The 72,089-nt window shown below is 40.4% G+C and overlaps 2 protein-coding genes across 8 annotated transcripts; both read left to right on the top strand.

The window, feature by feature from the left end:
* Positions 1–14,449: 14,449 nt before the first annotated feature.
* On the top strand, positions 14,450–40,496 carry LOC115738566 (O-fucosyltransferase 16-like). Of its 7 annotated transcripts, none has more exons than XM_030671187.2 (17): positions 14,460–14,840; positions 14,927–15,016; positions 15,801–15,858; positions 16,161–16,303; positions 20,177–20,284; positions 22,724–22,903; positions 26,065–26,269; positions 34,390–34,613; positions 34,761–34,814; positions 34,920–35,010; positions 35,354–35,430; positions 36,302–36,390; positions 36,539–36,722; positions 37,470–37,651; positions 38,850–38,952; positions 39,134–39,465; positions 39,573–40,496. In XM_030671187.2, exons 1-17 carry the CDS (start codon positions 14,646–14,648, stop codon positions 40,024–40,026), a joined length of 2,769 nt encoding a protein of 922 aa, XP_030527047.1. In that variant the 5' UTR covers positions 14,460–14,645; the 3' UTR covers positions 40,027–40,496. The 7 variants fall into 7 exon arrangements, 6 of the variants coding, with proteins under 6 accessions (XP_030527050.1, XP_030527048.1, XP_030527047.1 ...); XM_030671189.2 differs by having other exon boundaries at positions 14,796–14,840; positions 14,927–15,012; XM_048273872.1 differs by lacking the exon at positions 14,460–14,840 and having other exon boundaries at positions 14,944–15,016; positions 16,156–16,303.
* A 792-nt stretch (positions 40,497–41,288) lies between these two features.
* On the top strand, positions 41,289–44,875 carry LOC115738567. The gene is made up of 2 exons (XM_030671192.2): positions 41,289–42,007; positions 43,858–44,875. The coding sequence occupies exons 1-2, from the start codon at positions 41,468–41,470 to the stop codon at positions 44,632–44,634; spliced, it is 1,317 nt and encodes a 438-aa protein (XP_030527052.1). The 5' UTR covers positions 41,289–41,467; the 3' UTR covers positions 44,635–44,875.
* The last annotated feature ends 27,214 nt before the right edge of the window (positions 44,876–72,089 follow it).

Genomic DNA, 72,089 nt, shown 5'->3' with positions numbered 1-72,089 from the left:
GCTTCGGATCACAGCTCTGGAGGTCCTTCATTTCCAAACAGGCTCATCAAGGTAGCAAGCTCATCATCAAAGTAATCTTCGATTTTTCGAGCAATTGATACTCGAATTGGGCATTGTTACTTGCTAACACTGGTGACAGATTGCTGTGAGCGGTCCGACTCCTTAAGCTTGAGCCTCCGTCGTTGCTCGGGAACTTGTAGGGATGATCAACTGGTCACTACTAGAACCACCAACGGAAGGTTGGTATGACCTGTATTCTTGATTGGGAAGTGGCCGGGTACCTTTTGCTCTGTAGATTTTCCCGAATTGATCTTCCAAACCAACTCTGGTCCGGTCGCCTTGGTCCCAAGCTGCATCGTGCTTCCTCGCCTTATCTCTAACCCTTTGAAGGTGATTTGTGACACTTTGCATGGTGAGTCCGTCTATATTCATCATTTTATGTACAGCCGGTGGTCGTGCTTTGAATTGATTCCTAGCCGTCGAACCGCCTCAATGAATATAGAATGAAGCTTGGCGGACCAAAGGGGCCGTTTCTTTTGGACAAAATCGTCGTCGTCGACTTGGTCGTGGTTTTTTTGTACAAGTAATTGCTTCCTTACAGCATGCTGCCAAATGTTTTGGAGCACTTGAACGCAGACCGGCTTCTGCAGGACGTCTCGAGCACCATGCGATATGGCCCTCGTTATGAACGGCGATCATTACTTGCTGATACTACGATGACCCGTATGTCCAACTCGGAATCAATGATCTTTAAGAGACTGAAACCGTCCATGTCGATCCCTACGACGGCCGTGACGACGATGTCAAAATCATATTTGTACTGCCTCGCACTTGTAAGGCATCCGTTGCTTTCGCATTAGCAAAAACCCCGTACATGCAACTTCTCAAAGATAGCAACGAGGATTGAGAGGGAAACGGGGTTGCCATCAATGACCATGACTCGCGAGATCTTCGGGATAGGAAGGTTCCCATACTTCCGCCCGGAATGAACGTGTTTTTCTTTTAAAACCTTCCATATGTAGATCAAAAATGGTACATTTCGACCGGAGACCGAGCTTTAGATGTTCTCGGACTTGCAAAACAATCGTCCGAAAATCACAAAAGTGATGGTGGTCTTTCGTGACGAGTTCCGGTGGTCATTTATAAACTTTTTCTCGATCCGTTAGTCTCGCATATAGGTTCTCGCTTTTTCTACGAAAGAGGACAACTTTTTCTCTCCTTTCCGGTCTTAGTGCCTTGGATCCATTTCGTAATAACTCTTGCCTCTCACTCAATCTGTCATCTTTTTCCTTTTCTGATATGTAGGAGCCCTCAAATCTTTTCGCTTTCTCTATGAACGAGGCAGTTATTTCCTTCCTCAGATCTTTTCGATTCCCCCTACGAACGAGGCGCTTATTTCCCTCCTCAAATCTTTTCACTTCCTCCCGAGGCGGTTATTTCCTCGAATCTTTTTGCTTTCTCTAATAACGAGGCAGCTATTTTTTCTCAAATCTTTTTGCATCTATCTATGTGAAGGCTTTTAATGCTTTTCCTTTCGGCGTTCAATCAAATCTGACAAAGAATTCACGCATTTAAGCATGAAGATATTTGCGGATAGTACTGTTCTTTGCCCCTTGATTAACTCTAGGCGTAAAAGGAAGAATGTCTCACATGGGGACTTTGTAACAAACAGTACATTCATTCCCGCATGTCTCTACTTCTCTTGAGAATTCATAAGGGCTAGCTAGTAATGCTCAAAAGAGTGATATTTTGAAAGCCCATAATAAAAACTCAAGCTTCATGTAGGCTACAGATTCGGAGTTTCATCGGTGTTGAATTGGCCAACTGTGACATCGGGGAAACTCCAATTGTAGTGATGCATGTCACTTCCCTCGAAGGGCATCGGTTACGCCTCCGCAAGGCCGACTTTCTGGGATGTATCCCCAACGAAATCCGATTGTGCGAGAACTTGCTCGGGAGGATGAATCGATAAATGAGCATTTTCAATGCTCGGATGTGGCTCATCAAGGAACATGCCACCAAAGGTGATGGGGTTGCTGCAGACATGGCAAATAGCGATGTTAAGAGCATCCCTATACCTCTTGATCTCTGCTCGAAGCTCTTCATTTTCTTCCTTTAGAGACGCAAGTTCATGACTTTCACTTCGAACCTTCACTCGGGCCCGCTTGTTTTGAAACCAAAACCTGACCTTCAAGGGCTCCATTCCTAGCTTCCGGCTCAACTCATTTTTTCGTTTCCCGTTCACGTAAGGGCACTCCTTAAAGGCAGCTTCGAGCTCTTTGATTTGATGTTTTCTTTTCTGGGGTTGACTACGGCTGCTGCTGCTGCTATTGTTGGTGCTGTTATCGAGATCTTGAACTTCACCGCCAAGGGAGTTGGGTTTTACGGCTTTTGCGCTGGATTTGGCCTCGAAATTCAGCAGTTCATTCTCGGGGATGTCTAGGTTGGTTGCCTCCGGTAAGTGCTTTGGTAGCCTCCAAACATGTTGGATTGAAATACTTCTTACTGCCTTTTGTTCACTCTACTCTCCGCTGTATGCTTACTCTCTCCAAATTCTTCCGAGTAAACATGCATGTTCCAGAGCCTCCCTTTTAACGTGGATGAAAACCACTAAGCCGCACTTCTCCCAAGATTTCGTGTTTCCCGCTCTGTCTTCTTCATTTCCTTCTAACATGGTGGGACCCTCAAATCTTTTCTGCAGTATGCTTGTCCCTCTTTTAATATGGCGGAACCTTTAAGTCGTTTCGCAACTTTTTCGAATTCGTGAGCCTCGAGATGGTAGATCCGTGATTCACGGACGAAACGTCTGTAGTTTCACCCGGATAATTAACTCGGCCCCCACAATAATTATTGCTATGACTTTTCCTGCCCTTTAAATTAGGATTTAACGCCGAGACGATTATCGCTTTCATATCTTCATCTCCAACCTTCTAAGCACTCTTTCGCATCCATTCTTTTTCGCTTGCTTCAACAACAATGGCCTCCTCCCCGCACACGTCTTCTCGGCCGAGGTTTTGGCCAAATGGGAGAAACTTTATAATCTCCTAGGCCAGGGCTACTCTTATATAGCCAACCATCCCGGAGGTCGAAACTGAAATTCGTCTTATGTTTAGGGATATGGACATTACTTCTATTCAAGGTACCAAGTTAGAAGAGGAATATAGGATCTTCCCTACCCTCTTCACTAACTTCCCGGAGGCTTACAATCACGCTCATCAAGATGTTACTTTGGCCTATCTTGTGAGGGCACGCTATCGGGATCGGACGGGATAACTTGGTGTTGGCCGGTCTTGTAGCCGACAATTATAAGAAGGCCCTTGACTACGGTAATGATCAAGTCTCCTTGCTGGTTCGTGAGAGGAGAAACTTGGTGGAACGTTTGGCCATGTCTCGGACCATCTTTGAGCGTGATCCGCTCAATATTGTTTTGAAATTCCAATGCACATGGCTGGAAGAAAGGATGGACGATCCGACCCTGGATATAGCCCGCGGGAGAATGCCGATCCATGACTTGGAATCTGCTGTCGAGTATCACGAGGACAAGGTAGCCGAGCTTAAAGAGAAATGTGAGCTCCTCCTCTTTAAGTCGGCGGATCTTGATTCTCGAAGCAATCGGTGTAGGCGGAGCATCAATTGTATGGAGGACCGCTTAAGCTCCTTTGTGATGCTCATTAGGGCTCGGTTTGGCTTTACGTTCCCACCCCGATGATCTATTTGTAAGGCTTTCTGATGGATGAAACGAATGCAAGTTTTTACTGATTTCATCTTGGTCATCATATTTTTTCGCAAGATAACCCATTTTACTCTGTGAATATGTAAATCTCACGCTACCGATGGCTGATTCAATTGGGCCGGAGAGACCCCCCATTCGAAACGATCTCTCAAAGAAAATTGGTAGCGATGAAACAAACGAATGCCCAAATGTGAACAACTTGTGAATCTGTATAAATATTATAACTCGATTATGAAAACATCAGAGTAAATCAAGTATAATATTTCTTTACAGAGTCAGAATTCACCGGGTTGGTAAATACACGACCATCCATCTCGGCCGAATCAAAGCACCACCAGGGAGCACCTTCTTTACTATATATGGACCACCATAGTTTGGAGCAAACTTCCCTTCCGGGAGTGGGACTATTGGCAACAATTTTCGCAAGACCAGGTCATTGATCCGAAAATATCGAGGCCGAACTTTTTTGTTGAATGATTTAGCAACCCTCTGCTGATAACACCGGCCATGACATACAGCCTTAAGTCTCTTTTCGTCGATTAGATTCAATTGGGCCGTCCTCTGCTGGATCCATTCGGCTTCAGTCAACTTAGCTTGAGACAATATACGTAACGAAGGAATTTCCACTTCAATTGGTAGAACAGCCTCCATTCCATATACTAGAGAATACGGGGTTGCTCCCGTAGATGTCCCGGATCGAGGTCCGATATGCCATAAGCGCAAATGGCAACTTCTCATGCCAATCGCGATAATTTTCAGCCGTCTTTGCTAAGATTTTCTTAATATTCTTATTGGCGGCTTCTCTTTACTCCATTCATCCGAGGACGATATGGGGAAGAGTTCGGATGCTTGATCTTGAATTCCTTGAACAATTCGTCCATTAGCTTATTGTTCAAGTTTGAGCCATTGTCGGTGATTATGGCTTCGGGTGAACCATATCGAGCGATGATATCTCGACGGATAAATTTCACGATATTTCGTGCTGTGACCGCTAAATAGGATGCGGCTTCGATCCATTTAGAGAAATAGTCAATTGCTACCAAGATGAATCGATGCCCATTGGATGCTTTAGGATTGATAGGGCCAATAACATTAATGCCCCACATAGAAAACGGCCATGGTTCGGATAACCGATGCAACTCATTCGGAGGGACATTAATCTTGTCACCATGAATCTGACATTTGTGACAACTCCGGACATGCTGAATACAATCTCTTTCGAGCGTGAGCCAATAATAACCCAACCTCATGACCTTCTTAGCTAACATGTGGCCATTCATGTGTGGACCACAGATCCCTTCATGCACTTCCATCATCAGACGAACCGCTTCGGTTGAATCAACGCATCTTAGCGGGACGTAATCGAATGATCGCTTGTATAAATTTTCTCCGTTTAAGAAGAACTTTGAAGCCATCTTCCTTATGTACTTTTGGTCAGATACGGTACTTTCTTGAGGAACCGCTGCTTCGAATATAAGTTTTGATGTCATGGTACCACGGCTTACTATCGGGTTCATCGATCACGGCCATACAATATGCCGGCTTTTTTAATACCTCGATTTTCAGTGGGTCAACCTCAAGTCCATTGGCGATTTGTAACATTGAAGACAAGGTAGCCAATGCATCGGCCAATCGATTATGAGTCCCCGGACGAGATACTCAAATGAGATATCCTCAAATTCATCCACCGGTTTATCCAGATACTCATGGTAGGGTAGCAATTTAGCATCTCTCGTCTTCCACTTTCCAACGATCGAAGGATAATCGAGCGGAATCTCCGAACACCTTGAGTCGGGCTATCCCCATTTCAATCGCGCACTGCAGCACCGAGGATGCATGCCTCATATTCCGCTATATTATTTGTGCAAGGGAATACCAATTTTGCGGCCACGGGATAATGCCGACCACTTGGAGATATCGAACCGCGCCCGTGCACGATCCCGATAAATTGACAGCTCCGTCAAAATACATAGTCCAGATGTAATCTTCCACCGACATGATCCGATCCTCGAATAATAGGCATCATCATCTCGCCCGGATTTTCAGCTAGGACATCCGCTATAGCCCGTCCCTTGATTGACTTTTGGGACAAATATTGAACATCAAATTCGGAGATGAGGATCTCGCCATTTGGCAAGTCTACCAATCAAGGCGGAGTTGATTAAGCAAGTATTTGATAGGATCGCACTCTTGTCACCGAAGTACCTGGTAATGCAAGGTATATTGCCGAAGCCTTGTGCGCACCCGGACTAACGCCGCACATGTTTTCTCTCGCTTGGTGTACTTCATTTCAAAGAGTGAATTTCTTGCTTAGATAATAAATGGCTCGTTCTTTTCCATCCTCCTGCCTCTCTTGTGCTAACATAGCACCCAAAGACTCACTAAGGATTGTGAGGTAGAGGATTAAAGGTTGCCCCGGTGTTGGAGGAATAAGCACGGGTGGACTCATGAGATGTTTGCTTGAGTTTCCCAAAAGCTTCTTCACATTCGCTATCCCATTGGATTAGCGCATTCTTCTTTAACAGCTTGAGGAATGGCTTAGCGGTTTCTGATAACCGAGAGATGAATCGAGCAATATAGTTTAGCCTGCCCATCGGACTTCGAACTTCTTTAACCGTCGTTGGCGGCTTAAGCTCACGAATAGCCTTGACTTTAGAAGGGTCGACTTCAATACCCTTATTGCTTACCACGAATCCGAGCGGCTTGCCCGAGCTGGTCCCAAAGACACACTTGGCGGGGTTGAGGCGTAACTTGTATTTTCGGAGTCTATCGAACAATTTCTTGAGCGTTTCGACATGATCTTCTCCATGCCTTGTTTTTGCTATCATGTCATCAACGTAAACCTCAATCTCATTATGCATCATGTCGTGGAAAAGGGCAACCATGGCTCGTTGGTAAGTAGCTCCAGCATTTCCGAGACCGAACGGCATCACTCGGTAATGAAACATTCCCCATGGTGTGGTGAAAGTGGTTTTCAACTTGTCATTGACATTCATCGGGATCCGATTGTACCCGGAAAAACCATCCATGAATGAAAACAATTCAAACCCCGCAAGATCATCAACGAGCATGTCAATATGTGGGAGGGGAAAATCATCTTTAGGACCGGCCTTATTCAAATCTCGGTAATCGACACGGACTCGAATACGTCCATCCTTCTTCATGACTGGGACTATATTGGCAACCCAATCGAATATTCTCGTAGTCTCCCGGGGAATCCGACGTCAAGCGACTTCATGACTTCCTCTTTGATCTTCCGGACCAATTCTGGTCCGGCCCTCCTTGACTTTTGCACTACCGGCTTAGCCGAAGGATCGATCGGCAAACAATGTTCGACAATAGAACGGTCAAGACCGGGCATATCCGCATAGGACCAGTGCGAAAATGTCCCGGTAATCCTTCAAGAGCTTAATCAAGCGCTCGAGTCATCTCTTTGGAAAGGTTTGGCCCGATCTTAACTTCTTTAGGGTTTTCCGCATCGCCTAGGTTGACCGAGACAGGTTTGTTCACCTGGTCAAGGGCTTGATCTCCTCATGTCGTTCGAAATCCCGACGAATTTCCTCATAACTGACTGCACTCATCTAGGTCGTATACTTCAATCCACTAGATTTCCCTCCTCATGTATCCCCCGAAACATAAAGTAACAAAATCGAAAAACAAACAAGGTTTAATTGCGGTTTTTTTTTTTTTTTTTTTTTTTTTTGAAGAACTTTATTTATTTATTTTTTGTTATTATTTTTTTTTCAAAACCGTGGGACATGAATTCTTGAAGAAGCCCAACCCTCGGTTCTTACCATGATGACAAACTTGTTGGTCGTTGGTTATCGTCATCGGGTTGGTTTGGGATACTTCAACAAGATTCGAAAAATAGTGCAATTTTATTGATATGAAATTACATCTTCTAGGAAAAAATTCAAGAGTGCAACACAGAATAGAAATCCCAATGTGACCCAAAACCTAAAGGAAACAGAAAAGGTCCCACGCAGGGGATTGCATAAACATAAAGATGTTACTCTGAATCTAAACCCTCCAATGGATCATCACATATGGCATTGACGAATGATTTGGAAGGTTTAGGTGCTGGGTAAGGTTCCTCTGTTCCATTTGGGCCAACCGCTTGGCCGTATCACCATTCAACCCGGGGGCCACGGGGCTGGCTTGGGGGATTGGGACTACGGGCGGCGTGCTCGAGCTCACGCCCGTGAAGATCACGTCTTCTAGCGGCATTGTCCGATAGGGAGCAGTTTCCGGGGCTTTACCGGAGTTGTCCATAGGAGGAATTGGAGCAGGAATGGTTAGCGGTGGGCTGGTGGTGGATGATTGAAGTTTGGCGGCGAAGGCAGCCATCATTTCTTCCATCTTTCGGGACATCATCCCTTCGAAGCGCTCGGTCAAGGAGCCAAGTTTCTCGTCTAGGGCAAGACCGACGGTGGCGTTGATGTCGGCCATCTTCCTCGCGACCGATCGAGTAATATGTGGAGGATCCGTGATAAATTACCTGTACGTAGTAACAAACGCAAAATGAGTACAGAGAGCAAGAATATCGAGCCGGTCCATGGCATCCTTCTAGACTCAAACGAACAAAGTGATTATAACCAAAGGATTGAAACATGTAATTTTCAGTTTGTCCGCTTTTACGAAAAAATCCGTATCAATTTGCACGTTAATCAAAACATGTCCAAATTTTACGAGCTCATAGTTGAGAAGATGATGAACAACTTTTATGTTGGCCAATCGGACTAGAAATGCACGGATCAAAGCAGTTTAATGTGTCTTTCCAAAAAATCACGTTCAGAAAACTGTTATAACCGCATGTTGTTGAAAAAACGAAGGGCCATCTTAAATTATGAATTTAATTCTGAAATTTTGTAAGACATTAGTTGAAACATAGGTCTACAACTTTCGTGTTTGGTACTTACTCAAAACTCGATCATAGAATTTAGTAAAAATCGTACAACAGGAACAAGCCAAATCGAATTGAGGACAACCGATGAAATTGTAAAAACTACATAAGCAAAGTGTGAAATTGGAAATAGGACGATGAGATTCCTAAACAATCAACCTATGAAAGTAAATACATGACTCAATTTAAGCAAACCAAGAAATCAAACGGTTTTTCTTTTTTAGAGGCCACGTGATCTATAGACGAATGGGCCTTCAAGGCGCGCCGCAATCGTGCATTCTCCTTTGCCAAAGCATCTCGCCTTTTCTTGGGCCTTCATCGCCTTCTCTTCGCTGGCTTTGAGTTGAGCTTGACGGGTATGCTGCATTGTCACGATCGGGATCTTCGGGAGTATCTCAAAGGGGATGGCATGAAACCGAATATACCGAGTTGTGGCAAAGTGACTCCTCATTTTTCCGGTGAGCTCCTCTATGGGCCAAATCGGCTTCGATTAGAACACTCCCGCCAAGCCTCGAAATGACGTCTCGGCTTCGCTCTGTAGTTCTCGTCCTTCTCAAATTGAACTTGGAATTCGTTGGGCCCAAGTGAAGGCGGGATATCTGCAGAACCCGAAATTGTCGTGTAACCCGAAGAGGCCGATAGCCGATTGCTCCATAAATGCCCATCAAAGGCACGGGTTTTACGGGTCGCCATGGCACAATCGAGTTTCTACCACTCGAAACCATACAAGCTTGCCAAAGGAAAATCTTAGGATTTGGATTCTCGAATAAATGGACCCACCGCATATAGTGCAAGTTCTTAGTTCGATCCCGTATTTGTTTAAATCTTAAAATAGGGTTGTTAGTCATACCCATTTCAAATACGATCATGTTTTCCCCGAATTGAGAAAGGTGTGAGAAAAACCAGATTTGTAAAAGCTCAATTGGGGCTCGAAAAATCTTATCTTTTTCTTTCTCGTTTTCTTTTTTGGAATGAGCGAAACATGTTAGTGAAATGAAAGTTTCAAGCAAGAATGGTGTTTACGAAATTGACCCCACCACAAACTTGTTTTACCGTCCATGCTATCACGGGATCTATAGCGTTCGACGGAATGGAAAAATGATAAGTCCGAAAAAGGTTAAGATAAAAATCTTAGATCTCATGAGGTCGGAGTTATTTTCAAAACATTCAATGAGGAAAGATAAAGGGCATGCCCTAAGAGTTACCCTTCAAAGACTTTTTCAATTTCTTTTTAGTCGAACCCAAAAATTCAGCAAGCACTACCACCGGATCTACCCGAATAGGTGGTTCAACCACATCCAACTCAATTGATTTTCCAATGGCAATACTGTATTCTTCCGCAGTAGGTGTGAGCTCAAACTTACCTCCGAACACAAACGTGGTCGTCTCGGGGCACCAAAAATGAGCAAGTGCTTGCATGATCCCGCTTTGAACATCAATCTCAAGAATTGGCAACATGAACCCGATACGCTTGAGCACGTACTCGCTGGCCATCCGACTTCAACTTACCCCATAGCTTCTTGAGCTCTAGCTTCGGGAGTAGGCACGAAACGGATATCGTTGCGACCCATTCGTATATAGATCACGTGCCAATTAAATCAACCTAAACCATGGACCAGCCCAGAATAAAAATGAGATAACAAGGCATAAGAGACAAGAAATTACCGCTCGTAGGAAGAAAATGTCAATCACAAAGACATGCACATGAAGTGTGGATTCGGATTTTAGTTCTTTTAGCAAAATGAAATGAAAGACGAACGACATGTCGCAGCCTCGCGTACGTTCATCATGACTAGTTGCTGCCTCGCATACATAGTCACGACTAGTCGGGTCCAATCATCTCGGCTTGGTTCGGTCGACAAAAGCAACTCTCATGCATCATAGCCTTACGTGCATGAGAATAACTCTCGAGCCATTTTTTTGAAGAATTCGGGATCCAAGCGGGATAACCTTTAGCGAAGCCTTACCGCCAAGGTTAAAGAACCACATAAATACCATCCTCGAAACTATCGGGTGACCCGGGTTCGGTCACAAGTCAAGGTGGTGTAGTGCAATTATATAGAGGCATGCACGACATTTTAAAAGCAATCAAGCACTCCGATAGTTCAAAAATTAAAATTCTCATCACCAAGCCTCGCAAAACAAAGATTAGCCACGGACTCCTCCCCTTATAACTCCCTTTCCCGCAAAACCATTTAACACCTAAGGATTAAAATTCAAAAAAGATTGCCGGATCAAGTGATTTTATTTTTCATGAAATTATTCCGGCCTAAGTCCTCTTTGGTCCCCAAATGAGTCGCCAAGTCTGTCACGACCTAAAAAATAAACAAGTTAATTTTCGGGCTAATGGATTATCGGGTTAATTAATTAACTAACCTAACTCGGACTCTCCCAAGTCCATACCAAATCGCAACTTAAGGTTCAAATGATTAACATGCAATGTATTTTGAATTTGGAGTCGCCACTAATCATTTTCGGTAGGTTGATTAGAAACCTAAATAAAATAGCGGGAGAAAACTATCTTATTTCCGCGAACCGGAGATTTTGAATTCGGGGATTTGGTTACGCTAGATTACTCTAACGCCCTTTCGGTACCATTTTCATGAAAAAATATTTGATTTGGCAATTTTGATGGATTTTACTTGAAATTCAAAGATGCAATTTTTTTGTTTTTTTTCTTCTTTTTTATGGGGATGTAAAACATTGAACTTTGTACGATATACACCATGGGTGATTTAGAAAGAAAGAAAACGCAGCCAATCACGAGTATTTATAAAAATAAATTAACATGTAATGATGCTAAATTTTGAGACACGTAACATGTCTAAAATAAACAAACAAATGTTCACACCAAACGATTACATTTTTGTAGATCGAGATGGAAAGGGTTACCTTCTATTACACAAAATCTTACTCACGTACACGTTATGGCTTCCTTCAAGATCTCGGAGTTGGAAGAACGTGGCTATCGTCGAAAAAGGCAAGCAGCGGCGTTGTTGGATGGCGAGAGGCGAAGTACGTGTCGGGACTCGTCAAAGATGATGCTCGACTAAAACTCTTTTCTTCACTCTCAAATTTTCTCTTCCAACTTTTCTCAAGAACTCTCTTTTTCCTCTCTAAAGAATTTCTCTCACAAATTCTCTCAATTCTCTTCCACTCTAAAACTCTCTCAATTCTCTTTCACTCCCCCCCAATTCTCAAGAACTCTCCCCCCTTTTATAGCCAAATTTCTCCATCATCTTCCCTTCTTCATCTTCTCTTCATCATCTTCTCTTCATCATATTCATCTTCTCTTCTTCATCTTCCCTTCACCATCTTCCTTTCATTATCTTCTCTTCTTTATCTTCTCTTCATCACCTTCCCTTCATCATCTTCCCTTCATCATCTTCCCTTCTTCATCTTCTTTTGGTATTTGCAATGCAGTCCCCGAAGTTTCAAGTATTTGCAATACGGTCCACGAAGTTTTAAGTATTTGCAATACAGTCCCCGAAGTTTCAAATCTTCTCGGTATATTTTTCCATCCCGTGCCTAGTCTAGACGCATGCTAAATTAAGTGTTCCGCTTGCCCAATTATATGCCAATGCAATGTACGCTAAAAATAAATATATGAGATGATTTTTTATAATTTTTATGCAAAAAATAGATTAGTCAAAATTTAGGCGTCAACAGTGATATAACTCCTAAAGTAGAAATTCGTTTGGCAAAAATATTTACTTCAAAAAGAAATTTCTAATTATGAAGTAAATTTTTACTTATGTAGTTGTTTTTCCCCAATTTGAAAAGTTAAAAAAAATTGATTATCAACTCAAGAATTACTTGTTGGACAAAAAAAAAAACCTCAAGAAGTATTTCTCGCATCACCCTCTTTTCATTATGACCTCACTTTCTTTTTTACCACACCCTCTTTTGCCGCTGCCCACCATCGGCAATGACCGCCGCCACGCACCTCACCTTGTTGCCAACCGCCTGCCGCCGCCGACCACCACCCCCTTTCGCCCATCGCTGGCCGTGACCACCGCCTATCGACGACCATCGCCCACTCCCACCCATCTCGGACAATCGTCGGCTGTTGCCCACCGTTGCTTGTGACCGCTACCACCCGCCGATCACCTTCGCCGCCCACAACCACCGCCGCCCATCGATCACCACCTTTGCTGACCACCGTCCACAGTCGACCTCCGCCAACCACCACTCGCAACCACTGCCATCCACCGCCAACCGTCAATCGTCGTCAACCACCGGCCATCGCCAACCGTCGACCACCATGCGCTCTACTACCGACCTCCGTTGGCTGCCACCGTTGAGTTACCGTCTCCAGCTGCCGAAGTAAAATATGAATAGTAATTTTTTATTTTTAAAAATTAAATAATATTTTTAAAAGAAATTTAAAAAGTTTAAAGATAAATTAGGAAAATTTTCAGTCGTCGATAATAATTTTTTATAGAGGATTTTGTATTAAAAATATTTTAGAAGTATAAATTTTTAATCGTTATTAAATGAATTTTTTTTTTATCAAAAATCAACTTTTGAAATAAGAGCAAAAAAAATCATCTTCTAAAGAGGAGTTAGGGCTTGCTTGATAATCATTCTAATTCAAAAAAGTGATTCCGATTAAAACGACTTTTTCTAATCTTGTTCTCCCGATGAGTTCTAGAGAATCAAAACGCGTTTGGTAACTATTCAAAATTTATGTTCTTGGAACAGAAATGCGTTTGATAAGTGTACAAAATTTCTGTTTCCGGGAACAATGGCTCTTCCCAATTTTTGTCATTTAAATCAAATAATTACGTAGTTAATATGAGAAATTTCATCATACGTTTCGAATTAATCGAAGATTAATTTATATTGATTCTCTTATATAACATATTGCATATTGAAATGTAAAAATAAATATCTGGAATCATCATGAGTCATTTTCGCTATTTATTGTGGGGTTTCATCGAACTCTTTTGAGTGAGCAGAAAACCGACACGAGTGACACTTTTGTTTCTATAATGAAAATGCATTGCACTGCCTTGAATTATGTGCATTTTTGGTTCTATGAAATCAAATCTTAGTTTTAAATCATCAAAAACTTAAGAACGAGAGCTTGCTAAACGCTCACGATGGTTATTTTTGTCTTTTTCCAAATTTTTTTAAAACTAGACTAAGTTTAAAGTACATAAACCTAGGCAAATCACAACCAATGAAATCAAGTGTGCAATCAATGAATCATGGAATTGATAAATTACACCATAAACCCTAATGAAGCCCTAAGGGTTTAGAGAAATATGGTTCGAGTTTAATTGCGAAGGTGTTTATGATTTTTTAGAAAAGAACAACATCTATGAAATCTAGGGAATCTAGGCTTGAATTTATGAAAATGAGATCAAACTAGCATAATCTAAACTTCTTCTATTTTTAGGGATTTTCTGAAATTTTTCTTATTTTTTAGAAATTTTCCTAATTTTTTCGATTTTTTTACGTAATATTTTATTATTTTATATATTTTTCTTTGAAAATAAGACATTGTTACGTATTAGGTCGAGGAAAAATTGAGAGAATTGAAAAGGAAAAGTGAGAGATATATGATTTCATTCTGTTTTGTGATTCTCAAAAGTGATTTTTTTTTTTAATCAACTTTTTTTTATTCTTATTTTTGCTTCAAAACTGTTTTTGAGAACAGAATCAGAATCAAAATTATTTACTTTACCAAATAAAATTTTCATTTTTTTTATTTTGAAAAATATAATCAGAAAATCAGAATAATTAACATGCAAGCCTTGTTTTCGGGGAGCAGAAGTGTCCCTGAGATTTTTGTGAACCCTAACACAATGTGAACTTTGACGTGTCCTCTCAAAGCCCCTTTTCACCTTTGGCTCTATTGACCCGGCAGTGAATGGGGTAGGACTTGGCGCGTCCTCATTATCTCACTTCGTATTCATCTTATACTTAAATTTGTTCATCCTCTGTTTTTGCCCGAAATCTGCAATCTTGCGGATCTTGTGAGAGAGGGAGAGAGACTCTGGAATGGCGTCGGAGGCACTGAGCAGGAAGGTGTGGAGTACAGGCGGGCTGAGGCGGTTGGAGGGTGGTGGAGTAAGCGTCAAAAATGGAGATGGACATCGCTTTGGTACTTGCAATTCGATTCACTCACAGGCAAATGCAGGCGAGGAAAGGGTGCGTGCAGCTCCGTCCTCTTCTCCGAGAACGAGCTCGCTCATTGTACGCACTCCCAATCCCGGCGGGTTATTTTTGGGCAATTGCAGTTCGTGATGATTGCGTAATCCTCATTCAAATTTCACTTGCAGCAATCAGGAGAGAGCGCAATTGCGTTTGGATGGACTCGACATTTGCGGGCTGGAGCAGGAGGCAGTAGCGCGATTGGGAATGACCCGTGGGTACAATTTTGAAGAACTCTCTGCCTCGATGGGAACTTTTTCTGGTTCTTTTTGGTCTGTCCACGCCCGGCGCGCTCTTGCGCATGCTTGAGATAGTGATCTAATGCTAGTTTCATTTAGTGCTACTTTAACATGCATTATCGTTCATTTAATTTCCAACTGATAATTGGTTTCGTCTTCTTGTACGTCAAATCTTATAATACAACTGCCATCTTCTTCCTTTTCATGCCATCACCCGTTTGTCCAGCTACATGCGTGGAGATACATATATTTACGGCGCATAAATATTGGAAATGTTTCTTGTGCCTTGAATGGGTTGTATACATCCGATGATTCACCCGAGACGTGGGACGTTACTGTACGATCCTATTCGGCGGTAGCCATCATGAGATATCGTGGAGTCTACCTTCCCCATCATGAACCCCTAAGTTGAGTTTGAAGTCCCAAGGTTCAGACAAAGTAGTTTAATAACTTTACTCAGGTCCAAGATACATATAGTTACTGTGCATAAAGATTGGAAATTTTTCGTGTGCCTTGAATGGGTTACTGAGCTAGCACTATATACATCCATTGGGTGCTTTTCTTTTTTCTGTGTTGTGTGCGGGATGGGTGGACGAGACAAATGGGGAATTCCTCCAACCTGCTAATTTCCTGTTGTGCTTTCCTTTCTATGTGAATCTTGTGCTATGCTGGAGTGCTGGTCTTAAATTGGCTATATCACATGTGCGTGCCTTCTGACATATTTAGTGTACACGCTCCTGCTTAATGGTGAGTGCCTTCACAGGGTCGGAAGAACATCACTGACAAGGAGTATATGTATAGAAGTTATGCAACATTGGGAGGTAATTATTTAGCATCATAATTGTCATGAAAGATTAAATTGCATGTTCTGTTTGGGCTCTCTTCGATACAGTAGAATTCTTGAGGCATATCAGTGTTGTCTACGGCTATCACCTTTTATAGTTGTGTGCTATTCTTTCTCCTACATTAATCCCGGTTCCCTCCTTTATGTCTTGGCTGGGTGGGGCCATGGGATGGCTTGTTGGTCTTTTATCTAAACTGTGTGCACATGGCAATGCTATGTGGTCTGAGCTATTGTAGAAACATTGACAGTTTTTTCCTTTTCCTTTTTTTTCAAGTGCAGCTGATCAATGTTTCGGGCATCGAATTGTTGATGCACTACGTTTGGGTGAGAGAACCAGAGCTTCCAATCTTCTTTTGTATCTTGGCTGTGGGAACCAATCACTACATATCCTTGATTATTGTGCCAGATCATCAGACGCTTCGGTAAGATGAGATTATATGTTGTTGCTCTACTAGATGCAAAAGTTTCTGTCTTGCCTAGAAGAATGTTCATCCGTGCCCCGCAGCATTTATAACGCAGATTACAGGATCATCCAACTGTGGCTGTCATAGAGTTGCTTTTGCCTAAGATTGATGAACAACAAACAGGCACACAACACAACAAGAAGCAAGCCATAACCCATAAAGTGGCATGAGATCTGCCATTATGCTCAATCTTTTGTTAGATCCTCTGTGAGATTCTGGATGTTCCGTATCTTTTCGTCTCGTCTCCGTCTATGTCCTTCTAGGCCTTCCCCTACTCTTCTATTTATGTATCCAATCCTTGCCACAACGCCTTAGTAGGGCATCTGAAGGCCTTCGTTCAATATCACCAAGCCATTTAAGACAGACTTTCTCATCTTTTCCTCAAGTGGAGTGACTACTTTTTCTCTAGCAGCTTCGTTTTCAATCTTATCTCTGCTTGTGTGCAAGCACATCCAAAGAGGCATTCTCATCTCTGCTGACCTAGTTTTGTGCATACTGTTGCCCACCCAACTCTCCATGCTATAAAGCATTGCTGGCCTTATGGCTGTCCCATAGGACGTTTCCTTGAGCTTACGTGTCATTTGGCAGTCACACAAAACCCCAAATGCACCACTTCTTCCTGCCTGTACTCTACAGATGAGATCTCTGTCTTTTTCCTCCTTTTTTTTTTTTTATTGTAGAATGGATCCAAGATATGAGAAATGTTCACTCCTTGGCACTTTTTAAACTCCAATTTTCACCATGGGGTTGTTTGAACTTCTGCCATTGCTAAAGTTGCACTCCATATGTTTTGTCTTAGTCCGATTGAGTTGAAAACTTCTAGATTCTAAGTTTCCCTCCAAAGTTTGAGATTCTGGTTAACCCTGACGTGGGTTTCATGTACCAGCACTATGCCATCTGCAAAAGGCATACATCAAGGACTGTCATGCATCTATCTTGTCAGCTTATCAATTGAGGCAAGAAGATCAAGGACCAGAGCAAAGTCTGAATGTAAACCTAGAGTACAGCGAATTCTTTTGTTTCCCCTATGTTTGTCCTAACGAATGTGACAGCTCCACGCAGTTATCCTTTCTTGTTTGTATGTGGCCAATGCGTGCCCCTTTCATTTTGAGAACTATCCAAAGAATCTCCCTTGGTACTCTATCATATGCTTTTTCCAAAAATATGAACACCAAATGCAGCTCCTTCCATTTATTCTTATAGCTCTCCATTACTCTTCGTGATAGTTAAATAGCCTCGATAATTGATCTAGCTGTCATGAAACCAAATTGGTTTAGCTGAAATACGAGTCTCTTGCCTCAACCTGAGCTGGATTACGCTTTCCCGAAGCTTCATGGTATGACTCATTAGCTTAACCCCTCTATGGTTGGCACAATTCTGAATGCCACCTTTCTTATTGTGGATAGGCACCTAAGTATATTTTTCTCCGTTCATCCGGCATTTGGTTGGATCTTAAAGAAAATTCCTTTTAAAAGTGTTGTTAGCCAAGATACGCCAATCTCTCCTAGAAAACTTTTCAGATTTCTATTGGTATACTATAAGGCCCACCCCTTTTCCATTCTTCATCTTCGTCAAAGCTCTAGACATTCCGTCCTTGTGCATCAGTAGAAAGAGTAGTTTCTGCGTTCTTCTGAATTACTCAACTCTTCGGGTGAAGTTTTCTCTCTCATATCTTTCATTGAAGAGTTCATGGAAATAATTTCCGCAGCCGCCTTTGACAACATCTTCCTTCTAGGAGGACCTTCTCATTTCTATCCTTGATGCACCTCACCTGGTTTTGAACTCTTGTTTTCCTCACTCTCGAGCCAATTTTCTTATATCTCTTTCCCCTCCTTTGGTGTCTAGCCCTTTAGAAAGGTCATCACAAGTGGCTAGTTTTGCTTCACTTCAGACTTTCTTCTTCCCCTTCTTTTCTAATTTCTACTTTGCTATGTTTACCTCACTTTTGTCCTTGTGCATGACTTTGTGGCATTCCTTCTTAACCTTAATCTTTTGTTGTATCTCCTCTGTCTACCATCAAGACTCCTGGTGTGGTGCACAACCCCCGGAATCCCCAAGGACCGCCTTTGCCACTCTCTGAATGCAACTAGCCCAAGAATTCCAAATCTGATTTGAGTCCCGTCTATCCTCCCATGCACACTGGCTGATAACTCTTCTTTGAACAGGGATTCTTGTTTTTCGGATAGATCCCGCCGTCCGATTCTTGGCCCTTCACCGGCTTGTTTCTCTGCTTTCCTCTTTTAATGTAGACATCAAGTACCATTAATCGATGTTGGATAGTTAAGCTTCCTCCTTGAACAACTTTGCAATTTTTGTAACTTATTTGAACATTTCTCTTTATCAAATAGTAAGGGTCTGTTTGGTAACATTTCTGTTCCAAAAAAGTGATTTTGATTATAACCAAATTTTTTTTGTTCCGTTCCCTGGATGAGGTTTAGGTAATCAGAACGCGTTTAGTAACTACATAAAATTTCTATTCCCCGAATAGAAACTCGCTTGATAGCTGCACAAAATTTCTGTTTTGGAAAATAATTTCTCTTCCTAATTTGTCATTTAAATCAAATAATTACATAATAACATTTGATGACTTTCCTCAGATTCCACAATTGTGATCCTCTTGCACCATGACATCTTTTTGGCCAAAATAGGAATGCTTCAAATTTGTTTCTTGGAAGGATAATAAGCTAAAATTGTTGTTTTCTTATGCCTCTCTTGAGGCCGTGCATATGCCAAGGATGAAAGAGGTGACTCTGATTATTTTTTATTGGTTAGAATGAATAAAATCCATATTTGCCGCATAGGCCGCTCGGTTTTACCCTTGGATACCATGCGGATGGTCACCGATACAAACATGGTATTCGACAACAAATCAAGCAACGCTTAGGAAAAATCGAAATGAAAAATCACAAAAAACAGGATTGGCCAGTTAAATGGACCCATTTCCTACTTTTTGAGACTTTTTTGGAATTTTTGGGATTTTTTGGAAAGATTTGCCCATGAGGGATAAAATCATCATTTGGGAGAAATCGTCAAAAATAGGATTGGCCAATTGAAATGACCCATTTCCTCCTGTATAGAAACTAATTACAAGATCTCGTGGCTTGCCATGTTCTTGATAGCAAACATCCCATCCCGACTCTTTTAACATCTGCCATGTCTTCCTTCAAGGTCTTATCAACAGTGATTCTGACTTTTGTAAACATGTCTACATCTTCAAGATAGAGGGGGGGAGAATCTATAGTGACCACATGTTTATATAACAGCTTAATGAAAGAGTACATAAGATGCGCAATCAGTTCTCTTGCCCCCTTGGAGCATGCACAATATGGGATACACTGTGCCAATGTGTATCATTGGTCCAATATCTCATCTCTGTATGGGGTTTCCAACTTAAACTGAAAAGAAGTTTCCTTAATCTAAATAAAGCCCCTGAAACTGATCATAGCATTAGGATAGCCTTTCTTAGTCAGATCTTATGAACTTCAATCTGTTGATTTAGGCTGCTTCTGGCATTTTGAAATGGAAAAGATTATTGATTTTGTGGGCAGAATTTTGATTTTTGCTACTTTATCATAAGTATATATTGAACAATTATCTTTATAAGATAAGGTATTACAGATGTGGGTTTTAGTTTATGCTCACAAATTTATTATTGATTTCGTTATCCCATTCGATGGTATGCACCAGAGACTTCATTTTTCCTCTTTCAGTTGATGCTAGGCGTGATCTATTGTCAAGTCAGTGTAGACATAACTAGCTGCAACTGTACTTCATCTCAATCAAGCAAGCCTTTGGGTTGTTGAGCTGATGTGGCGTTTGATGTTTATGCAGTTTGCTATGGAAACTTGGAAGTTGATTAATGAGAAGAAGATCAGCATGGATGAAAGATGCCACGTTCTTACTTTGCAGGCACTTTGTAGAGGTGGTTGCTTGGCAGTGGTATTATCTTTTTCTATGAGCTCTGGATAAAAGTCATGAGAATTTTCTTTCACAAATGATCCATAGTGGATAATTAGCTTATTGCTTATTAAGGAAGTTAAACATGGTCACTGAAGTTTCTTCTCTTCTATTTTTGAAGTTTGTAGATTTTACTCACTGTATAGCTATAAATCACACCAACTTCTAGGTCGCATACTCTGGAAAATCACTTAAGCCTTTTACATACTTTCCTTATTAGGACTAAAGAGATTCATTGTTAAGGCTTCAGAGCCAGCGCTCACCCAAAATTGGTGTTTGTGTACAAAACGAAATACACTTTGAGTTGATCCTGGTGAGAAGCTGAGGATGCATTCTTCAGATCCAAATTGCTTTTAGCTAAGATTGATTTCCATGATTCTTCATTATTATATTGAGACACAAATTTTTTTGGGAATGTTAAAAACTTTCTCATGTCATGAATCTCTTTGATTAGAATGTAAATAGTGTACTGTTACTGGCCATTGCAATTTCCCTCCCAAATTGCTACTAAAAGGAATTGACGGAACCTACAACATCTTTGCACCTTTTAGATATTTATCTCTGCTTCCAGCTAAGGAGGTGGAAGATGTAGAACACAGAACTAAAAGGGGAAGGTTGGGGAAGAGAGATCTTTTGGATTATCTTTGGATTGAAGGATATTGTAATATACCTAAATTTTCCTTCAATCATCTAAACTTACTGTTTAGTTAACTGTTAAAATAGATCCAGGGATCTTTAGTAGTTAGTAGGTGGTCATAAACAAGAAAGTCAGGGTTCTGTTCACTTCTTGCTCGCCTGCCATTATTCTTGGAATCTCCATCAGCTTTCCATGTCGTTGTTGACAGCTGTCCTTCTGGTGTCATTGCGAGCTCATTCTCCACCTTTGTCACTGGCTAGCACATCCAGTCTGTTTTTAGTGTTCATTTCTGTTAAGGTTCTGTCATTCTTAGCCCATTCCATGCCTCACCCTTCTCATCCTTTGTCCTTCTCCAGCATTGCCATCAGTTTTGCTCCTCCATATATAAGTGAAGCTCTCTGGTCTTGTGGGTTTGCTGGTTTGGTTTTAGGTTTGTGTTATTTTTAATTTCCTCATGAGCCAAAAAGGAAAAGGAAAAAAAAAAGCTATGGAGCAAAATTTCCCAACGTTGGTCATTTGCCTCAACGACCTCTACTGTGAATGTCTTCTATTGCGAGTGTTATTGATGAGCAAAGTCGCCATCAAGTTTCCAAGGCAACTGTGAGTGCCAGAGTAAAGCACACCTTAGTTGGGCAGCGGCAATCAAGCACCATGGGGTGATGAATTCATGAAGTTAGGTTCTCACACGTTTTGGTCTTCATTTTTTGAGGAAGAGAAAGGTGTCAACTTTCTCGTCTCCATTTGTCTCTTCAGCGCTTCTGTCAAATTTGACGATGTGGGCTACTTTCAGTTTGTTGTGTAATGCTTGGCTTGCACAATAATTATTGTCTTAAATCTGGTTTGATGAATCTACATCCGTAATCTAGAGTGAGGTCCAGCTTACACAGCGCTTTAGTCACAGACTATGGAATGAAGTTGCACCTGTCATAAATTAGCTAAATGCTCTAGCCTGAGGGGAAGTGTTGAATTATATGTAGGGATATTAGTTAATAGTTAGTAGGTGGTAATAAATAAGAAATTATGGTTTTGTTAGGGTCTTCCATGCTCTATAAATAGAGCCATCTTATGTACTCTTTCATCTATCTATTAATTGAAGATGTAGACTTCATTGATTATATCTCTCCCTCTCTCTTGAAGATCCTATAATATTCACATTAGCAGGGCTATGTCCAAGCTCTTTGGGACCATTAGTGGGGTTGACTTTATATTTGGACTGAAGCTCAGCCTTTGATTAATAGAACTTTGGAAAAACAATATTCTAAGCTGACAAAGGTGTATTAAGTAGGAACTGTTAGGACAAGTAGAGTTGCCAGGCTTTTTCATGCAAATTTGTTGAAGTGCTCTGACATTTAATGACATTGATAACTTCTGTGGATGGATTAACATGTCTTCCTGATTAAGTTAGCGGAAAATATGCTCTTTGCTGCAGAAATCATGTTGACCGTATCTTAGCAAGCTCAAAAACCACAGGACACTGGTACAGCTTATCCCTGGAGGAGACTTAACTCTGGTTCTCTGTTGATGAAGAATTCTGCCATTTTGGGCCATAACTTTCTTTTTTTGGTCAACAAACTTGGGACCATAACTTAAGTCCTTTAAAGGTTTGGAATCTTGGTATTGAAAATAAATGAGTTCCCCTAGGTTGAGGTTTATATTCTCGTTCTTTGTGGTGAGTGATAGTCGTGTAGCGATTGTAGTTTATAACATGATCATATTTATTTTATTTGGTAGGGTACTCATTCATATCTGAGCGCTCACCTGGTGCACTCTTGCACATTATTCAGGGACTTAATTTACTAGCTAATCTCGGAGAAAGTCATCACGTGACTCATTTATTGGATGTGTATAATTATTTCCTGAGGGCCTGTGTTGACGTGCGAAGTGAGCTATACGCCGATTGCTTAGATCTGATGGAGCACCGGTTTGTGGGGAAGAATGAAGCAACTTATTTGGAACTGCTCGAGGTATGATGTGGAGATGATTTTGTCTCTGGCTAGTGTTTACCCTTCGTTGTACTTTTGCCTTTCTGAAGAGTGCATTGAATTTTTCGCACCTTCGATGTAATTGCAGGAAAGTACCAAATGTAAGTATTCTTATTCTGAAAATATGTGAGGGAGAGAAGGGGAGGGGGGGCGGGGGCGCTTGAGCATTGAGTGAAATGCATTTTCTCACCTATGCTTTGAAGAGAATCCTAAACTGATGCCATACTAAGAATTAAAATCCAGTTCCGGTTCTGAACAAGCGCCACTTTGACTACTTTTCTCCAAGTATAAGTTCATGTCATACTTGTCTTTTGCTCATAAAAATTTCCCTGCCTGTTTTAGTGTAGTAGTCCTTTCTTTTATGTCTCCTTGTCAATGCTCTCCGGGGTGTCAGAATTGAACCAAAAAACCGAACTGACCCAAATCAAAATTTTGTTCCTTTAGGTTTGTTTCGGTTTCTGTTCAGAAAACGAAAAATAACAGTTCTTTTTCCGGTTCGGGCTATTTTGGTTCAGTTCGGTTAGTCAACCGAACTGGAATTCTCAACAAACACTGAACGCCCAACTTAAAATCTCTCTTCTTTCTCATCCCTCTCAAAACTTGGGAACATTCGGCAAGGGAGAACAGGGACTCTTCTCTGGAAAAAATCCTTCGCTGCTGTGCCGTATTCTTCAACATTCAGGAGATCTGGATGGTGGAGAGGATGATGTCAAGGGAAAAAAGGAGGGGGGGGGGGGAGGGGAGGGCTGGGAGGCGCAGAGGTCGGGAAATCTCGTGGACTTGCAGGCTTGCTGGATCTCTGGGGAACAGGAGGAAGAGGAAGAAGGGGGATGTGGGAGAGGGGGAGGTTTGGGGAGGTGGGGGTGGCGGGACGAGGAGGAGGAGGAGGGGGGCCATGGAAATGGTGAGTAGGGGGGGAGGGGAGTGGGAGAGAGGAGATGGGTTTTATAGGTGATCTCTTGGAGGTGAAGGCGAGTGTCATGGTGTTATGGGTCAGTGGAGGGTGTGATTTGGATTGTAGTGGTCTGGAAGAACATGGAATTGATGGTGGAGAGAGAGAGAGAGATATGGTGGGTCGAAAGATGTTCTTTTTTTTTGGGGGGTTTGGAGGGGGGGGGTTGGTTTGGGGGTTTTGTGTGTTCACGAGAGAAATTGGGGTCACTGGTGGTTCCTCTTTTGGTGATGGAATTGGAAGCTCACGGATTCACTGGTCAAAGTTCGTGTCTTTGAGAGAGAGAGAGAGAGAGAGAGAGAGAGAGAGAGAGGGAGGGAGGGAGGGAGGGACGGAGCGAGGAAGGGCGCGAGAAAGAGGGAGAGAGAGAGAGAGAGAGAAAGGTTGCGGGAGTTCTTAAGTTCCATCGTTGTAGGGTATCGGGGTTTCGCCGTAACAAAATTGGTAGATTCGTGTGTGCTTATTCTGCGTACTTCCTTCGTGGCTGTTGCTCGATTTTCCTCGTCATGAGGTGGTCATCGGTTTCATTCAATGCACACATAAAAAGAGGAAAGAAAACTGAAAACCCGCACAAACAAGATTTTCGGTTTGGTTCGTATTCGGTTAGGGCCACGATTTGGTTTGGTTCAGCTGCTCAAGCTATCGGGTCGGTTCGGTTTCCTGAAAACCTGAACCATTGATATCTCTAGCTCTTGGTATGCACTTCTGCAATTATATTGCACAATTGATCTATTTCTGCAGGTTAAAAGGTTGTGTTAAAACGTTCTCACCGCTTTGTCTTTAGATTCATCACATGCTTATAAAGGTACCCTGCAGAAAATCTGAAGTCCAAGAATAAGATTGTTCGACATATAGTACATTTTAACATATTGAGGAGTACTTCTGTCGGTCCTTTTTAGCTCTTGGTGTAGATTTTTTCGTATTTTTGCATGCCCATGCATATGCATCTCTCAATTATTCTCTCAGTCAAGGTGGCGACAGTTCAGATATTTTTTACTCGGGAGATGTGTTGCATACTTCAAAACTTTTGACTAATCTCCTTAAGAACAGCCGACCAGTTCAGTTGTTTTTTACTGGAGAGATGGGTAGTGTAGCATACTCCAAAGTTTCTGATGAACTTGTCTGGGGCAACTATTTTTGTTGAGTGATATATGCTATCATGGAATTAGTGTTAATCAGAAAACCAATCTGATAAGGAACATGTAACCAGCGACTGATTTATGCAGGGGCAGGGGGACCTTTCCCCACCAAGTTTTCTAGATAATTGACTTATGGGCAAAAAAGAGAGAGTTAAAGAGTGAACTGTTAAAGCATTTTAGATTTTGTGAATGTCTGGCTCCTCCAAGATCAATTGACCAATGTCTTTGAATGAGAGCCCCATTAATGGTGTCAAGGACATGTGACCTTGAACCTATTCCATATTTTCTTGATCCTTGATTCATATATTCTCCAATATGGCTGATTTGTTTTACTTATCCACTAAAATGTATACATATTTGGCCCTCTTTTATCTTTTATTCTGTTAATAGACTCAAGGTATATTGAACAGCATAGATACTTTGTAATTGGATTTGTTTTATTGTTCTATGGTGACGTCCTATACCACCAGGCCAAATGCCTGGTGTGTATAAACTTTTACAAATTTTAATCATAAACATAGCATTCTTTTTTAATTAAGACAGGAAGACTGATGCCAGAAAGAGTGCATTTCCATAACTTGTTAGTGGAAAATAAAGTTACATCTCTTGTACCATCCTAGAAGCGCAAAGTACATACCGTTTTTCTTTTGTAATGTCGAAGACAATGCAAAAGGTGAGTGCAAAGAACAAATCGTGAACCACAGGCCGAGTTCAAATATAGAAACATGGATTGCTGGGCTCTTGAGTTTATGAACCACGCCATGTGGCTGTCAGATTTAGAAGCATTTTTCACCTTGCCAAAAATAAAGTATTAGTTTCTGTCACTGTCTAGGCATTTGCTTGATTTACCCATTTCTTGCGATTCATTTGCAGTTGGTGGTTTTATTTTATCTTGACATATAAGCATCATTGATATCTGGAAAGATTCCTTTTGTTCACAGTTTTCTGTGCACATACTAAATTTCTGCCTTGACTTTAATTCATTCTGTGGATAGGTTAAACAAATTGCTGCTCTTCTGTAATTATTTCTGATGGTTGTTTCCTCCTCTCAGATTGCTGTGTGGAAGCAAAGTCTTTCTGCAGTGCGTCATATTTGGATGGACTATAGCAAGCACTACAATTTGGACCTTCCTTCATTAAGAAAGTTTATTTGGTCTTTTACAAGGTTAAGAGATCTAAAATCTGCGTATGAAAGTCTGCAACTTATGGTAGCTTTGGCTACTGAAGGTACTTTATCTAATAGATATACAGAGAGAGGTTTGCATTCTCCGAAGCTAGATATTCCAATACCTTCCCTGAGTGAACTACGGTTGGAGAGATCTGACAAGGAAGAAACTGAACATATATGTGACAAAAAGGATGGTCTTTCCAATAACATGGGGCTATGCACTACTCATGGTCCTAGAAATGAAGTCACGTGCGTTGGAATCAACAAACCAAATCCTAAATATTTTGCATTTAGGAATGTGCTGAGCCAGTCATTCACTGAGGTGATATGTAGCTGTGCACTAACAAGCAACCATAGCTTGGCGGAACAGTTATTTCAACAGGTAGTAGGATCTATTTAGGAAGATCTCCTCTTTTTATTGTGTATAAAAGCTGATAGAAGTTGCTTATGATAGATTTGTACTTTGAATGCTCTGTTTAGATGATGAGTCGCATGGAAGTGTTCATATGATAACTCTTATCTGTCAAGAAAATCTCCAAGTGTAATGGGGCCCTTTTTGTTGATTGACATGTGAATTTAGTTATATGATTTTGTATCCCGGTTAATTAATCTTGTGGTGGCAGAAATTGTAACCTTGGATGAGGCCCTCAATTGTGCTTGGGCTTTTAGTTTTATGGATTTTTTATTTTATTTTATGCAGTATTTTATTCTGTGTCAATGAGAGTAAAAGGTACTGAGAGAAGGTTACTGTATCTGTCTAGATGCAAAACCTAGGGTTGCAACCATCAAGCCGCACATACGATGGATTTATCAGAGCGATTGTTACTGAAAGAGGTTTCACTGATGGTTTGGAACTGGTGAGTATCGGTTACTCGCGAACTTGCTATTGGCACTCCATTTGCATTGCTTTCATCCAATTACTTTTAATTCCGCTATCAAAGATGTTCTTGGAAACAAAACTTTTTGTCCTTGCAGTTGAAAATAATGCAAAAGCAGAAACTGAAGCCATTTGACTCTACCCTAGCAACCATTTCAGTGAAGTGCAGTGAAGCCTTAGAACTGGATTTTGCTGAGGCTCTATTGTTTCAAATTTCTGAACGTCCGCATCCCTATCCTTTTAATGTTTTCCTTGCAGCATGTAATGCAGTGGTGAGTAGGTATATTCAGACATTGGCTGTTTATTAGGAGATTTTTTGTGTGGATGGATTGCAGCGTTTTTTGTTCCTGATATCTTTTAATATTGAAAGAAGAATGATTTATATGGCCAGTTCTTTGTTTTTTAGTGTGAAGGGTTCCCGACCCGGTCTTAGCTTAAGAGTACAACTTGGGCGGGAATATATACGGGCTAATGGTGTGGAACCTTGAATATCTCTTTTTTTTTTGGGGGTAAGCTGAGGAGAGTAAGAAGATGTTCGCAATCTTACTAAAGGAAGATGATGAGTCACCATCTACTTTGTACACGATTGTTGAGCACTTCTTATTTATGGTACACTGAATAGTTTCAACTCAGTGATACACATTTTATTAGATTTGGAAGATATATAACAAAGATATTATTACTAATATTTCTATCATTCAGGTCAGAAATGCTTGGGAAGAAAGTACTTGCTGGTTCCCAAGTTCCACTAATCACCTTAATAAATCATCTTATTAGTATGAAATTGAAGGTTACCGTTACGTCACCAGCAATTCCAGTTAATAGGGGTTCTCAGGCTTATTTGACAGATATGAGATATTGACATTCCAGTGCACACAACTTGCTGTGGTTTTGGTGCCTTTTATGGTATACATATAACCATGAAGAAGATTTCTAGCGTTGATAAGTACAGTGAGATGAAAACAAAGATTTCTAGGGTAAAAAAGTGCTGCTTATGTGGGATGCTGGTTTTCAGTAAGAAGTGACAAATTGCTTTTCTCTGCACATTACCGTCACAGTTTGAATGTATTAGAAGAGAAACCTTGAACTGTGGGATCAATAATGCAACCGGAGTATTAGGTTTGTGGGGGCAAGCAAAAGATCTTACCTGAAGTTTCAGGAGTTTAATATATAAATTGTTGCGGCCATATAGCAGGGGCCACCACCAGTCCTGCAAGGTCTGCTAGTGAAGTTATTATTGAGGATGACCTTTGAGAGTTTGCTGGATGTTCAGTTTTTCTTTTATCAGATAGTAGTTTTTTCATTATTCTTATTTTTTTTTTGGAAACTATTAATCTCAAAGTTCACTTGCACATTATTTCCCTATACAGTATAAAAGACATATGGTTTGCACCGTGCAGGATCAACCCGAGCGTGCAGTTCATATATTGGCAAAAATGAAACAAATACAACTTCAACCAAATATCCAGACGTATGAGCTGCTGTTTTCATTATTTGGTACTGTGAATGCTCCGTATGAAGAGGGAAATATGTTGTCACAGGTAGAAGCTGCAAAAAGGATAGAAGTTATAGAAATGGATATGGCCAAAAATGGCGTCGAGCATAGCCTTATCTCATTAAAAAATCTGGTATTTCTCTTGCCATATATACAGTCAGTTACTTTACACTGGCACTGAGAAAGACTTGAACTAATTTGAGTATTGTTGGAAGCATACTCGTATTTTCAAAACACTATCTGGAGGTTGTGCTTGGTTTGAAGCATGCTCATGGCTAGATGCGGTATTGCTTCTCTTGAATGACCATGGATAGGCATTTAGGTTGTTAATTTTGAACTGCTACGCCTCGATCAAGCCAGTTCTCTTGGCAGTTACTGTTGTGAGGCTTCAACATGGGTTTCATGCGGATCTGAAATGCTGCCTTTGTTTGAGAATTCTTTTTATTGGGAGTACATGCAATTCTTATTATGCATGCAGTGCTGCTATTTTTACTCAGATTGAATCCCTGTAGATGCAGTTAGGAAATTGGACGATCTTTTGAAATTCAGTTATATGAAGATGGTTCTCTCCATTAGATGATTTTAATTTTGCCACTTTATATCCTAAGCATTCGAGCTAGAAACTCACTCTTTTCTTTCCACATGTTTGCAATGGCATTAATATGTTTCTGATTTTTTTCAGCTGGCAGCTCTAGGACAAGAGGGAATGATAGAAAAGATGCTACGTGTGGCAGAAAGCCGTTTTCTTTGCAATGGGACTTATGTGGAAGCACCATTATACAACGCAGTGTTGCACTCCTTGGTTGCGGCTAAAGAAGTAAGTGCTAATTTACCTGCTATGATCATTGTGGTATGTTGTCCCATTGAACTGTGGTTCCTTTGAATTTTCTCTAGGTCCTAATGATCTTTCTGCCCATGTTGTAGAGCCGCAAAGCAGTGGACATGTTTAAGAATATGAAGCAGTGCAGTTTTTCGCTGGATCCTGCAGCATACTGTATAATGATTGATTGTTGTAGCATAATACAATGTTACAGGTCTGCTTGTGCACTTGTTTCCATGATGATTCGTGATGGATTTTATCCCGGAACAATGACTTACACAGCCCTTATAAAGGTGAAACTAAATGATCTCAACCTTCATAGTTCTTTTCCTGCCAAAATCGTGCCTCGGTCACCCCTCCTCCCTTTGTTCCCCCCTAAACATCTAGTTTCTGGCTTTGGCAATGTATGCTTACTAGGTTCTTTCTTTCAGGTTTTGCTGGTCTGTGAAAACTATGATGAAGCTTTAAATCTTCTTGATCAAGCCAAAGCAGAAAGTGTTCAATTTGATCTCCTATTATTAAACACTTTTCTTCTTAAGGCTTGTGAAAAGGTGTAGCATCTTTATCTCCTTTTCTATCTCTTTCCCTGTGCATGTGCATCTGTCTGTGAATTAGAAAGGATAAAATTGCTTCCTTTCTCTTTCTCAGCCAGTCGACTGAAGATAGTGGGAGAGGGATTGTTGGCACTAAATTTTGGTAAATTTTAAGATAAAAAAGACTTTTTTGATCCATTTTATTAATTATGTTATCAATTATTTGATAATTATTAACCCCAGTCTTTGTATTGTTATTACCATTGGGATCGATATCAATCCGGGACTCAATATCGACTTTATTTCTAAGAAAAAAATTGAAAATTCTTCTGTCAAAATATTTTCTATATGTTAATTTATCCAGATTTATGTTGAGAATATGGCAGTCATAGCCTCTCTTCTCCTCTCTTCTAGAGGCACTCATGCTTTTTGAAGACATGCTTGGAAATGATGTCTGGTCATTAAGTCATCAAGCCTTTTGTTTGCTTTATGTATTTGCATCTGTAGGTTGTATCATAACTGCATGTTGCTACGGGTAAGAAATATCTCGTTGCAGGTGTTCTGCATATGCAATCACACCTGGTAGACTCATATGATGCATCTCTTCCCTGTGCAGTAATGTTCACAATTGAATCACTGATTTGAGTTGAGGGTCTTGAGAATGTTGGCTTCCAAAAGCATTTCTGTGTTACTAGTGAAATAAATTGAGCTTATCCAACCATTTGCAATGGGCCTGGAAGGTAGATATTTTCTTGCACTTTGGCGCAATTATGATTTTCATTCCGAGTTTTTGGTCCCATCTGGCAATGGCAGGTCAATGTTGTGCCAAAACTGCCTCAAATATTTGCCAGCTTGTCATGGGACAGGACTAGTTTTGGCGAACTTAGGGAGAAGAGTTTCACGATGTTTTGTGAGGGATTGGCTGATGGTTAAGCGTTTGGTGGATTCAAGGTGATTTTTTCCAAGGAGGGTCGATTTCGAAACAAGAACTTGAAATCACACGGTAGGTTTAGGTTCCTGGATTGGGAACCGAACTGGGTAGGCTTGGATCCGAAGCGGCCAGTTCGCAGGTCTACCTGTGAACGTGGTTGGATTTTGTTTTTGGTTGTTGAAAGCATGAAAATGACCTGGGAACCTTGGTTTCTTGAAAGTATTGTAATGTCTACCTTTACCACCATCAACACATTCTAGAGGGGACACAGAAAAAAGCCTGAAGAGGGGAAAGGGAGAAAACTTGTAAGCTGGGCGAGCTTGGGGGGAGGGAGAGAGAGTGATGGAATGTTGTAGACGTATTGGTTGATCTTAGGCAATGAGAGATATATAAGTTTGCTTCGTGATCTTTGCTTGCTCATTGCTGCAAGTTTGTGACATAGCTGCCGAGAGAGATGTGCATGGGATTGTGACCGACTGGTTTATGCGCACTCTCCCGGATTGTGGTCACGGTTCGATTCTGCATGCATGAAAGACTCTTCTTTTTTAAGTAGACTGATTTACTCTTGGAACTGGCCTGATTTTCCTGTTTGCCGGGGTTTCATGGGAGGAACCGAGAACTAAACCAGTCTAAGCCGGTTCTTGGCTGGGACTCAACCAGGCTGATTCCCGGGTTGAAGTGGATCCAGGTCTCCCTTTAGCTTAGAGACAACAGATTCTATTTTCAAATTACATCTCGCGAAGTAGCTATGGGAACACATCCGTCATCCTATGGATGGAGCGTTAAACAATACACATGCATGGATTGGTTTGCATACATCTCAAGGGATTAGTCGAGCCGAACAATTATGATATTCCATGTCATATTAGGGGGGACAAAATAAAAACTTGCTATATCTTGATCCATTTTGATTCCGTTAGAATATCGGAAGGTTTGGAGCACAAGTTGAGAGCCATAATACATTCCAAAGGAAGAATTTCCCATTCTTAGAAAGCTTGGCTCCTTTTGGGTCCAATTCTTGATTTTGTGCTTTATGGAGCTTGTAGATTTGCATATCAGAGAAAGAAGGTAGAGAGGAAAAACCTAGACTGGAGGTATTGTCAGAAATGGCTCTGGCATGACCTGGATGGATTTGAAGCCGAAAAGTTCATCTACAGATTGAGTGGTAAAATTGTTCTCCTTACAATTTAACCAAAAGAAATGTCGGCGGCAACTGGCTGAAGCACTGGGGATATTATAGGATATATCGAGTTTGTGGTGCCTAGTGGGTAATTGTCATGATGTTTTATTGCAAAATGAATGGCACAAGTTGACCACAGGAGTGCTGCTTTGCTTCTTTCTTAGTTGTGTCTGTATAGACATTGACGTTGTTACACAGAAAGCCTTGCTTATAAGCCACTGAGAAAGTCAAATGCGCATTCCTTAGTCATATTGGGGTTTGTTTTATCATGAGCACATTGTATTTAAAGCTCTCTGCTTCTCTAGAACTCGTACAAATTACTAAGTTGATCTCGTGTTACAGGGAAGACTTGACATACTTGAGCACATTATTGAGCAGATGCATCAAGAGAAAATTCAGCCTGACCCATCATGCTGCTGCTATGTCTACACTGCATATGTGAACAATGGATTTCACAGCACAGCCATCGAGGCATTGCGAGTATTGAGCATGCAAATTATTTGTCAAGCGGATAACCCTCCTCATGAAATGAAGGCTGAATATGAGGATTTTATCTTCAGTGAAGACCCAGATGCTGAGTCTTATTTAACTCGCTTTTTTGAACATAATCAGGATGATCTTGCCTTTGCCCTGTTGATCTTGAGATGGTGTGCCATCGAAGGGATGCCGATCGATTGGTTACCTGAGCAAAGCCCATGGGCTCAAAGGCTTGCGAGATGTACACAAGAATGAGATATTTTTGCTGCTCAGCTTAAGGAGTTCTCAAATTCGTTGTCCGTGTTATGACTACTCGGGCAGAAGATGGGAGCATTCTAATGAATCACCCTGGTACTTCAGCAAACTTTCTCGGTTCTCATATTTGTTCTCAAGCTGCTCGCAATAACCTTCCTGTATAAATTTCAGATTACAGCTCTGAATTGGTTACTATGATGTTGGCGAAAATTGGTTGCTATGGGAATGAAGTTGGAGAGGATCATCTTGAAATCACAAGGGAAGTTGTTCCTGTAATTGAAGATTCGTATCACCTAGGTGGTGCAAGGTATTTGTTCGGGACTGTCCGCGAGTTACCCACAGTTCCCCCAGATGTTTTCCAAGGGCAGGAGGATTTTGTAAAACTGTGCCATCAGTTATATTTCTTCTTTTGGTTGCCTAAGATCCATGCACCATTTGCATCAAACTCGAGGGCTCGGCGCCCCAGAGCAATAAATGTATCAGGTTCGATGTTTGATCAATTGAGGCCGTGTTAGAAGGGGACTTCTCCTCAACTTCTTTTTTTTTTTTTCCAGTGAACGTATACAGTGCAACCAGTTCTGCTCTTTCACACCTGCCATGCAGATAGCCCGGAGGTAAAATTCTGCCCAAGATTTGATAGAAAGGGTGGCTGCACCGGGTTACATGTGCTGTATGTGGAACGCTAATTCAAGGCATGCAGTCCTGGAGATTTTTGAGGCGTTTGGCTGAAATGTTGATTGACAAAAGAGCGGCGGCGGTTTCATCAATGGTGGTGAATTCTTTTCACCTTTCCGTCGGTTGCCGTTGAAGGGAGGCATTTTCCGGGTCAGTATACTTTGCATGTATACTTTGCTTAGGATGGGCGGCGCGTGCGCGAATCTGTATCAATGCAGGTCCTTAAATTAGCGGAAATCAGCTCGTAGTCACGCGAGATTTGTTATGAATCATTCAGCGTCCCTAACGGTTAAAGGTAGGTTGTTCATTGAATGAATCCATTGAACATTGGGCAAGTGCTTCTCAAAGTTGATCTGAAGCTCAAACAAAACCGGGACCCGGAAAACAGCTGTTCTATACAACGTTTCTGTTCCTATTAAGTGACCACCACCGGCTTCCAACAATGGGTTTGGTGGTAATCAAAACGAACACTTGGGAATTTATTTTTTTTTTCGAGGAAAAAATTGTCTCGGGAAAATTGTCTCATGGATAATCGTACGCGGATCTCAAATCTCGAACGCCAGATCTTCACCGAGCCAACTTGAGAACATCGGGACGCACCGGCTTAACTATCGTCGTGACACCCTGCCACACTGGCGCAGCCGAGAAGCTTTTCGTTGGGGATTAACACATTAACCCCCTCGCATCAAGTCTAATCACCCTCCTCCTCCTCCTCCTCCATCCCATTACAGGCTCGCGGAGGGAGAAAAAGACCAGAGATTTCCGAACCTCCCTCCTCCGCCATCGCCACGACCACCACCTCCGCCTTCTCCGCCTGCCGAGAGCGTTGCCGAGTGTCAGCTGAAAGCCAGTCTTGAGATCGTCTCGCCGGAGATCGGCCTCGCTCCCCTCCCACCCTCCCATCGCTGCTCTGGAGCTTGACGCCCTTCGCGTGAATCTGAGGCTGTTGCATTGACATCTGGAGAGAGATAGAGAGTGCGGGACGGGGTTCGCCACCGCCACCGCCACCGCCACCGCCGCGCATGGCTTTGCCGCGGCGGCGCCACAACTGGTATCATCGGCTTCGGCGGCTTTCTCCGGTGATAGTCGCCTCCTCCTGCGCTCTCCTCCTCCTTTTCTCTCTCCTTTCGTTCTTCGCTCGTCCTCCTATCGAGGTGGACCGCCGTCGCTCCCATCACCACCGTTCCAAGGTAACGTGTGGCTCCCTCGACGTCGTCTGTAGAGTGCGTGCGTTGTTCGGGGTGTCGCCCTCCGTCTGCCTCCATTTCAGTGAGCGATTAGATGTGCTTGTTTGGATGATTTCCGATCGAATTGACTTGAGAGTGGTTCGATTGCAGATTAGTGATGGAGTCGACAATGGGGCCGCTGCGACTGTGTCGTTTCGTGTGCCGGTGGTGGGTCGTTAGCTTCTCTATTGAACTGACTCCATTTCGCTTTGATTAGTCTTTTTTCTTTCTGAATTCGCTCAACGTTCGCTTCCTGTCATTTCACTCCAGAAGAGTGGAGGCAAACTACAACGGGACATCTGGAGTTCGCGGAATTCTGAGTTCTATTGCGGATGCAGCAATGCGAGCACCAAGTTTGCCAGTGAGTCATCATTCGCAAAACGTCTATGAATTTATCTAGTGTCCTCCGAATACTAGTTTGAATAATCTCGTCAATCTGAGTAGTTAGAATGTACCTGGGAAATGTTTCTAAGATTTTGATCCCCTGTTCGGTTCCAAACTTTGAAACCTTGTTCAGCAGTTGGGATAGACATGCCTCGTGTGCTTTTGCAGTTGATCCTAACTCTTGTTGGCAAGTTGGAAGGTTCCTAAAATGTGCTATGGCTTTTTATACCTTGTCATGAAATCCCTCTTCCTAATTTCCTATGATTCAGTAAAATAGGCATTTATGATGTAATGAATCAGATGTGGTCATTATTGTCTAGGAGCCGCAGCTATTACCCAGCCAAACCGGTACTTGATGATTGCGACTAGCGGAGGCTTGAACCAACAGAGGACTGGAGTAAGTTTATTGATCTTGTACCTTTCATAACAGTCAAAGCTTGCCCACACACTTAATGTTCCATTCATCTTCTGCTTTGAGGGTTTAGTCTGTATGACTGCACAAAACTCACCAAAGAACTTGCTTAGAAGATTTTTGTCCAAATGATTGGAATTAAAATTGGACACTTTCAGATGGCAGATGTAAATGATGCTGTCGATTGATGTCAACTATGATTCTGTTGTCATTTGCTTTTCAGGGGAATTGTATTGACTGTTAAATGTTTTTATTGCGTCACTGAAGAAGCATAGTCTTTCAATTTAACTATAGATATGCATCTTCTTAATCCTTGCTGATTGACATCACATTAAATGAAAGAGTAAGTTCTAACTCGAGCACAACTATTTTGTGCTTCACTCTAATTTTCTGTTCCCTAATCACTGAACTTTACCTTATCCCTGCTAAATTGTTGGCTTTGCACTAGATAAGTTGTTCAAGGGGAACTTGGATTGATGTGCTTTATCTTGGAACATCGAAAAGGAATCTATTGATTCTCTCCCAATTGGTTGGACCGTAGGTGCGATGATTTACTTCACGGGCGAGGTCTAGGGCTGAATATGATGTAGCTTGAGATACTCATTTCTGTTCCATCTACTCAATTGTGATGGATGGCTGCCAGGCATATTTTTTTTCCTTGGACTTGCTCCATATTTCATTTAGCTTTTGGAAGAAGTCACATAGGAAATATCTACCTAAGTTGATATTGTGTTCTAAGTTATGCTGCCATGTTTTCTTTTGTTACAATTTACGCTGCCCATTGTTTTGCTGATGATTTTAGTCATCCCTTGACAGTTAAACACGTTGGACATTCTCCTAATATGTTCTTTTTCAGATTACAGATGCAGTTGTTGCTGCTCGTATTCTGAATGCCACTCTTGTTGTTCCTAAACTCGACCAAAAATCATTCTGGAAGGACGCCAGGTTTGTGTGATTGATTGCATGCACTCCCTTTCTCCATTCAAAATATGCAAGCTCTTGTTGATAGCTGCGATATCTGGAAAGGACAATAGTTTTCTTCAGGTTTTGTTGTTCCATTTAGCTGACCAGTTTTTATCTTCTCGCTGTGCAGTGACTTCTCAGAGATATTTGATGTTGATTGGTTCATCTCATCTCTTGCAAATGATGTGAAAATAATAAAGCAGCTTCCTAAGAAGGGAGGAAAACCTTGGAGCTTCCGCTCCATGCGTGTCCCCAGGAAATGTAGTGAAAGATGCTATCACAATCGTGTACTGCCTGTTCTTTTGAAAAGGCATGTAAGTTCTCTGTTCCAGTCCCTTTTGTTCAGTCAATTTCTTTTTTACTTGTAATTATAGATTCTTTTCCCTTGTTCTGTTCGCTCAATTGATGCTTTTGGTAGAGAGCTCATGATATTTCCAACTTTCCAAAAAAGTTGATGCACATATTCAGCAGAGATTAATTCTTAGTGTCTAATGGCAATGTGAGAAGAAAACTATTTTGGAGACCCATTAGTTGTATGTAAGTTGAATTCATAAAGTGTGTATCCAGGGAGCATGGATTGAATCGCATTTCGATTTGAATCTCTAGAGAACTTATAATTTTGACAGAATCATGAAAGTTTTCAAGCATGCAACAGAACTGACATGGTTGTGGAAGAAGCATCAAACACCTGATGACATGGTAATAGAAATCAAACTCAATTTTCCATTTATTTGATTTTCTCCCTATCTTACCCGATGTGGGGTTTTCACTCTATTTAATCTCTGCTGAATATGATGGAAAATAAAAAGAAAATGAGACCTATGCCATCAAGTTGTTCAGACATTTCATTACTATCGTACATCTGGTTTTAATGGTATCTAGATTGATGGCCACAAAGTGGATAGCTTCATGGGCTTGACTTCTTTTTCCCCTGTTTGGTAAATTAAAATGGATAGAGATGGGTTGGATGAATATGCTTCATCTGTTGGATCTTCTAATTTAAATGACACACATTCTTTATTGTCAGATTGTCACATTTTTGGTATTCATTCTTACAACAGGTTGTGCAGCTCACTAAGTTTGATTACAGACTCTCGAACAAGTTGGATACAGGACTGCAGAAACTACGATGTAGAGTTAACTACCACGCTTTAAAGTTCACCAATCCTATACGCAAGATGGGCGATAAGTTGGTGCAGCGAATGAGAATGAGAAGCAAAAATTTCATTGCCCTGCATTTAAGGTAAACAGATTGTGTTTAATCCTCTTTAAACTCGAATTCAGTGTTTCCAAAACCAGACCGAGCTGGCCAGCTCTACCAGTTCAGCCGGTTACTGGTCAGGCCACCAATCTGGTTCAGCACACTATACGGTCTGGACTAAGAACGAGTCAAGCATTGGACTTGACCCGATTCAACCGATGAACTGGTTTTGGTTTGAACTGGATCTGGGGACATACTGGGGACATCTTTAAAAAACTACTGTTTGGTGGTGGTTGGATAAGGGGTTCAATCATAGCCCTTTCCAACTCCCACCTGACGCTTGACCATTGGGGCACAGCGTTTTTCTTTTGGCAATTTCTAGCGAAAATTATTGGTGTACTATTTAGGTGACTCTTTCAAACATAAAAACAGCCTGCACTGATGGAGCCCGAACCCTCGGCCTTACTTTCCTACAAGGGCACATTTTGCCATCTCAGCCATACCCGGCTTGTGTTAAATTGGCGCATTTTTCATAGACACTACATATTTGACTCTGGAGCGTCTTTAATTAAAGTGACCGGTGATAGTAGCCTAACCAGTTAGATCGGTGGAACCTGATACTGCTAACCTTCAGGTTCAGTATACTGGTAAAATCTTGTGAGGTCCAAGTTTTGCATCCGAAACCTCTTGTCCCTCCCTCTCCTGCTACTCGGCACCTGCCTAGTGTTATGACAATTTAAGTGTACTTCTTAGGTTATTTGTCTTTGTTCCCCTAACTTTGAATCTCCAACCATAATTCTGTGTTTTGTGTTAAAATATGAATTGTACAATGAGTATTGTGTGCTGTTAGGAATGCCTACAGATGAATATATCTACTGCATTGCTTGACCTTGCGCTTCATCTCTAAGTGCCTGAATACCCATAGTGGGTTGTCATATGGCAACCTCTTGTCTTTGTGAGAATTTTCTTTTCCAGGATTGAACGACAATATCTATACCTGTCTGTTGTAGCACTTCATCATATTTTACAGGAAATGATCAAAATTTGACAGTTATGATTTTTAAGTCTCGTAACATAGGCAACATTTTGGGACTTCAGCCACCTGAATTTGATTTGTGTGGCATGTCTATGTGTTGGCATCTGAATATTCTTTTGCTTTTCAAAGGATGACATTGCTTTGGCTGTGGCAATACGTATGTATTTTGGATGATAGCTTGACACAACGAGATTCTTCCCATAGGTTTGAACCTGATATGCTCGCATTCTCTGGCTGCTATTATGGTGGAGGGGAGAAGGAAATCAAAGAACTTGGTGCAATTAGAAAAAGGTGGAAGACTTTACATGTAAGTTTCCTACATCCATGCATTTCTTTTTATATGCTTTGTTTGCAATATGTTAGAGAAGATGGGAGGAACTTGTAAAAATAAAAAAATAAATGATGCTTGTCTGATATTTATCACATTAAACTTTAGTGAACTCCCGGGCATGTCAACTAATTTGCAGATTACGTCAATTAATTTGCAGATTATTAACCCTGATAAAGCAAGGAGACAAGGGAAATGCCCACTCACTCCTGAGGAACTTGGCCTGATGTTGAGGGCCCTTGGATATGGTAGCGATGTGCACATCTATGTGGCATCTGGTGAAATATATGGAGGGGAAGAGACTCTTGCACCTCTGAAGGCCCTCTTCCCCAAATTCTATACCAAAGAAACTTTAGCCAGTAAAAAGGAATTGGAACCATTTTCTTCATTTTCCTCTCGTATGGCTGCACTTGACTTCATTGTTTGTGATGAAAGTGATGTGTTTGCCACCAACAACAATGGAAATATGGCTAGGATATTAGCTGGTCGAAGGTATGCAGAATGCGGTAATTTGTGTTTTGCTGTGTCAAGATGCATGCTTTGTGCACATCTTTCTACTAGGTCTCTCCAAGGTCTGACTCTTTCTGTTGTTACTGCAGGAGGTATTTTGGGCATAAACCTACTATTCGTCCAAATGCTAAGAAACTGTATCGCTTATCCTCAGCCAAGAGTAACATGACTTGGGAAGCATTTGCATCTAAAGTCCGTAGTTATCAGAGAGGCTTCATGGGGGAGCCAATGGAAGTGAGACCCGGTAGAGGCGAGTTTCATGAGAACCCATCCTCCTGCATCTGTGAGGACTCCGAGTCTAAGGCAAAGAGAGATTCAAGCTCGAGAAAAATTGGGAAAGGCAAGGACACCCCCACAAAAGATGAGGACGTTGTAGTCGATGATCAGAACTCGAATGAAGATCCAGAATGGTCTGACCCAGATGATGAGGACAATGGAGATGGCCTTCAAGAGAACAGTCAATTCAATGAGACACTGTTGGACTACGATGCTGATGTTGTCACTTCTGACGAACCTGAGTTGGAAGATATCCTTTCAGACTAGTCACCGCAGTCTTGACCGTGTTAATAGTCTGCAATAGAATCGGACTGACCTTTTTACCAAATTGAGTTCTCTCCCGTTTCCTGGAGAATATGCAGCTCTCTTGCCGACCTGCTCTACCAGATGACCCTGTGTATTAAGATTAGTGCCAGGAATCAGTACATACACCTCGGGACCATTCATAAGAGCGAAGTGATAACGGTCACAAAAAGAGGGCAGGAGACTTTCTCACCTCCAATGGAAGAGATTGAACATTCTCCATCCATTTCCGGGGAGTGCGGTGAAGGGCCCGAATGCGAGTAAAAGGTGATGTGTAGAGGATGTGTCATGAGTAAGGTGGTTTTACAGGATTAACTAGACGGGCTGGGCTGTTCCTCGAATTTTCTTTTCCCTGGAAGTAGGTGTCGGGGAACATTCTATCTCCGAGAGAATGCGGGAAAAAAGCAGCAAATCATAGCCTTCTCCTTGTGACATTTATTTTTCTGTCTGTTTTTTTTTTTTTTTACTTCCCATGCATCAAATGCATTCTTAGGAGTACCGCCGTGCATTGTCGAGATGGCTGTATCAGCTGAATGCGGCTTCTCTCTGGGTACCGCTCGAGTCGTAGTGAATGGTCTCCCATCGTGGGATTGATGGGAGAGGGCACCCCACCATGGCTTGGTGGCATACCCCATCTAGTTCCAGTTGCTGGTGTTTCCTACTCTCCTGTCACATTATTCGCTCCACAACCAAGTGAAATAGCGGCTGCTCCGTCGGTCATATTGGCAGAATAGTGTTCCGTCAGAAGGCTTAGGCCTGTGCCGAGCACAGCTCACCCGCCGTCCAAATCTTGTAGTTCAGGAATATGGAGGAGAATGGACGAAGGATAATCGGGCGATAAAGTTTTGTGAGATTGAAAATTATTCATGAATTAGTGCAGGAGGGAAAATTTAAAAATAGTGAGGGGGCCCTCGTTGAAATTCAAACGATCGAGAAGTACTGATCTGAAAACGTCTTGGAACAAAACATTGATTTCTCAACAAAAAAAGAGAGAGAGAGAGAGAGAGAGAGAGAAATAATACCCAGGGGCCACGTCAGCTCTCCGTCCGCAGTAGCCTCGCGCCAAGTCGCGAGTACATACAGAATCGCAAAAGCAAACCGACCCCAGAAGACGAAGAGATTTGAATGCGAGAGCAGTGGAAGCCAGTTGAAATTCCCTAAAAGCCCCCTGCAACGTCTCACATTTACCGTCCGGAGGCCGCAACCACCTTTTTCTCATCTTCACGCCTAAAGATCTCGCCATCTTCTTCCCCAACCCAAAACAAGAGGAGAGAGAGAGAGAGAAGGTATAGTCCATCAGTCTTCGAGAAGTGTTTTCCAGAAACAGGACTTGATTATTCAACGTTCATCACCGGCGCTGGCACAATCTCTCTCGAGGGAAAGTTCTCATGGAGACTGAGGAGAGATGCTGCTGAAGAGGCCGCTCGGGATCGCCATGCAATTCGCGCGATGGATAGCGGATCTCGACTGGCGCTTCATCCTCCTCGTCCTCCCTCCCTTGTCCCTCCTCCTCTTCCTCTCCATCTCCTCCCCCGCCAATCCCTTCTCCAATCTCGCCCCGCTCCGCAGCATCCTCCTCAACCGCACCCTCCCCCGCGGCGCCGTCCCCGCGGCCGCGAACCTGAGCGCCGCCCCGTCGGCGCCGGCCGTGGCGCCCCGACCGTGGAAGGATGAGCTGGATCGGTCGAGAATAGCGGTGTGCCTGGTCGGCGGCGCCAGGAGGTTCGAGCTCACGGGGCCGTCGATCGTGGAGAGGATTCTCAAGGTCTATCCCAACTCCGATCTCTTCCTGCACAGCCCGTTCGATGAGAACGCGTTCAAGTTCCTATTGCTGAAGAGTGCGCCGCGGATCGCCGGGGTCCGGATTTTTCGCCCGGAGCCGATGGCGGAATCGGCGCCGGAGCTCCGGGTTCTCACCGCCAGTAACTCGCCCAACGGAATTCAGGTACGCTGGGAATCAGACTCAAAAGTAATTATAGCAATGTCTTTGTAGGGTCTGCGATGATAGTTTACAGCGCATTAAGTTCGACTAATCAGGATGCTTTGTTCATTATTGTCGCTCTTGTTCTGCTGCAACGTTCAGTTTTGATTTCTCCCTTTGTATCGTTTCGACTTAGATTTTACAGAGATCCTGTTCTCAGTAATTCCTCCAATGCATTATTAATCTTGCCTTTTTGCTCTACATGGCAATATTTATTATCAGTCCAATGATAAAGATTATCATTTGGCACGAATTGAAACAGCTAAACTCGTATATTTGGGGGTTACAGTGCATACTTTGATTTTTTCTTCCGGTTGACATTTCTGTTCATCTCCAATTGCAATTTGACTTGTTGTTAAGCAACTGCGACAAGGTTGTTACTGGGTTTTTAGATTAGATGGGAACTGAAAGACTAGACTCGTTCATCTTCCAACTGATGAGAGCCCGCATCTTCTGCGGTGCTTCTCTTCTGGTTCTGTGTTTAGGGCTCTTGGCTTTAGGAAAGGTTCTTTAATGAGGGAGTTGTTGTTTTTTGTGGGGTTCTGTATTAACTGTTCTTGATTGAGTTGTGCCGGATGAAGAAAAGTCAAAGATCGGAAATATTTTAATTTTGAGACCCCCCTTCTAAGATCTTCATTGCATTTGGCAAAGCCACCATCACGATCGTCGGATTAAGAAAAAAGTGTGGGGCCCAACCTTCCACCAACATGACCACCCACTTGCCACCTACCAGGAATACCCATTAGGCCTCTTACGAATAATCTAGGAATGTCAATGATTATTCTTTAAGGCCTGTATCGGTTCCTATCTACTATATTCAGGGGAACATTAAGGTGCAGCATATTAGATCGAAAAGCTCGTATGTAACCGGATTATTTGAGTGCATTAGATCTGTGTCATTAGATGAGATGCAATCCAATTGGCTAAACTACTCCCCCCATCCCAACAACCCCCCACCCGGCTCCCGCACCCACAATCAAACACCAAAAGTCAGATCTAACTCGTGAGGTATTATTTGTATTTAGTTTAATTTTGTGCGTCATGGGGGCCTAGTAGATAATAATCAAGATTTTTCTACTGATGTGGTTTCCTGATCTCAGATGTTTAAGATATTATTTGACTGTTTTAACTTGATCTTTTACTTATTTGCTTATCCTTATAGATTTGTACTACCGATTGGTGGGACCTAGATGAACGATTAGAGTTTCAAGATTATAAACATTTCCTAATATTTTCTATAAGACAGTCCATGTTGAGTTTTCTAACTCACCTTTGAATGGGAAATTTGGGGGATATATTCTCTTTGCAAGGGACAATTTCAGTTGACTAAATCTGGTGTGATTTAAATCCAAATAATCCCCCTTGCTTCTTGATGATGATGATGATGTGTTTGCAGGACAATTTTACTATGCAGGGGTGGCCATTTTATAATTGACTGTATTTGAAACTAATTGGAACTTGTTAATGACACTTATTTGTAATCGAGAATTTAAATTTAATGCATCAATATGGTGCTCATCAAGATATCATATATTTTGGAATTGGAATTGGATATTATCGCAATCATATCACACAAGATAAATCAATATATCTTGTGTGATACAGACTTTAACACCCTACATGAAATCGGAAAAAGTAAAACACTGCATCTTTCATTTTTTGCACCACGCTGAATTTTGAGTGCCTTCATGAATGTTGTGTGCCTCGTACTTGCCACTCCTACAAACAGTAGGTCATTTTTTTTTTTTTTGAACGTATAACAGTTGTTCATTTTCCTACAAACAGTTGTTCATTACAAAGTGGTTTTTCTGCAGGGTCTATTGCAGTACTTCAACCTAGTGGAAGGATGCCTCACCATGATCAAGTCCCACCAAGCCCGTCACAACTTCACTTACGACTGGATTGTCCGGACTCGGGTTGATGGCTTCTGGAATGCCCCACTTGACCCTGACAACTTCATCCCGGGCCACTACGTGATCCCACCAGGCTCCACCTATGGCGGCCTCAACGACCGCCTCGGCATCGGCGACCTTCCCACCTCCACTATCGCTCTCTCCCGTCTCTCCCTCATCCCCCAACTCGACCAAGCCGGGTTTCGCCAACTTAACTCAGAGACCGCCTTCCGCGCCCAGCTAAACACCCAGAACGTCACCCACCTCACCAAGCGCCTCCCCTTCTGCATTGTCTCGGACCGCCAATACGCGTTCCCCCCGAGCCGGTATGGAGTTCCGGTGGCCACCATCTTGAGCAAGGGTCCGTTGAGTGGCGCCAAGTGCAGGCCATGCACGCCCGTGTGTCGTGGTGCATGTGTGGGGCGGGTGATGCCGGTCCTTGATAAAGGGTGGAGCTGGACTCAGTGGGAGAACGGGACGCTCGAGCTCTGTGACGCGCATGGGGAGTGGGAGACCGGGTGGGAGAAGATATTCGATAGAGTGGCAGGGAAGGCGCTGGCGAAACAGAGGAAGGGAGTTTGGAGGTTGAAGGTGAAGGATTGTGTGAGTGAGTTCGAAAAGATGAAGAGGCGAACCGTAAGCTGGGAGGCCCCCGCTGCGGACGAGATGTGCAAAGTCGGGTTGGGTTACGCAAGATGAGAGAGAAGCTGAAGCGGAAACTGATGGTTCCCCATTTTTTCACAGGTAGGAGATAATATATATGTTCTTTTGTAAATTTTTGAGTAATTTTCAGTAGAGTTATTCTGGTTCGATATTTTTTTCTTTGTTTTGCTTAGGACTTTTAGTTTTCTCTTTCGTTATAGGTTTTTTGGGGGATGAGTTAAGGGATAAATTGGAACATGATATACAAGTGAAGCTCAAACGAGTGCCATTATTCCCACTAACTCTTCTATACTGTGAATAGGGTGTAAATAGTGACAAGCTGGTATCTTTCGGAGGCCAACTTCCATACCTATCTAAACATTGATCTACGGGCCAACTCATGTTTTGTGCACGCTTTAGAAATGGGGACACTGATATGTTCCCTCGAGCACGACCTCCATGTGTATTTTGTCGCGTCGCAATTCCTATATCGTTCATAACAAGTCACAGTCGTGTATTTTGTCAAAGATCCCTGTATGAAGTCTCTTCACATATAAAAAAATTATGAGATGCTGATCAATGGATGAGACCTAGGGAAAATTGTCCAAAAATTCTTAAATTTATTGTACTTCTGTCATTTCAATCCTAAACTTGTTAATTTTACCAATTGAGTCCTAAATTTTTCATGTTTTGCCAATTGAGTTTATCCGATCAATTTTGAATTACGTGGACGTTAGCTGTTCGATGTGGCATGACCGATGCTAATGTTGATAATTTTTAACATTTTTTAAATGTTTTCACTTTTCTTTATTTTATTTTTTTCTCTTTGTTTTTTTTTTTTATAACCTTTTTCAATTCAAAGGGTTGTAGGGGTTGTCAGCCACTGGTTGAGGACCAGCAACTTCCGCCGACCCTCGCCGACAAGATATCTCTCGCTATCCACGGGCGAAGGGTCGCAACCCTTGCCACGGCCATTTGGATTGTCAAGTCGGCACCAATCGTGTTACGTAAGATGATTAGTGCTGATTGGATTGTCATGTCAGTAATTTTTGACTAAAATTGGCCGGATGAATTCAATTGGCAAATTATAAAAAGTTTAGGGTCCAATTAGCAAAATTAAAGGTTTTAGGACTGCATTAATAAATAAATAAAAAAGTAATAGATTCAGGATTTTTGGATAATTTTCTCATATGACGTGTGAATTTAAAACCATTGAAAGCCGTTTAAAGCAATTTGTCAAAGGAGGTAATACTAAGTGCATTGGAAGCTCAACTCACATGGATTGTAGTATCAGCGCACGCTTTCATCTCATCCAATGGTTCGTGTGCTTGGTGCAGCCGAGTTTTTCTCTTACTCCGGCAAATTCGCAACCGAAGGAGTTCGCGTTCACTAGATGTATGTATTATAAGATTCTTCCATTTTTTATGACGAGGAAGGCGCTGCAAACTGATGCACATGTGACAAATAAAATATGCATTATAAGAATCTAAGTAATGATTGTTGGGCAAAACCAGTATGGCGATTCGTCTTAACAAAATTCGCTATGGGTCCCGGCAGATTCTTGATATATATGACTGAGTTAATCTGACGGACTCAATCTCTGCAGCACTTAGTACAAATCATGTTTGGTCATATCATGGGCCAATCTACAGCGCATCTTTTTGTCACGCCGAAAAAGAGAATATCCGTAAGAATATGGTACCACAAACTCCACCATCACATAATAATAATAATAATAATTTGACAAGACTAGCTTGTATTCCGCACTCACTCATAGTCACATCGACTCCATTCTCTCTAGAGATTGTCGAATGATTTAGTCATCGATTATAATGCAGCTAATCTCGTATTTAAATCATCGCATCTTCCACTTAACAGCAATTTCATGGGCGTCGTCCGTCATCCTATGGGGACGTTCTTATTCAATGCATACGAAGAGCACAGTTTGCGTGCATCTTTAAAAAAAAAGTTATCGAAAAATTTCTCAAGCCTATTATAAATATGTCAATTCAGTTTTAATTTTTTTTATCGATTCAATCCTAAATCTTTTGTAATTGTGTCAATTCAGTCCATATGACTAATTTTGGCCGATCGACAACATAATATTTTATTTTTTTATTTCCTCTTCTTTCTACGGTCGATTGGCCGGCTAGAGGCGACGACCGACGAGGTCGACCTTGCCGCCCACCGGGTAGGGCAAGCCTCGCGTCGTTGGCAAGGCTCACCTCACCAAACCGGATCTGGCGAGTCGAGCCTCGCCTAGCTATGCTAAGGCTCCTCGCCGTTGCTGGGCGAGGGTCGGCTAACCTCGGTAGATCTAGACCGGCGAGGCTTGCCCTCACTAGTGACTAGTGGCGGTGAGCTTCGCCTGAGGCCGATCTCGCCGGTCGTCGCATCTGGTCAATCACCAAGGTCCGGCAATCGGTTGGAGGAAGAAGAGGGGAGAAAAACAAAAGAAAGAAACATAAAAAATAAAAAATAAAAAAACAAAAAAATTAAGAAAAATAACCAACCGATATTCAAGTCAACGCCGGCCAGCAAAAATTGGTTGGATGAACTGAATCGACACAAGTCCAAAAAATTTAGGACTGAATTGTCAACATTGCAATAAATTTAGGACTTTTTGGTTATTTTTCCCGTGTATCTATGAAAACTAACCATGTTGAAATGTTTGGAAGTTGGATGCCCAATGTCATGAGGAGAAGAAAAAGTTGGCGACGTAACACGAGGTGTTTGTCACTCTCTTCTCTTTCGGTCATAAATACTTTACATTCGAACACGAACTAGTATGTTAGGTGGACGATCGACTTCAGGCCTCTCGTGGGCGTATTTAGAAGAACTTCAATAACTGTTCTGAAATGGGTGACTAGGCCAAGCATCTGTCGTTGAATCTTCTTTTCGGGATCACTTTTTTTTATAGAATTCTTTAGATTACAAGTACAAAATATGCTCGATTCCAAAAACAATACATGAGAAAACATGAAAAATATGTCTAGAAACTTCTTGAATCACTTATCGGAATGGGTTTATCACAGTTCGGAACTTACCTTGACTTCCACATATTAAATGCTTTCGATACAGCCTTGAGAGAGTGCTCATCTCTTGCTTTTGTGTTTGAGAGAACAGAAAAAAAGAATGTCATATGTTTTCTTCTGTAATTTTCTTTTAGGAAGAACATGATCATGACGTGAAAAAGAAGGACGCGATCACTTTATCACGTTCAAAAGCCCAAAGCAATTAATTGCTAAGGCAGTTATTTTTGCGAGTCATGGGCTGGGTTATCTCAACATGGGCGCCCACTTATGAAACCCATCATCTCCCACTCATTCATGATGGGCTAAATATAACTCTCTCTCTATGCAAAGTTCATATCAACAAATAATATGTGCCACTAGTATACTATGAGAGCTCACTGCCAACACACACACACACACACACACACTCATATATAGCAGTTCAAGTTAGGCAAATTTATATCATATCTCTCTTCATCTCTTTAAGTGTCGTGTATATATTGTATTCACAATTATGATTAAACTCAAAATAATCATAATTGATTGACCAATGAATGCAAAAATAGAATGTGACATCAAAAGTAAATTGATATTCATCTTTTCTTAAATCTGTCAATTTCAATTAAATTCAATTTCCAAAAATGTCCCGTTAGATCGAATCATCCATGATTATTGGTGACATTCTAAGATAGAAAATACTAAATAAGAATTTTGAGAATAAGTAAGAGTCATGATGGCATATAATTGAGGAACTCTTATCCTCACGAGTCTCACACGACTTAAAAAGTTAAAATAAAAAAATTTGTCAACTCTGATTGTTCGTTTCATGCATATGTAGTAATCTACGTATTACGGTATGTTCTTATTTCTCATAGAGCATATGTTTTTACAGTTAATACCGTACGGATGTTAGTTCAGACATTCCCAACGTCAACTTTAATTCACAAATCTACTCTCTTGAAAGAATTTATCAAAACTCACATTTGGCATTAAAGACAAATGAAGTGAAATACGTATGTCATTTCACTTTTGGACATAATAAATACTATGACCTCATCTTAACACAATCAACGTGACATCTATGTTTTAAATTTGAGTTCTCAATTATCACCTTGATAATAAGCTTAAAATTGTCTCATCTTTATTTATCATGCAATAAATAGAGACAATTAATTGTGTAAGTGGGACTAATTTCTCATATGTCCGACATACCTTCCCAATATAATGCACTAAGCATTAATATGCATAAATGTCGAATAAACTCATAGGCATCAATAATGATAGAACTTATCATTAACTATGAACTTTAGGGAAACACAACTATGCAGTACATCAAATTCTACGCGGTCCTAGAGATTCTACATGACCAAGGAAGGATCTCTAGGAATTGGCTTTGTCATAGAATCTGCTATCATTATATGCATAAATATATGCTCAACGTTCACATCTTTTCGTGCAACCATGTCTTTAACAAAATTGTACTTAGTATCTATAAATTTGGTCTTGCAATGAAATTTGGGATTCTTAGTGTAAGCTATTGTTGCTTGGTTATCACAATTAATCAATAACGAGTTTGCAACATTCTTAGCAGCACATAAGTGATCCAAAAATCTCTTAAGTCAAACACCATCTTGTATTGCTGCTGATACAGCCACGATTCGGCTTTCATTGTTGATAAGGTTATACATGCAGTAGGCTTCAAGCTTAACATTCTTTTGACCGCAATATAATGTACTTGACCTAGATTGGATTAGTATCTACTTACATTTCCAACTGCAAAATAAATGTCAAGTTTTATACATATCATAGCATACATCATGCTTCCAACAACACTAGCATATGGAACATGTTCCATTCGTTCCTGTTCTTGTGGAGCCTCAAGGCACATTATACGGCTCAATCCTTCACTTATTGTAATATGAACATCTATGAGTTTACAGTCTTGCATATGGAATTGTTCAAGGATTTAATTTATATACGTCTCTTGTGAAAGAGATAATGATTTCTTTAAACGATCTCTTGAAATCTTAACTCCAAGAATATACAACTCCACCCATATCGTTCATTTCAAAATTGGAAGCTAACCAATTCTTAAGCGTATTAACAAACCTCATGTTGCTCCCAGCAATTAGTTTATCATTCACATATAACGATAAGTTCGCAAATTGATCTTTGAATCTTTTAATATATACACAATGATATTCATCAATCATTGGAAAATCATATGCCATTATGCCATTATCAAAACGCACATACCATTGTCTTGAGCACTACTTCAGGCCATATATCAATCTCAAAAATCGATCCACTTTTTTCCCTTGACCTTTTGTAACGGACCCAAGTGGTTGTTCCATATAAATTTTTTCTTCTAATTTTCCATTAAGAAAAATAGTCTTTACATCTATTTGATGTAACTCAAAATCCATACTTGCCACTATTGCTAGAATAAGGTGAATTGAGATAAATCTCACTACATGAGAAAGAGTCTCTTCATAATCAATTTCTTCATATTGATTATACCCTTTTGCCACAAGGCTAACATTATATCTTTCAATTGAGCCATCAGCTTTACACTTTATTTTGATAACTCACTTATTCCCAATGGCTTTACGTCCTTTTAGAAGATCAACCAATTCACAAACTTGATTTGATTTCATCGACTCCATTTCTTCTTCCATTGCTTGTTTCCATTTTTCCTTATCGGGGCATGTTAGAGCCTTATTTACATTCCTTGGCTCATCCCTTTCTAGTAGAACAATCATGAAAGCTTCCTCTTCAATGTCAAAATGTCGACTGGGAATGCATTTACAACTTGTTCGTCATATAGGAGATTGTACACTTGGTACATCATGCTCCATTCCGCTTGTACTCAGATTAAATAATGATGGCATTGTATCATCAAGTGCTTGCAGTTGAGATAGATTCGAATTTAATTCCCCCACTTCTCACATTGCTCCCACTTGGATGACAAGATCGTATATTAACTCCAATAATATCATTATCACGATCCAAGGTTTCAAATAGAGAATAGTCTTCACCTATTTCGCTCTTTTTAGGAAATTTATTCTTTAAGAATGTGATGTATTGTGATTCAAATTCAGTTACGCTTTCACTTTCTTGCTTACCTTTAAACGCATAACCTTTTGAGTGCTTTAAATATCTTATGGAAGTACTCTTTTTGCCTCTATGACCCAATTTTTCATACTTGTGAGAGAACTCATGAGTATGGGCAGCATATCCCCAAGGTTTAAAAAAACTTACATCGAACTTTTGACATAATGGAGTGGAAGTAATTGATTTAAAAGGCACACGATTAAATATATGGTAGCAATTAACAGAGCATCACCCCAAAACATTATTGGTAAATTAGCATGTGCCATCATAGGCTTAACCATTTTCATTAGGATTCTGTTTCTTCTCTTTGTGATACCATTTTGTTGAGAAGTCGTTGAAATAATCAATTTTCTTTCTATTCCTTTTCCATCACATAAATTTCTGAACTGGTCAAATAAGTATTCTCGACTTTGATCAGATCTTAATGCTTTTATTTTCTTATCCAATTGCTTTTCTACCAATTTCATAAATTTCTTAAAGCAATTTAATGCCTCAGATTTATGAAAAATCAAATTGACATGACCGAATAGAGTATGATCGTTTATAAATGAGATAAAATATGCAGCCTCATACCTTGCTCTTACATTCAATAGCCCACGGATGTCCGAGTGGATCAATTGTAAAGGAAACTCAACTCTTATTCCTTTTTCCAAATCGTTCTTGTTGTTTTTCCCACTAGGCAATGCTTGCAAATAGGCAAATCGCCTTTTTTTCAATATTGCACAATATGCCCTCTTTGGCTAATTTATTCATTCTTTGTTGGTCAATATGACTAAGCCTATCATGCCATATATTCATATCATTATCATAGGATCGGAATAAGTAAATAAGGAATAACAAATATTAACATCATTGTAGTTAACATTTGATACAATGAAACCATGTAAAAAATATTCGGAACCATGATAACTTGTTCTCAAAAACAAGTCATCACTATTGTTATGAAAACTCAAATTAAAACCAAGCTTAATCAAAATCAACATAGAAACAAAATTTTGATGAATTTCTAGAGCATACAATGCATCATATAGGAACAAGATGCGACCACCACACATATTTAATTAGCAAATGCCAATCCCTTTGGCTTTCAGTATGGAATTGTTTACCACATAGAATTGCTTCATGTGGAACTTATTGGAACTTCACCAAGACATCTATGTCCTTCGCTACATGGTATGTGGCCCATGAGTTTACTATCCACAAATGATGAGATGGTAGAAAAACTTAAGTGGTTACATAGGTTGTACTCTCAAGCGTACACAGGATTTCTACATCCTTTGGCTCACCATAGTTGAGAGCAAAGTGATGTTTCTTGCCATAGTTAAAAAAACTTCACATTTGAAATGTTCTTCTTGAAATGACGCTTTCCTTTTTTATGACGGTTAACCTTCGGTTTATTTCCTAAAAGATTTGGTCCCTTGCCTTTCCACTTCTTGAACTCAACATGACGCTTATGCTTGGAGCCCAAAGCCCCATGTGAGCTAGAATTAGAAAAATAAATGTATGTTTCTGGTTAGCTATCAGAAGGTGGTTCTCTTCGAGCTGAAGATGGCGCATAGCATATTCAAACTATGGGTCAAGTGGATTTTCATTTGCTCCTAGCTTTGAGGCAAAGAATGGATTATTGCTTGCACTTGTTGCTCATTAGTCAATATGTGGCTAGCATCTTTCAGTTCACTAAGCATGTTTGACATACACCTCAAATATTATTTCATGATTTGTCCATGAGGCATTTTATATGAGTAAAACCCTATAGTGAGCTGCCCTTCTAGCACATATTGGATTTTCATATTCCAAATTTTATTATTTTTTCCATTCAGTTTCTCTCCATTGTTGAGCTCGGCTATGATATTCTTAGATGTTGAAGTCATTGTATCTGAACACAAAGTTCTTTAGACATGTTTGCTTGAATTATTAATACCTAACATGAATGCATTAATTTTACACAACGTAATTGCAATAATGAATAATTTCATGAAATGTTATAGATTCGAAAGGTCAATATATTCCCAATCATCATCTAAGAATTCTAATGTGAAATTATCATTAACATAATTATTTGTGAGAAATTAAGTTTTTTAAAGTTACTAAGACTTTCTAGAACTTCCCACTTGTAAGACATAGCAAGATATGAATTAATATACAAATAATACATGCATCAATTATAGTCAAATTGCGGAATACAGGATATAAATAGGAAATCAGATCTTGCCATTGTTTGAGTTTGCTTGGGGACTAATATAGCAAGCACGTTAAATTTTATACTTGCTATCAACAAGCCATGCTCTACGCAATCTTTATGTCGTTATCTACATGTAAGATATCTTCCATATTTAAAAAAAGAAGAAGAGATATACAGGAAAAATATTCAATAATGCCCCCAAAATATGTGTATATTGTGTTTCGTATGTATTTTTATAACTTTAAAATCATCAAACATGTAAAATAACTATACCATAGTGTAAATAATTTCCACTCGAACACAACGGTATCAAGCACGCTCCAATCAAAACTCCCATGTGCTCGCACGTGCTACTAGAAGGCCACGGTGCATGCAGTTCATGTGCAGGCACCCAACCGGCTAGGATTGCCGATCTGACCATATACCAATCTGACCCGTTAAACAGGTCCAACCTATGACCAATCCGAGTCGAGTTGGAACCCGAGTCATTGATGTTACAATGACTTCAGCCCAATTACGCTCGTTCGCGACAGTTTCGTGTATGGCACACATGACCTTCATGCAGAAATGCCATCCTGGCACGTGCGGCTGCGTCTAGCGTCATCCGGATGAGTGCAACCCCTCAAATTGCTTGTATTGATGAGACGAGTCTGATGATATGATCAAGATTCATTTTCACCGAACAAAATTATGTGTTTAGACAATGTTTCGCCGTTGCTTCGGACGGCCTGTCGACATCGCAGTGCGTGAAGGCACATGCGGTATCCGCCGAAGGCGTGACCACTAGAAATTCTCGTCTTGACAAGACGAGTTTGTTTTTGTAGTCAAAAGCAATTTTCATCGGACAAAATAACATGGATAATCACAAAATAGTACGTTCGTCTCTACCTGTAGACGGGTCTTTCGCTCTAGTTTCTTTTACAGACTATTACACGATTAGGAAACAAGGATACGACTCCAATGCCAATGTAGGAAACATATTTCATGAACAATACACAATAAATGTATAGAAACTTCTTGAATCACTGATTGGAATGGATATATCACGCATCGGAACAGACATTGATTTCCACAAATTAAATGCTTTCGATGCAGCCTTGAGAGTGCATTCGTCTTCTTGCTTTTGCATTTGGGAGGACAAAAAGAAAAACGTCATCTGTTTTCTTTTGTGTTTCTCTTTTAGGAAGAACGTGATAACAACATAAAAAAGAAGAACGTGACCACTTTATCACGTTTAAAAGCCAAAAGCAAAAAACTACCAAAGCAGTTATTTTTGCAGGTCATGGGATGGGTTAGCCCAACATGGGTGGCCCACCCTTGAAACCAATCAGTGAACTTAGAAACAGAAAAGCGTCTCCCTGCAATCAGCCTGGAACTGACCGGCCCGATTGCAAGCTGGTTCCCCAAGGGATCAAAAACCAACTCTAACATGGTAGGCTTCAAATCTTTGTACCTACTTCCGTTGATTTGGAATCGATCATCCCAAATTCAATTCATTAGCATTTACCAGAATTATGTGTCCTGTCCTCGTCAATGCCGTGTTTGTTTTCTATAATAAGAATTTCTTTTGGAGAGGTGAATCTTAATTTCCATTGTATCTGTTGCTATCATTGCTCTGATGGAGGAGATGCACGCGGTATACTGGTTCAAGATTTCATATTTGATGCGATGGCCTACGAGAGAGATTTGGGAGGAAGAATGTGTAACGAAGTTGCAAAGCCACAATTGCCTCCTCAGTGACTTCTTTAACTTAGACTTGTTTGAGGAATTGATGACGGTAATTTAGAGGATGGACACCTTAATTCAAAAGTTGGCTCTATATAAAGTACTAACAATAAGATGAGATAGAGCGAACCTTTTCATAAAGAGTTCCTTTCGTAAAGTCAAATGAGTCCATATAAAAGTCTCACTAATGGATATCACTAGGAATGAAAGCTCATACTAATTATTTCAAATTATGCACTCATCATCAAACGCTATGGAATGTTACAGGATTACGCAAAGACATGGAATAAAAAAAAATACAAAGATTTGTTCCAAATTTCAAGTTCCAACTCCTTGAACCTAGAACCTACTTGTTGAAACTGGTATATTAATTTTTGAAATCTAAAGCCTACCATGCATATCCTGAAACCTATCATATTTCCACTGGTTCGATTTTCCAATTGCTGATTATACCTTGAAACCCTACCCACTCCTAAAAGATCCTTGCTAAACTTTCCTCCCTTTCAACATTTGAGAAATCAAAATCTCATGGCACAGGGGAGAGCAGCCACAAGAAACTCTTGTTTAACGTGACTCAAAAATATCGAGCTTAGGGCGCCACATGGCAACACTTTTGCATTAGAAATCAACTTCCGATCAAAAGTTATTTTTTCTATTTCTACTCAAAAGTAGATGTTGACTTTTCTACTTCAGCTCCAAAAATTGATTTTTTATTAGAGAAATTCGTTTGGTAATGATTGAAAATTTCTATTTATGAAACATTATTAACACAAAAACTTCTATGAAAAATTATTATCGACGGCTGAAAAATTTCTATTTCACTTTTAAACTTTTTAAATTTCTTTAAAGAATAATAGAGAAAGGGTTCCTTCATTTCCAACATCCACCAATCATTCTGCTCTCTTCGTCCTTACATGTTTTCTCTTGCTTTTCCCTTATCCCTCTCTCGACCACCCTACCGAACCGCCACCTATTGCCTCACGATGCCGCCATCACATCGCCTCCCGTCTTGTTTTATTCATCATAGAATAAAATAATCCGGGATACGAGTAAATGAGATTACTAGATCTAACACGGTAACGTCCATTTGTTACTTATACGAAGCATTGCATTAGATTGACATGAATTGTGTGCATTTCGTGTGAGACACGAGTGTTATTGCATCAAGCCACGACGATATTTTCTTGTATTAAAATGATTTAAATCATGCTACAATGATATTTTCTTGCATTAAAATGGTTTGATGCATGCGCCCGCAAGAATGTTTTCGTACAAATCATCCGAGGAACGACGTATGGCCCGCATAGGCAATTATTATGGCCCGGATAGGCAATTATGGCTCTGATAGGCAACGTTCCCTTACAGTCTCAAGGGTTCGTATTGTGGGTATATTGAGCCGTCGTTCCCGTGAAGGTGATTATGCGAGACATCACCATTTGGTGACATTGAACCCACAAATGAGCATTCTCAGAATACGTCTTACTAATTATGACCCGGATAGGCAACAAGCGTGGCCTGGATAGGCATGAAAATTGGCAAGCCAGGAATGGCCATTTGATGTGACTTGCATGGATTGATGTGTTCATGTCATTTGAACAAAAGTTATGTGATGGATTTCATGCATTTGATGATTTACAAATAAAGGTTCATGCTCATGTTTGCAATAGATCACATTATAGCTTTGTTGAGTATAAAGGCGACATTCCCGCTTTAGGCCTAGTCATTTCATTTACTGGGTTGCTCGCCCATTCTGTTATTTTTTAGGAAATTGATGGACCCACCACGAGCTCCTATGTTCGGCCGGTCGACTCATATGCATATGTACCCGAGCAATGCTGTCGATGTGGAGTTTTGAAGATGTGGGTGATAGTAGCAGAGGGAGATGGAGTGTGAGAACGAGTAGTTAATAAATGGGAGACTATATGATAATGTAAGCTATATTGATGCATCTATAAAAATATGTGTGTTTATATATAAAGGTTGTTACATCTGCTATTTCAATACGCTCACCATTAAAAATAAAGGTTGGTAGAAAATTAAAAAAAAAACGGTTAAGGAAAATTATAAACATGTTGATAACAACGGTTGCATTTTTTAAAAGGTTGGAACAGTTCTTAAATGCGAAAAGTTATCGAACTAAGCATTTTTGAAAATTCAAAACATTGTCAAAAGTTGGAAACATTCTAGTTTTGAATTAAATTGCTTACACAATTGGTAGTTTGCAAACTAAATTATTTTGTACTTTATGAACAAAATGATTTTCAAAAGTAGAGTTGCATCATTTCAAGTGCCCGAAATGGCTTTAAGGTTTGAAATTAAATTGAGTAAAAGAAGCATTGTGAGAATTTTAGAAAGTTATATTGATAATCTACGATCTGCTGATTGGATGGAATTGTTATTACGAATAATGACCGTAGAGGAAGTTACGAAAGTTCTAAATGGTTGTAAATACGATAACAATGGTTGAGACAAAAGTAAAAACGAATGAAGTGGTCTTGTTTTATAATTTTGATTCTCTAAGGATAACGAAAGCATAGGCAGAAAATTATTTATCGGAGTAGCACAACGAAAGTGTGGTGAAGCAGATTGGAGAAGCAAAGAAGTAAGTATCTACATTGATTAAGGACCCATGTATGTTCAAATTTCACGAACGAAATTCTTAAGTGGGGAGGAATTGTAACATCTTGAATTTTCACTATTCTAAATATAATTAGAAAGTAAAACAAATCTTCTTGCATATTCTTTAAGGAACCTTTAGAAGAGGCTATTTCATAACTTTTTGAGAAAGTTATTTCGAAATTTATCAAGGATGCTATTATTTAACTTATTTAAGAAGTTTTCTGAAAAATTGTATTAGAAAATATAATATGAAGAAATAGTTCTTAAATTGATATTCATAAATCAAATAGAATAGGGGAGTCAATGCTAAGTCAATTGAGTCAATGGCAAGTCAATTTTCTAAAAGATAAGAATAAAGTCAATGCTAAGTCAATTAAGTTTTTCTAAAGAATAAGAACAATGTCATTTTCAAGCATTTAAAGATAGGATAAAATCAACGTTGCTTTCAAGTAATAGGATAAGATCGATGTCGCTTTCAAGTAATTAATGATAGGATAAGATCAATATCATTTTCAAGTAATTAATGCTAGGATAAGATCAATATCACTTTCAAGAACAAAGTGAAGAAACTATAAATGAGTTTACACTATAATACTAGCAAAGTCAACAAATTATAAGTGAGTTCATACAATAGGATTTATAAAGTCAACAAACTATAAATGAGTTCACACTATATGATTGGCAAAGGAAAGATGATATAAATTCGTTCACATTTATAGAAAACTTGACAAAGAAGCTATCTCGTAGCTTCTCGAGAAAATCATCTCGTAACTTCTTGAGAAAGTTATCCCAAAGCTTATCGAAGAAGCCATTATCTTGCTTATTTAAGAAGTTCTCCCAAAAATTTCGTATTAGAAATCATGACACAAAGCAATAGCTTAAGAATTAATATACAAGTCAATAGCAAGTCAATTAGAACATCTAAGTCAAGGCCAAGTCAACTAAGAACATATAAGTTAATTTTCTAATAGATAAGCATCAAGTCACTTTCAAGCATTAATGGTAAGAATAAACATCAAGTCACTATCAAAGATCCTTGTAAAGGAGATATGAAGGTTATGAGAGAAGCTAGAAAACTACTATAAATAGGGGTGTGATTTCTTCAATTCCCATAACCACCAATTCTCCCTCTCTTCCTCTTCCCCTACTCTCACGCCTATTCCCTCTCCCCTATACCAACTTCTACTACCGCCTCACGTAATCACCGTCACGTCACTTCTCATCTTATTTCCTTGTTGCTTGACATAGGATACCGTAATTCGGGTACCGGGTAAATGGGATTACCGGATCTAACACAATAACGTCCGTTTGTTACTTATACGAAGTATTGCATTAGATTAACATGAATTGTGTGCATTTCATGTGCAACACGAGTATTATTGCATCAAGCCACGGCGATATTTTCTTACATTAAAATGATTTGAATCATGCCACAATGATATTTTCTTGCATTAAAATGATTTGATGCATGCGCCCGCAAGAATGTGTTTGTGCAAATCATCCGAGGAACGACATATGGCCCGCATAGGCAATTATTATGACCCGAATAGGCAATTATTATAGCCTAGATAGGCGAACGTTCCCTTAAAGTCTCAAGGGTTCGTATCCTGGGTATATTGAGTCGTCATTCCCATGAAGGTGATTATGTGAGATGTTCACCTTTTGGTAACGTTGAACTCACAAGTGAGCATTCCTGGGATACGACTTACTAATAATGGCACGGATAGGCAACTATTATGGCCTAGATAGGCACAAATTGGCGAATGTGGAATGGTCGTTTGATGTAAATTGCATGAATTGATGTGTCTATGGCATTTGAACAAAATTCATGTGGTGGACTCCATGCATTTGATGATTTACAAATGAAAATTCATGCTCATATTTACAATAGATCATATGATAGCTTTGTTGGGTCTAAAGCCGACATTCCCGCTTTAGGCCTAGTAATTTCATTTCTTGGGCTGCTCGTTCATCCCTTCATTTTTCCGGAAACTAAGATGGATCCGCCTCATATATCATTGTTTGGAGTGCCTACTCACATGGAATATTCCCAATCGGAAGTTGTGAAAATAGAAGCTAGCATCAAAGAGTAGGTGGAGGAATGATCATGGGTCCTCTGCGTAATTTTGATAGACCGTCGAGCTTCCAAGGCAGAGTGACACCGTAGGAGAGTTCCAAGTCTGAATGAGGAATAAATTCTAACAGTTTAGACAAGTAAGGAGATGTCGAGTAGCAATAGTCAAGATGACATTTCTAAATTTTGATTGTACATTTTTAAGGGAAGGTAATGAATATTGTAAGATATACTTGGTACAAATTTAAGTATGTCTATAAATTTCTTGGTAGCTAGTATGTCTATTTAAATAAGTAGACTACGGTCATGTTTTTACAAATAGATAATAAAGGTTGGCAGAAAATAATAAATAAATTAGAAAAGAGTAGAATAGGGAGGCAAAGGTCCCGGGGTCGTTACATCCCCGTTTAAGTGGTATCAAAGCCAGGTTTCGTTCCTAGGACCTATGGGTTATGGGCCCACCACGCTTGATGCATTCATATTGAGTAGATCTAACGCGGTAACGTCCGTTTGTTACTTATATGAAGCATTGTATTAGATTAACATGAATTGTGTGCATTTCATGTGCGACACGAGTGTTATTGCATCAAGCCACGGCGATATTTTCTTCCATTAAAATGATTTGAATCATGCCACGATGATATTTACTTACATTAAAATGATTTGATGCAATGCGTCTGCAAGAATGTGTTTGTGCAAATCATCCGAGGAATGATGTATGGCTCGAATATGCAATTATTATGGCCCCAATAGGCAAACGTTTCCTTAAAGTCTCAAGGGTTCATATCGTGGGTATATTGAGCCGTTGTTCTCGTGAAGGTGATTATGCGAGATATTCACTTTTGGTGACGTTGAACGGACTAGTGAGCGTTTTCGGGATACGATTTACTAATTATGGCCTGGATAAGCAACTATTATGGCCCGAATAGGCATAAATTGGTGAGCCAGGAATGGCCGCTTGATGTGAATTGCATGAATTGATGTGTTTATGGCATTTGAACAAAAGTTATGTGGTGGACTCCACGCATTTGATGATTTACAAATGAAGATTCATGCCCATATTTACAATAGATCACATGATGCAATAACACTCGTGTCGCACATGAAATGTATACAATTCATGTCAATCTAATGCAATGCTTCGTATAAGTAACAAATGGACGTTACCGCGTTAGATCTAGTAATCCCATTTACCTGGTACCCGAATTACGGTGTCCTACGTCAAGCAACAAGAAAATAAAACGAGAAGTGACAAGTAATAAGAACATTCCATCTAGATTGAGCTGTCGTTCCCGTAAATGTGATTATGCGAGACATCACCGTTTGGTGACGTTGAACCCACAAATGAGTGTTCATGGGATACGTCTTATTAATTATGGTCCGGATAGGCAACAACAAATCTGCTCGATCCAGGTATGTTTGAAAAGTCAAAGTTTGACCGCATCATCGATTGCATCATCTTTGAAAGTTCAAAGCACGCATTGCTAGGTAGATGATAAGAACAAAGCACGAATCCCTAGATGATAAGCTTAAGGTACGAATCCCTATATGATAAGATTAAAGTACGAATCCATATATGATAAGATCAAGCCAAGAATCTCTAGATGATAAGATCAAGGCACAAATTTCTAAGTACATGATAAGATCTTTGACTAGTCAAATGTAATACTAAGAAAAACTGTAGAATTATTAGTATCTCGAAAGAATACCCAAATTGCCATTAGCAATAATTCAGATCAGTTTATAAATAAGAAAATTCTATCCGGGGTTCAAATAAATAGACTATGAGATGACAAATTAAGAAGCAACTAATTTCCCTTAACTCTTGCATAAAATGGTGCCATTTCACATGTCAAATTTGAAAAGAGCAGGCAAACCAAGATTCATTCATGCAAGATCATAAGTCAACATAGCCTTCACCCTAGCATAAATTTAGAAATCCACTTACATATCTTGTTAGCAAGAACATATAAAACAAGATGAATCGGTAGCGACGGCAAGTGGAGGCCGCGATTCTTGGACTTTCGGCCCAAATTCTCGGCTCACGACTCTATCACTTGGGCTCCCGAGCTCAGCCAATCGGCACACTTGCCCGGACACACGGGCACATGAGCTTGGCTACTCGGTACAAACTCTCGGCCAAGGCCCAAGCTCAACCGGCACACGGCCCAGGGCTGATCGGCGCACGGCCCGGCACAAGGCCTAGGCTCACGGGCACACGGGCCGAGTCGGAACAAGGAACGGCCCGATCTTGGATAGGCCACGACCTGCATGAAATAGGGCACACCAAGATGATTAGGGTGTTTATAACTTTAGCAATCATACCTCATTATCTAACTTATTTAAGAAGTTTTTCCAAAAATTTCGTATTAGAAATCATGACATAAAGTAATATCTTTAGAATTAATATACAAGTTAATAGCAAGTCAACTAGAACATCTAAGTCAAGGCCAAGTCAATTAAGAAAAGACAGCACATGTTGAAAAACTTGTGCGGATCATAGATAAAAAAAAAGAGCAAGTCATATGAAACAAGACGATTCCCCTAGTCAAGATCCTATGGCAGTATCACGGGATAGAAGAAACAACATGGGAGAGTGAAGAATTGATTAGGAGCCGGTATCCACCCTTATTCCAACCACTAGGTACGTTTTAAATTTCAAGGATGAAATTTTATAAGGGGAGGAGAGTTGTGACACCCCAAAACTTAGGGTCAATTCAAACTTAGGGTTCGGACTATTAATAGCCAAGAGTTGAGATAAGCCTCCAAAAGAATAGGGATCGCCTTCGTTAAAGATCGTGGCTTAGTATGTCAATCGACAATACTATTGATTGAGAGTCGATCGTGTGACGACCTAAATCAAGTGTGGATCGATTGAGATCGACCTCGCTTAGCTATGAAACGACCATAAGATTGCCCTGAAGTCGACTAGGGATTGATCCATGGAACGATTTACAAGCTAACAATGGTCAACAACTAAATTAGCCATGGATTCGATGAAGGTTGATTTGTATCGGACCCCCGTACCAGTCACACACTAGTCAAGGATTAGCCACCCAAAACTGCATGATGTGCTACTAGAGGACTATGGATCAAGACAAATCAACCATGCATCACTTTGAATTAGTCATGCAAGGTAAGCTCGATAGTGTTCGATTATGTCATCGGTTTAGGAACAAGTGAGTCCAACCCTAAACTAAGATAAATTTGGGTGGCCCTCGACTCGATAAGCAACCGGACACGTACTGGAGTGTGTCAAACCATAGATTGGGCGACGCCTTTGGACGTGCCCACACGTGAGCCGATTTTATTCGGCAAAATAGATAGTCCGACCTTTAGCTTGTTAGGCGCCTCAATTAGAAAATTGCATAGATATCTTGAAAGCTTGGTAAAATGCACCTCTAAAGTCTTAGAGTATAGAATAAGAGGTCGAATGTTAGACGACCTTACCCATTTAAATAGAATGCCCAAATTACCATTAGTATTTGTTATGCTTGGCATCTATAGAATAGAAATGGGAAACTAGAACACTCTCGATTGGGCGACACCAAGGATAACTAAAATTTATGGGTTAAATTTCTATTTTAAATGCAAAATGAAATAAAAGAAATAGTCATTTTATATATAGTAGGCATGTAAAGTATAGAGAAAAGAAATGAAATATTCGATTATAGAAATATGTCATTAAGAGCTAAATATTATAAGATTATAGAATAGCTAAATGGATTATTTAAGAATAAGACACATGGCATCTAGAATATTCTCAATTTTTAAGGAAATAAACGTAAAAGGTTTGCTTGAAGAACAAGTTGGCACATAAAGACAAAATTGGATTAGAAAAAGATTGGCTTGGAGAACAAGCTAGTAAATAAAGATGAAATTGGCTTAGGAGGACAAGTCAGAATGAGAAAGCGACACGTGAAAAGTGCATAAGACAAATCCTACTTGGGGAGCAAGTCAACAAAATAATAAAATAAAATAAAATAGAAATATAATGTAATTTTGGTTTGGGGAACAATTTGAGCATAACAAGACAAAATTGCATTAGAAAAAGTAACCTAGGATATTAGAATACTTTAGACTAGCCATGCGGCAATATTAAATGGCATATCTAGAGTATTCTATGCAATAATTCATTTAGAACAGACAAAATAAATTAATATTGCTATAATTAATAGGGTTAAATAAAAAATAAAAATGATATAAAATACACTAGAGTATGCGTGAACTAGGAGGGGGCTTCTAGAGTCTAAATGACCTTAAGTGGCATATGAAAAATAATGACATATAATAGAACTTGAGGAGCAAATCAAGACTTCTAGAAATAGAAAAATTTGGGAAGCAAGCCAAAGTTTAGAAACATGTGACAAATTTAATGAAACTTGGGGAGCAAGCCAAAGTTTAGAAACATGTGACAATTTAAATGAAACTTGATGAGCAAGATATATGGAAAGATAATTATTGGATTAATCAAAATAGAAAATCAACTAAACTAAGAGTAAGACAAGTGTCCTAATAGAAGACTCTAGAATGTCAATGTGGCAAAATAACATTAGCTCTTGACATTATGTGAGAGGCCAATAATTGATAGAAAAAGACAAAAGCACGACACCTAAGCTTGTCTTGGGCAACAAGTAGCAATAAAATCAATAGAAAATTGGCACTATAAAAGGAGCTTTGGGCCATTCTTTTTCTCTAATTTTCGGCCATCTCTCTCTCCTCTCCCTCTCTCTCAATCATGCCAACTCTCTCTCTCCCTCTCATACTTCTCGGCCACTTTGTGCCGTCAAGCCACCATCACCGAACCACCTCCGGGATTGCCATAATACGCACAAGATAATCGGTCGTTCCTTTTATTTCCTACATTCATCTACATAAGGTAAGTGATATCCGACCCTTATCTAGGCCATAATGCTTTACCTACTCTAATACTTGCTTGAAAAGTATATGATATGTTGGTCAAGGGCTAAGTACCACAGGATGATGTGTGTCTCATGGGGGCACCTCTAGAACCTTGGACCATTATGACGCATGCTCTCCTTGGTCTTGCTACCTTTGGTGGTGAGATTATATGATATGATATGTTATATGCCTCATTTACAATGATGAGAGAGCCTCGCACATATGAAAGGAGTGGATCCACATGACATGATATGATAAGATATGTGTACATGCCTCATCCGCAAGGGTGAGAAGGCATTAAAAAGTGCACAATATGATATGAAAAGTGCAGATGTTATGCATATATGAAAAGGAATCGGAAACGATTCGTATATGATATGATTGCTTGCATTATGATTTGTACCTTTAGCTTGCTTCTTATGTTTGGTTTAGAGATTCACTTACTGGGATTGTCATATCTCACTCCTTATCTTTTCATTATGGTTAGTCCCCCTCCTCGTTTTGGTATTATCATGTCCGTAGAAGTCTTTTGTGTTGATGTCATGGCTGTGGAATAAGAAGTATTTCTTGGACGCTACATGACTACTATATGGGTGGACGACGGTTACCACATGTAGATTGAAAAGCAAAGTATAGCATGAAGATGGATGGCGAAAACCCTAGGTGAACGGTCTACAAGAAGGAGCTTTTGAAAGTCAAGTACAACTTTTGATGGCAACTCACAAGACCGAAGTAGTCTCCTAAGCCTATGATGTATGTGTAAAAGAAAGGCTTCTAAAGGCTATGTAAATGTTATACAATGAAATGAGTTATAGTATGTTGTAAAAATGTCTTCTCTGGTTTCCTCGCTTAATGAATAGTTTAAAATACAATCGCTTCCACGTGTAATATAACAAGAAGTTTGAATTTAATAAGGGTCGTTCATGAGGATGGTGTACACGGGACACCATATGTCCTCCCCCGCAACGTCGTGACTTTGCGATCCTCATATGGTCGCGGTTTATAAACGACATAAAGCTGTAGCGCTCTTGAAGGGATTCAAGAGATCGAGAACCCTAAAGGAGCTTACGCTTCCTATCATGGGTACGAGGGTCGGGTCGAGGACGCTACGGCTTAAATTGTGTAGGCAATTTAATTCAAAACTAGAATGTTTCCTCACTATTTGGAGTGCCTGCTCACATGGAATATTCCCAATCGGAAGTAGATTTCTAAACTTGGGTGAAGGCTATGTTGACTTATGATCTTGCATGAATGAATATTGGTTAGCATGCTCTTTTCATACCATGGTAAAGTACTAAGTGCTACATACTGACGGGAGTCTCGTAGGAGCCACCTTTAGAACCTTAGACCAATGATATGATATGCCTTGTTCATGGGCGATTATGTGCATCTTGACTATGAGATTTGGTATAGGACAAATCTGGTCGTAACGCCCCCGATCCAACCCCAGCGATGTCTAACGGAGGAATTCACGCCAAATGACGCCGAAGCCGGTCTCAGCCCTAAGGCCTAGGCGATGGCGGGTGAGGTCTCACGACATCCCAGGCGTGTCGACCTCATTTCACCCCACATGTTTTTAAAATTTTCTTGTTCCACACAAGTGATTTTTGATTTTTTCTTTTTACTTAGATTGCTACATTCATACACATAAAACATACCTATCACTTTATTAACATAGCTACTATTCGTTTTACATCACTACACTATCATATACTTCTATTTACACTATATTCGTCTGCAGTAAATGGCAAGGGTACGCTTAACTTCTCTAGTGGCGTATACACTCCCAAAAGCTTGCCCTTCATTGTACATCCATCTTTACCAAAAAAGTAGTATCCCTCCAAACTGCTTCATACATCATGGTCATCTCCCACTTTCGCTAGAGCTTGGTGGCCTATCGAATTCCCTTAACGGGCCTATAAGTTTTCCACCCTGAAGTAGGTACCACGCAACAAAATGATGAGGGACCCAAAAATTGGTTCCATCCTCCACATATACGGTAGAAAAAAAACAACGGTAGGTAATATCTTCCTCAACATCCATTACATCGGTGTGAGTTATCTCGACGGACATGACCAAACCAAAATGAGGTGGTGAATTAGTAGCTATACCTTCAAATCTAAAAGGTAAAGGGGTAACAATGACTTCTTAGTAAGTGGATTTCTAAATTTATGCTAGGGTGAAGGCTATGTCGACTTATGATCTTGCATGAATGAATTTTGGTTTGCATGCTCTTTTCATACGATGGTAAAGGACTAAGTGCTACACAATGACGGGAGTCTCGTGGGAGCCACCTCTAGAACCTTAGACCAATGATAAGATATGACTTGATATGATATGCCTCGTTCATGGGCAATTGTGTGCATCTTGACTATGAGATTTGGTATGGGACAAATTGATTAGAACGACGGAAGTACACAATCGAGTCATGTTCGGGTTGCTCTACGGGATGCCTTGGTAATTTAAATGTGCACGCCAAGATGCCTCGTTCGAGAAAAGAACGGGTGGGCCCATGAGAAGCATGGGACGTAAATGAAAGGATGGAAAGTTGCATGCTTACCTACAAAAGAGTTATATGGTCAAATGGCTTGATGGGAGTTTGATTGACCTATATTTATTTACTAGTTGCTTGATCCTTGAGTTTGATCTTTAGCTAATCTCTTATTGTAAATTTAGATTTTCACTTACCGAGAAATCGTTCTCACCCCCTTTACCTTTCGGATTTGTAGGTATGGCTACTAATTCATCACCTCGTTTTGGTTTGGTCATGTCCGTCAAGATAACTCACACCGATGTAATAGATGTTGAGGAAAATATTACCTACTGTCCTTTTCTTTCTACCTTATATGTGGAGGAGGGAACCGGTTTTTGGGTCCCTCATCATTTCGTGGCGTGGTACCTACTTCAGGATGGAAAACTTATAGGCCCATTAAGGGAATTCGATGGGCCACCGAGCTCTAGCGAAAGTGGGAGTGGGAGATGGCCATGATGTATGAAGCAGTTTGGAGGGATACTATTTTTGTGGTAAAGATGGATGTACTACGAAGGGCGAGCTTTTGGGAGTGTATACGCCACTAGAGAAGTTAGGCGTACCCTTGCCCTTTACCGTAGACGAATATGGTGTAAATAGAAATATATGATAGTGTAGTGATGTAAAAAGAATAGTAGCTATGTTAATAAAGTGATAGGTATGTTTTATGTGTATGAATGTAACAATCTAAGTAAAAAGAAAATATCAGAAATCACTTGCGTGGAACAAGAAAATTTTAAAAATTTGTGGGGCGAAATGCGGTCACACCCCTAGGACGGCGTGAGACCTCACCCACCGATGCCTAGGCCTTAGGGCCGAGACCGACTCCGGCCCCATTTAGCACGAATTCCTCCGTTGGACATCACTGGGGTCGGGTCGAGGGCACTCATATGCATATGTACCCAAGCAATGCTGTCAATGTGGAGTCTTGAAGATGTGGGTGATAGTAGCAGAGAGAGATGGAGTGTGAGAACGAGTAGTTAATAAATGGGAGGCTATATGATAATGTAAGATATATTGATCCATATATAAAAATATGTGTATTTATATATAAAGGTTGTTATGTCTGTTATTTCAATACGCTCACCGTTAAAAATAAAGGTTAGCAGAAAATAAAAAAAACGGTTAAGGAAAATTATAAACATATTGATAAGGGGAAAGGTCCTTGGGTCGTTACATAAATGAATAAAAAAAAGGGCTTCGTGGACACGCCCCACATAGTAGTTTTCTAAGGATTCATTGACAAGATTAATGAACATTTCGGGTGGACAATTCTTCCATGGCCTACCTGTGACGCATGCTCACGGGCATACACAGTTGCTATGTGAACAGAAGACCTTGACTGAGTTAGAAATACAACGTGGTCAGCTTGGAATGTCGAATCCCTCTGTGTTCTTGACACGGGTTGGTGTTTGATTGTATCATTATTGGGGTGAGGTTAATACTCCCTATCGATAGAAAAGCACGGAGTTCCACTCCTACGTGAGCAGGTGGAATCCGGGGAGTTCATAATTTATTGATAGTTTTGGTTGGGTCTATAAATAGCTACTATTATATATAATATGCTTCTCTCGTAATTGAAAGTTGTAATAGAGAGATGGAATGTGCTAATTATAGTTAAATTCTTTATTGGATGTAATCTGTCAATCAAAACAAACCTTTGTGTCTCAATTTCTCTTTCTTGCTGCTTTTATTCGATTGTAATTGTCCACCGAATAATGACAATTATTTGAAACTGATCCCATTACTTTTCCCTGCATTCTATCCATCATCCGTTGCTATTCTTGCTTAATGGTGTGGCCAGTTTTATAGGGATAGGGAATATCGTTGTGTACATGTGGTGAGACAGCCCAATCTAATCACGAAGTTAGAAGCATATGAGAATAAACCCTTCTCCAAGAGATCTAGAGGGAGTCACATTTTACTTTTATTGGTAATTATCTGGTGTTAACAGGATGAATATAAGTTATGGTCCCCTTGCAACTTCCCATTTTCAGTCCATTTGGACCCTTGCTATAGGTCTTGTAGCTCGTTATGGCCTTTTCACACGCACATCTACCGTCGAGTTCGAGTTCTCACCTGCGCATCAACACCTCAGATAGGTCATCCGGCCCCGCCAAGCGCAGCATTCGAAAGAGAGACATATGAATTTCTCGGCCCGTGGACACGACTCAAGCAAAACGAATCCTCGGGGTCAAGCGACAATAGGTCCGATTGATTTTTCTCTTGTTTATACGAAAATACTTGAGTCGCTACAATGATACGATCAATAAGATATTTGTTGGCCCCCTTTTTGCATAAAGTTAATGTGAAATGATGAGTTTCGTATTAGCATTCTGTGATCTATGCACGACTAAATTATCGTATCGCACAATTAGTGCGTGAGCATTGTTTTTTTTTTTTACTTTTTTTGGTAGAGAAAAGCTTTTTTTTTTTTTTTTTTAAGTTTATGAGGAGGGAAGATGACTCCATGCCAAGGTCACGGCACAACCCCCTAGGCGCAGAAGGTCTTACGGTGGATTTGCAGATTACCTATTAAAGTTACTGCCGACAGCTGGAATCGAGCGTACGCTTGGTGTACGAAGTGTCTGATCTTTACTAGCCGAGCCAACCCACTTTAACGTGCATAAGCTCTTAACTTATGCATATTCTGCAGACCTCAAGATATTTTCAATTGCCTAAAAATACAGTAATATTTAGATTTGGAAATTGATTTACACAAATTTGGGAGTGCCACGTCACTAGCTGATGTGAGGTGCATTTATTTACTCTGAGCCAATTAGAAGTTGACATGATATACTAATGAAGAGTTAGATTAAAAAAAATAAAAAATCTCTATCCACCTCTCTCTTCCTCCTCCATCTACGACTACAGCCACCTTGAGCCCACACCGGCGGAGTAACCAACGCCTCCCTTTTCTGTTGTTACCGGTAGAGTCGCCATGGACCTTACCACCAAGGCTCACGGCCATGGACAAGCTCCAAATCTGGAAGTTAATAGCCTTTGTGCACGCCTCCGTCAAGGGTCTTCGCCAGATCTGGAAGTTCTCCGTTAAAGCCAAAGGAACAATCACTTGAGAATAAGATCATGGCAACGTGAGAACATGGAGCCAAGATTCTCAGAGGTGTAGAAGCATGGCTAAAACTGCTTAAGAACTACTTAGCCGTTATGCTATGAACGTTATAAATATTGGTGTTCGTCTACTGAAGACACCCCCGCCCCCCCCTAACACTCACACACACACACACAACAAGACTCTTATCATCTTTCAGTTATCTTTCAACTGTTGCACTGTACTTATGGTTGTAGTTCCCAGATAATTCGTTCTTAATTAAATTTCGGCGTATATCTTTGATGTAGTTTCTGGGTGCCTTGTCATGGATTCAATTCAGGCCTTGCATATTTAGGTTCTCAGGTTTTATCATCCACAAAATTTTGACAAAGACCGTATACTTTCAATTCCGTCTGAAGTGAAATTATCAATTTTCTTGTGTGCCTATGAATCTTCTTGTCCAGAATTGCCACCGAACTTGACTCCTTTAACAAAATCCAAAGAATGGATTTTGGTGAAAGGTATCTCGCTGCGGAAGCAAATTCCAACAAAACACAAGTGCAGTTGATATGATGAAATATAATACAGCGAACCTTTTCATAAAGAGTTCATAAAGTCAAATGAGTCCATGTAAATATTTGCAAACTAAGAGAGCACGTTGTGAATTGTCATTACTCTGAAAAATAGATGTAGATCAAAGGGACGAGTTGAACGAAAGATCTTCGCTAAACTTTTCTCCCTTCCGTTGTATGCCTATTTACAACATACGAGAAATCGAAGTCCCATGGAACGGGGAGAGCAGCCACAAGAAACTCTCGTTTAACACGGCTTGACTTTACGGAGCTTATTTACCCTACTTTATATATGTTTTAGTTTCAATATTTAGGAGCTCGAAGTATATGCTACATATGGGGCAACCCAACCTGTAATAAAATTGGACCCAAAAAAAAAAAAAAAACCTGTTATAAATAATAACTAATAAACATGTACTTGCTAATTACTTCTTTGTTGAAAAAATTATCTACAAAGCGATCAATGTATTACACTTTTGTCAATTCAGCCCTAAACATGTTCATGCTTTGCCAATTGAGTCCATCCGATCATTTTTTACCCGAAATTGCTGATTTGGATGCCGACCATCCTATGTGACTTGGCCGGCGCTAATGTGGATAACTTAACTAATATTTACTATTTATTTTGAATTTTATTTATTCAATTATCTTTTCTTTTTCATTTGTGTCTCTCGCTTTTCTTTTCTTTTCTTTTCTTTTTTCCTTTCCTTCTTCTTCTAGCCCGTCATTGGGGTTCGTGATGACCGATGACCAGCCAGAGGTGAGGGCCTGCGCGGTTGACCTCGTCAGGAGCTAGTGGGGCCGAGTTTCTCCAAAGGCCTACCAGCAATGTTGGCCTCATTGGCCTCGACGATTCGCTAGAAAAAGAAGGAAAGGCAAAAAAAAAAAATGGAGAAAGAAAATTAAAAAATGAGAAAGGAAAATAGTATTAAATAATATCCAGGTCAACGCCAGTCGCGCCACTTGAGATCGACAATGTTCATGCTAGTGATTTCCAATAAAAAATAATCGAATAAACTCAATTGATAAAATGTGAACGGAGGAATGCTATGTTTAACAATCAAATTGACAATCGATAGAACTTGTGAAAGCAAACAAATGGAGTCCACTTCCTTCACGTGGGCTGACTCAGCGCCAATGCATGACCTCTTGCCATACCCAAAACGTGAATTTAATGATGGGGAGATATGATAAGTTAGGCTTGTTTTCTAAGAATTCATCGACAAAGTTACCGAATAATTTGTTTGGGTGGGCAATTCTTCCATGGCCGACCTGTGATGTGGGCCAACAGGCCTACGCAGTTGTTCTTTTGAATAATTAGAGAAGCTTGAGACTTGCTTGAAAGACCCCCCCACAAACGGACAAGGCGAGTCAGAAACGCAACGTGGTCAGCTTGGGATGTCAAACCTCTTTGTGGTCTTGACATGTTTTGGCGTTTGATTGAATCGTTTGGGACCGATACATGTTGTCCATCATCTGTTGGAATTCTCACTTAACATGTGTGGCCAATTACATACGGAACATCGTTGTGTTCATGTGGCGGGATCTCCGGAACTAATCACCAAATGTTAGTGTATAAGAATAAACCCTTCTCTATGAGATCAAGAGGGAGTCGCATATTACTTTTACTAGTAATCATCTGGTCTGACGGATTGAAGTTATGATCCCTTGCAATTACCACGAATGCCTCCCCCAGATTGGGCGAGGACCGCCTCCCCCGTGCCCGGT

Source organism: Rhodamnia argentea, chromosome 2 (assembly GCF_020921035.1).
Source record: "Rhodamnia argentea isolate NSW1041297 chromosome 2, ASM2092103v1, whole genome shotgun sequence".
In the NCBI taxonomy this organism is placed as follows: Eukaryota; Viridiplantae; Streptophyta; class Magnoliopsida; order Myrtales; family Myrtaceae; genus Rhodamnia; species Rhodamnia argentea.
The sequence above is the reverse complement of the archived record's forward strand: the minus strand, read 5'-3'. Positions and strand labels throughout refer to the sequence as shown.

Bases quoted from the DNA above. Each gene is read 5' to 3' on its own strand.
- LOC115738566 (XM_030671187.2), top strand. From the start codon at position 14,646: ATGGCGTCGGAGGCACTGAGCAGGAAGGTGTGGAGTACAGGCGGGCTG. The intron at 16,304-20,176 runs GTAAGATGAGAT...ATGTTTATGCAG, and splicing joins CCAGATCATCAGACGCTTCG to TTTGCTATGGAAACTTGGAA. The intron at 22,904-26,064 runs GTATGATGTGGA...TCCTCCTCTCAG, and splicing joins CTTATTTGGAACTGCTCGAG to ATTGCTGTGTGGAAGCAAAG.
- LOC115738567 (XM_030671192.2), top strand. From the start codon at position 41,468: ATGCTGCTGAAGAGGCCGCTCGGGATCGCCATGCAATTCGCGCGATGG. The intron at 42,008-43,857 runs GTACGCTGGGAA...GTTTTTCTGCAG, and splicing joins ACTCGCCCAACGGAATTCAG to GGTCTATTGCAGTACTTCAA.